Here is a 69,671-nt window from a genome sequence, read left to right as displayed (position 1 = left end):
GTTGTGGCAGTGTTTTTCCTTTGCAAAGAGGAGTAGGTGTCTGAGACTATTTAGTTCTGCGAAATTGTTTGTGCCTCTCCCTAGTCCCACTTTTATTTTGAAACTCATAGACTCATTTAGGTGTAGGATATCTCCTCCTCCACAGCCCTCTGGTTGGGCCGAGCCGTCGAAGTATGCCCAAGGATGGCCTCTATCTATTACTTCTGGGATTATTGTCCGAGGGGGACACTGTGCTTGATCTTCAGGGATAGAGTTGTATGTGGCCAGGATGTGGTTGCAGATTGCCGCTCCCAATATGTCTTTGTCCTGGAAGATTCTATGGTTCCGGACAATGTAGATGCCCCAACAGATGATGGGTGGAAGATTTTTTAGCTTTTGGATGGTTGTATTAGACCACCAGTTTTTCCAGGCCTCCTTTACATTTTGGCCAGTCCAGCGAAGAGGAACAGTGAGTGTTGTGGTGGTTATTTTCCAGATGTCTACCAAGACAGAGCAGTGGAGAAAAAGGTGGTCAATGTCCTCAATCACCATTTTGCAGAGGCTGCATCGTGAAGGCCCATGTAAATTCTGACTTGTCAGGTTTTGGTCTGTTGGGATTTTGTTTGATAGTATAGACCAAAGGAGGAGTCGCGCTTTGTGAGGACCTTTCAGCTTCCAAATGGAACGCCACCACCAGCGCAGAGGGCCTTTTTCTCGAGCTTCCATGATGGCCTCAAACCCAGTCTTGGGGGTGTAGTTGCCATTGGGGGCCTTTCCCAAAATTAGCAAATCTTCTTTTGCTGTAATCTTGATGTTCGCCTCTTCCAGAGCCCCCACAAACCTTAACCAATCCCTGCTCCATCTGCCTATGATGCCAAAATTTTCAAAGGCCCGCCATTGCCTATATGGATGTTCAGCCCACCCCTCCTCCTTGATGTGGGCTAAGTGTGAGTATCCAACATCTCTGAGTTCCTGCCTCATTTCATGTGGTAGTATTTGGGCATTACCACTGCCTTCCTAGGCACCGGCCCCAATTTTGATTTGGGTGCCATCCCCCACCCTCCAAGCCAGGCCTTGTTTGATGATGTCTGATCCTAATTGGATCCTTAAACATTTCTCATGACTGTTTCAAAATCATATCAGATCAAATCTTATGAATAACAAGTATCAGAAATGACCTCTGGACAATGGCAATTGTGGCCTGCATGGAACAACGAGGACCCTCGGTCAAAGTGCACTGACTGTTGGCCCATGGAGAGCGCGCATGGATGCAAATTGGCAATCGGAAGCCTAGATCCAGAAACAGAGGCAGTTTCTGATACGCGATTAGCGCAAAGCGCTAAGCGCTAATCGCATATCGCAGGACAAAACCCTCAGAGAAGGAAAAGCCCCGAGCACTCGGTCACGAGGAAAATAGGAAAACCGTGCGGAAACCATCAGAGGCGGGTCCTGCGCCCAAAACTGGCAGGATATCACGTGCCCCTCGAGCGGTAAGTGGGTTTGGCCGAGTTTAGCGCGATGCCATACACTGGGCGACGCGTGTCTAGCAGATGAGAGAGAAAAACCACTTACATCGCATGAGTAACGGTCGAGCAACTTACCCACGCGATATAGACAGAGACCGTAAGATCTGGAGGCTCTAGATCGACAGCGGAGAATCAACCCGATGGATGACCGGATTTGATGGGGAAATAGACTGAGGCACATAAGGATTGAAGCCCGACATGACCGCTGAGATGGCGGAAGAATCAGTTTCGCGGGCAAATCCTTGAGTAATGGAAATAACAACTGTTCAAAGGAAACTAACACTTAGTTAGTAAGGTGACAGATGGCCACCTCTCTGTGCAGCGTTACATAGTGATGATGGCGCAAAGCAGGGGAATTCCAGTGGATAGAGGCAGGCGATCCAGAGTTCCAGGAAGAGGAAATGAACAGTCAGGGAGTAGATTGGCTTTAAGCCATGAACAGACAAAGAGCAAAGGGGAACAGAAGTAGAGAAAGAATTGAATCGCAGAGAATAGAGAAGCCAAGCTGACCTGCAGAGCAAAGGCAGCATCGAGCAGACAGAGACAGAGGGAGTCCGAGAGTCTGTGAACTCCAGAGAAGGCTTGAGAGGTTCAAGCAACTCCTCTGTGTATACCTGTCAGGTACTGAGTACCAAATTGGACTCATACCATTGAGACCAGTTGAGGTCGAGATTCATTAAGGGGGAGTCTGTGTACTCTAGATGCTTGGGGGATCCAAGTACCACCCTACTGATCATCATCTATTAGTGAGACTCAAATTTAGCTCCTTATTGTAAAAACTTTGCTTTAAGACACAATAGAAAAGGCCACCACTGAAGGCTGGACCAGGAGACGTAGCCCAAGAGAATTGGGTGAACTCCTTATTAAATTTGTTGTGTTTTGTATTTTCTTGTTGTGTTTCTCTTACTATTTCAAGTGTCTGTGTATTTCGCAATCTTATCGATCCGTTGCTTAAAATAACATAGACACACCCTAGCACATGAGTCTGTAATGCCTTCATAAATTAACTGAGATCATTCACGAGTGATTTTCAGATCAAGTGGTATCAGAGCTTTAGGTTGTTAAGGTTAGACAAGCTTGTGCTGAATTTTGTTGTTGAAAGCTAACTATATCAAAGCTTAAATTAGGAGAAGGAGATTTGGTTGAGACTAACCCAGAAATTGGAAGAGTCTATCCTGAGAATAAAATGTCAGAGGAAAGTCCCTTGGGGCCAGACCCTCAATTCATAAATAGTTTCCTGGCCATGAGGTCCATGGTAGAGGAAATGTATAGGGACTTTAGGAAACATAAAGATGAGGATTCATCAGGATCCAAACAAGAAAAAGGAGAAGAAGATTCTCTCCTCCATTACCACTTGAAAGGAAAAGGGAAAGAAGAAAACTTTCTCACACCTCCTAATAGCCCTGAACATAAAAAGAAGACATCTTTGATCAAATTAGATGTTAAATTTGATTTACCCATATATGATGGAGAGTTGAATGTAGAAAAGCTGGATAACTGGATCAGAAAAATTGATGTTTATTGCAGAGTGCAGAGTATCGACTCAGACAAGAGAAAGATTCAGCTGGCCAGCCTATGCCTCAGAGGCACTGCCTTGGTATGGTGGGAAGGAAAGACACAAGCTGACATGAAGAAACATGGTAAGATTCTTTCTGTTTGAAGTGAATTTGTTTCTGCAATCAAAAAACAGTTCTATCCACTAGCTTACATGCAGCAAGCCATGATGAGCTGGCAAACTCTTCACCAATTGAAAGGGCAAAGTGTACAAGGTTACACCAAAGAATTTAGGAAGAGAGATTTGATTCTAGGAATCTCTTTGGACTCACCTAAGACTCTGTTGAAGTACATAGGTGGTCTACACAGCTACATGAGGCACACTATCCTCATGTTTAATCCCACTAGTATAGATGAGGTATTTGTTCAAGCTACGCATCTAGAAGCTAGAGGAAAGAATGGGAACCCAGAAGTTGGAGGACCATCCAAGCCCATTGCAAGCAAGAATAAGGAGAAAAGAAAACAGAAATGGAAAGACAGGAAGGCCAACACTGCACAGAAAAGCAAGTCTTCATGCACTCACTATAAGAAGGATGGGCATGATGATGAGCACTGTTGGATTCTGCATCCGGAGCTGAGACCTAAGAAGTTCGATGGCAAGAAGAAGAAGACTGTTGCAGCCATTCAGAAAGATTTGGGGTCGGACTCAGGAGATGAAACAACCATTGCAGCCACAGGTATAAAAGGTAAGAATTCTGAAGCATCTACTAGTAATTCTGCACAATCTACTATTGATGAAGAAAATGAGAGAAAAAGACATGACATTTTCCATATTCGAGTTATTTCCAAACATCAAAATATTGATACCTTGTTTTATAATGGCTCACAAGTAAATTTAATTTCTGAAGCAGTTGTAAAGAAGTTGGGATTACTGACTACACCTCACAATAAACCATACCCATTAGGTTGGTTAAGTGATAAAGCACAACTACAAGTGACTAGACAATGCAAACTTAAGTTTTCTTTTGGGTCAACATTTGTAGATGAGGTTGAGCTAGATATAATTCCTTTGGATATATGTGGAATTGTTTTAGGAAGTCCTTACTTGTATGACAAAAAATTTGTTTTCTATAGAGTTGAAAACAAGTATCTACTCATTAAATATGGAATAGAATACTTTGTAAGAGCTCATGAGCTCAGGAATAATTATACTCTCATAAACTCAGTGCAGATGAAACGAATTGTAAATTCATGCAAACAATTTTTATTGATGGTTGTAAAGGAAAAGAAACTTGATAAAACCAATGTATTTGAGGGCTGTGATGCTAAACAACAAGTTGATTTAGAGAAATTTGTTTCAGAGTATGATATCTTGTTTCAAGAACCTAAAGTTCTGCCACCCAAAAAGGAAATAGTGCATGATATTAATTTGCAGCAAGATGCTCCATTACCTAACATTGGAATGTACAGGTTGTCCACTTTAGAGAATGCAGAAATCAAGAAGCAGGTGCAAGAGTTGCTCGAGAAGGGGTTCATCAGACCTAGCACATCGCCATGTGGGTCGCAAATTGTTTTGGTGAGAAAGAAAGATGGCTCGTGGAGAATGTGCATTGATTACCGAGTGCTGAATAAGATAACGATAAAAAATTGTTACCCCTTTCCTCACATAGATGATCTATTAGATCAATTGAAAGAAGTTGTTTATTTTTCCAAGCTAGACTTGCATAGTGGATATCATCAGGTCAGAGTTGTAGAACAAGATGCATGGAATACTGCTTTCAAAACAAAGTAGGGATTGTATGAGTGGTTGGTTATGCCTTTTGGCTTAACTAATGCTCCTGCTACTTTCATGAGAATAATGAATGATGTACTCAGACCTTTTCTTGATGATTTTGTTATTGTATATTTGGATGACATTCTTATATTTAGCAAAACGTGGGAAGAACATTTAAAGCATGTTAAGCAGACACTAGATGTTTTGAAAAGAGAAAAACTTTATGTTAAACTCTCAAAATGTGAATTTGGCAAAACATCTTTGAATTATTTGGGTCATATAGTAGGGGGTGGTGAATTGAAGATAGATCCCTCTAAAGTTGCAGTCATTGTAAACTGGCCTAAACCCAAATCTGCTACAGAAATTAGAAGCTTCTTAGGAGCAGCACAATATTGGAGAAAGTTCATTTCTAGCTTTTCCTTAATTGCAACTCCCTTACATGCTTTAACAGGATTGAACAAGGTGTTTTAGTGGGGAGGCAAACAACAGAAAGCCTTCGACACCTTGAAAGAAAAGATTAGTATAGCACCAATACTAGCACTACCTGATCTTCAAAGACCATTTGAGATCCAAACGGATGCCATTGACTATGCCATGGGAGCAGTGTTGATACAGCACGATAAACCCATATGTTATCATTCTGAGACATTTAATTATGTAGTAGTTAACTATCCAACATATGATAAAGAATTGTATGCATTAGTATGTGAAAAAGTGGAAAAATTACTTAATGGGAAAAGAGACAGTTATACACACTGATCATCAACCCCTTCAATATCTACACTCCCAAACTGTTGCAGCAATCAAGACACTATAGGTGGATGGGTTTTCTACAACAGTTTCATTTAGTCATCAGATATAGAAAGGGCATACAAAATAAAGTTGCAGACATGTTATCCCTGGGAAAGTGTTTCCATGGAAAGTGTTGTTGTGGATAGGTTCAGCAAAATGTGTATTTTAATACCTTGTAATAAACATATTACAGCTGAACAAACTATGAAACTGTTCTTTCAGCATGTATGGGTTCATTTTGGATTAACCACTTCCATTATATCTGATCGAGACACCCAATTTGTTAGGAAGTTTTGGTCAACTCTATGGGAATTGATGGACACCAGACTAAAGAAAAGCATAGATTTTCATCCACAAACAGATGGCCAGATAGAAGTAGTTAATAGGACAGTGATCTAGTCGCTCAGAGGCTATTGCAACAAGCATCCCAAGCTTTGGGATGAACATTTATGTTATGTGCAGCATGCTTACAACCGAGCAAAACATTCTTCTACACAGAGATCTCCATTTGAGACCTATTTTGGTTTCACACCAGGGTCTCCCTTGGATTTTGTCTTTGGTAAAGACATAGCAGTTGATGGACATAGTGATGTGGACAAGGCAACCAAGTTCATTGAAAAAATCCAAGAGATTCACCAGGCAGTACAAGAACAACTGGAAAGGAGCCAAGCCAAGTACAAGGCAAGGCATGACAAGCATCGGATGGAGCATAGTTTCCAAGTTGGTGATCAAGTATGGTTGTATATCAGCAAGGACAGAATGCAGGGTGAAGGTAAAATTCTTAAGCCAATAAGGTATGGACCTTTCAAGATACTTGAGAAAATTGGTGAGAATGCTTTTCGCCTTGATTTGCCAACTTACATGCACATCTACTCAGTCGTTAATGCAAACAGCTTAAGACTATTTGAACCTTCATTAATTGAAGATCCCGAAGAGCAAAGTCAATTGCCTTCTATTGATGACCTATTACCTGAATATCTCAATGAATTGCAGGAAGACACAGTTTTAGACAGGAAGGTGAGGACGATATGTAAGGGAGATGTTGATTACCTCAGGATTGGACTCAAGGGTTCAAAGCCAAGCAGTGCAAAATGGATAGAGATTGGACAAGTGAGACAGTTATATCCTCACTTAGTCGATGCTTGAAAACCAACTTTTGGTGGTCCAAAAGCTTTTTCAGTGGGAAGGCCGTGATCCGAATTGGATCCTTAAACATTTCTCATGACTGTTTCAAAATTATATTAGATCAAATCTTATGAATAACAAGTATTAGAAATGACCTCTGGACAATGGCAATTGTGGCCTGCACGGAACAACGAGGACCCTCGGTCAAAGCGCGCTGAGCATTGGCCCATGGAGACCGCGCATGGACGCAAATTAGCAATCGGAAGCCTGGATCCAGAAACAGAGGTAGTTTCTGATACGCGCGCTAATCGTGTATCGCGGGACAAAACCCTCAGAGAAGGAAAAGCCCCGAGCACTATGTCACGAGGAAAATAGGAAAACCATGCGGAAACCGTCAGAGGCGAGTCCCGCGCCCAAAACTGGCAGGATATCGCGTGCCCCTCGAGCGGTAAGCGGGTTTGGTCGAGTTCAGCACGATGCCATACACTGGGCGACACGTGTCCAGCTGATGAGAGAGAAAAACCACTTACATCGTGTGAGTAACAGTCGAGCAACTTACCCGCGCGATATAGATGGAGACCGTAGGATCTGGAGGCTCCAGATCGACAGCGGAGAATCAACCCGATGGATGACCAGATTTGATGGGGAAATAGACTGAGGCACATAAGGTTTGAGGTCTGACATTACTGTTGAGCTGGCAGAAGAATCAGTTTCGCGGGAAAATCCTGGAGTAACGGAAATAACGACCGTTCAAAGGAAACTGACACTCAGTTAGTAAGGTGACAGATGGCCACCTCTCTATGCAGCATTACATAGCGATGATGGTGTAGAGCAGGGGAATTCCAGTGGATAGAAGCAAGCAATCTCTAGAGCCAGGAAGAGGAAATGAATAATCAGGGAGCAGATAAGCATTAAGCCATGAACAGACAAAGAGCAGAGGGGAATAGAAGTAGAGAAAGAAGTGAATCACAGAGAACAGAGAAGCCGAGCTGACCTACAGAGAAAAGGTAGCATCGAGCAGACAGAGACAGAGAGAGTCTGAGAGTCTGTGAACTCCAGAGAAGGCTTGAGAGGTTCAAGCAACTCCTCTGTGTATACCTGTCAGGTACTGAGTACCAAATTGGACTCATACCATTGAGACCAGTTGAGGTCGAGATTCAGTAAGGGCGAGTCTGTGTACTCTAGATGCTTGGGGGATCCAAGTACCACCCTACTAATCATCATCTGTTAGTGAGACTCAAATTGAGCTCCTTACTGTAAAAACTCTTCTTTAAGACACAATAGAAAAGGCTGAGGGCTGGACTAGGAGACGTAGCCCAAGAGAATTGGGTGAACTCCTTATTAAATTCATTGTGTTTTGTATTTTCTTGCTGTGTTTCTCTTACTGTTTGAAGTGTTTGTGTATTTCACAACCTTATCGATCTGTTGCTTAAAATAACATAGACACACCCCAGCATATGAGTATGTAATACCTTCATAAATTAACTGAGATCATTCACAAGTGATTTTCAGATCAATGTCGATGGAGTGTGTGATGGCTTTCCAGAAGTTTGAGACTCCAAGGGCTGTGAAGCTAATCTGAAGTTGTTTGTGGATAAATATATTTGTTGTAAATCACTTCTATCCAAAGGCTATTTGAGGTAATTATTTGCCAGGCCAGCTTAGCACCCAAAGCCTTTGCGAACTCCTGGGGCTCCTTTAGGTCCCAGCCTCCCCATTTCTTTGGTTTTGCTATCCTCTCCCACTTGACCCAGGTGAAAGTTTTGCCAGCTGTTTGGCCCCTCCAAAGGAATCTGCAACAGATCTGTTTGATTCTGCGGTGAATGCCTTTTGGGATCCAAGCCAGGGACATCTAGTAGACTGGAATGGCCTCAAGGACTGATTTGATGAGAGTGAGTCTGCCTGCCCTAGAGAGCCACCTCTGCTGCCAGATGTTTATGTGGGTTTCTATTTTTTCTATCATCCATGCCTAATCTGCAATGTGGTACCCATTTGGCTTGAGTCTGAATCCCAAGTATTTTAGACCATCCTCCAGCTCCTGTCTCACAAAGCCGAAGTGTTGGGAGGCGAATCTTTGTTCATTCCGGAGGCAGGAACTAAATATGATTATTGATTTGACAAAGTTCGGCTCCATTCCTGTAGCTTTACAAAAGAGAGATAAGATTGCCTTGAAACTAGAGGTATCCCTATAGGATCCATTTAGAAAAATTAGAATATCATCAACAAAAAGAAGGTGAGAAATGGTGGTCCTGTCATTGATTTCCACTCTTCCTAGTGTGCCATTGATCCTTGCTGATTTTATGAGTCTGCTAAGTACTTCCATTACCAGAAGGAAAAACATTCAGGAGAGAGGGTAGCCCTGTCTAAGGCCTCTTTCAGAGTGGAAGAAATTGGAAGTTGCTCCATGGATCAAGACACTAAAGGAAACATAAGTGAAGCAACTCCCCATCCACTTGATGAATTGGTGAGGGAAACCAATGTGTGAGCATGAGCTGAAGATAAGTCCAGTTGACTCTGTCGAAAGCCTTGGATAAGTCAATTTTGAGGATGGCTGGCTTTTTTGATGAGGTTTTTATGGAATGGAGCATTTCTTGGGCATTGCCTATAGCCCCCTGGATGTGGCAGTGCTTGAGAAGGGCAAATTGTTCCTTTGAGATCATCTTGGAGAAGATTGGTTTAATGCGGAGTGCTGGAGGTAATCTTGTAGATGCAGTTGCATAGGGAGATAGGTCGAATGTCATCAAAGGATTGAGGCTTGTCCACCTTGGGAATGAGGGCTATGAATGTGGAGTTGAAGGCTTCAGACATTGTTCCTGAGGTTCTGCAGTCTTTGGCAGCCAGAAGGAGGTCCTGGCTAATGAGCTCTAGGAAAGTGATGTAGAATTCGATGGGCCAACCATCCGATCCAGGACTCTTATCTTTTCCCAGACTTTTAAGGGTAGCCTACAATTCATCCAAGGTGATGGGTGAGTTCAACATCTCTCTTTCTTATTCCTCAACAAATCAAGGGACCACTTCAGCTACCAGGAGGATTTCCGCTATATTTGCTTCTCTTGGGCTTTTGTAGATGTTCGAGAAGTGTCGAACCCCTAAGTCCGCTAGTTGTGTGAAAGTGTTGGATTCTCTCCCATGTTGGTCCTTTAGAGCCCAGATAGTGTTGATACCTCACCTACCTCTGGCAAATTGTTGAAAGAACTTTGTGTTTTTGTCGCCAGTTTTTAACCAAATAGCTCTACTCTTTAGGTGCCATGTCTCTTCAGCTCGTCTTAGGAGTTTTATTTTTCCTTCTCTAGATTGATGAGTTGATCCTTTGTGCAGAGTGTAGCATAGCTTGTCAGCCCCAAAGATTCAAGCTGAGCTAGTTCTGCCTCAATCTTGACCAACTTCTCCTCTTATTTTTGTTTTCTGGTCTTCACCCAAGCTATTTTTTTCCTTTTGAGATAGTTTAGGTTGTTTGTGATGACTGTTCTAGGAGACAGCCTAGATTCCCGGCTATAATGGGTCCAATTTCCTTTTTCCAAATCCTGGAAACCTTCCTCCCTGATCCAGGCAACATTGAATTTGAAGGGGGATCTTGGCTTCCTAGCTGCATCTTCAATTTCTAGGAAAATCAGGGAGTGGTCTGAACAGCCCCCAGAACCAACCCAATGCTTGATTCAGCCAAGACTGTTTAAGAGGGATGACTTGATAAGGAAACAGTCTAGTTGATGGGCAAGGGTGTTCTCCCATGTTCTACGATTCCTCCAAGTGGGCATTTTGCGGGCAGAGTCTATGCTTATAAGGTCATTGTCGTCCAACATTTTTTCAAAAAAGCCTGTTAGGACATCAAATTGAGCCCTGTGCCCCCATGATTCTGCAAGCCCCAGGGAGAAATTTAGATCTCCCCCAATAATTATGTTCTCTGACTGCATGAAGTTCGTCTATAAAAGGCTTCCCCAGAAGACCTCTCTGTGATGGCAGGGGCCGTATATGTTGAAGATTCTCAGTGTGATATGGGGGGAGTTTGAAGTAATGTCTGCTCCCAGGAAACCCTGCCCTCCCCAGACATTTGTGATCTTGACTGAGGATTTGTTGAAGCCCAGGGCTAGTCCTCCCGAGCGACCTCTCGCATCCAGAAAGAAAAACTCCCAGTTGGGCAAGAAGGGTTTGAGTGTTTGTAGAACCAAAGGGCCATCGCCAAGAGTTTCTTGTAGCATTAGGAAATCCAAACTTTCAGCAAGACATAGTCTTTTCAAAGCCAACTTTTTATCAGGGCTGGCTAAACCCCTACAGTTGAAGGAGAGGCCTTTCATGGGTTCACTGAGGTAGGGTTCCCCTTTGCTCTAAGGACTTGATCTATGGGAGTTTGAATACCAGAGGCCACCTCCAGGCTGGCTCTTTTAATAGCTTTGGAGATGTGGGATTGCCTTCCCTGAGGGGATTTGGGGGGGAGAGGTGGGATTGGGTCCTCGTCCAATCCAAAGGCATGGGGGGGGGGAGGGATGGAGCGCAGGTTGTAGCAGTGGGAGGATCCGGATATCGTATCCCCGAGGGGCTTGATTGGCTGGATGAGATCGCTGGTAGTGCAGGGGGTGTTTAGGATGGGGGTGGGATCAGAGACCACCGGGCAGCTGGCTTGGCTCGGCTTGGGAAGGGGGGAGGCTATATTCAAATTTACATGTAAAGAATTAGAAATATAATTTATGCATTTAGTCGGAGTATGAGTGTTAGAGGGAGAGGAGATACCTGTGAAGCCCGTGCCTACTAGTGGGAGGTATAGGAGTGTGGTGTTGCCCATAGTGATCAACCAGTTAACTGATGATTCACTCATAAATAACTCATGCATGCCATATATGAGTTACCCAGTTGATTGGAGTTTAGGGACATTGTACTATCAGTTGTATAATCATCTGAATTGTACAGATGGTGCATGCAATTAGAGGAAGGCCTATGATAGATTTCACAATTCCTTTGAGGGATTTCCCTAATTAATAGGGGGCTAATTTCCAAGGAAACAACACAAGGAAAGAGGGACTTGGGCAAGCAGAAAATTGGTTAAGTATTGGCCTGGGCTTGTCTAAGAAGCTGTGAGAAAAATAGAGATAATGCAGAGGTTTCTCGGGCTTGAGAAAAACATTGTAATCTTCTCATATTTTCTGAATAATGCAATATACAGATAGCAGGGTTTTTTAGCTGTGGGTTTCCCTAGGAAATCATTGTGTAATGTGTTGATTGAATTCTTTCTCTTGTATTCTTTGTGATTTCATGATCGTTTATTTGTTTCCAATGATGAGTAGAGTAGATTCAAGTCTATTGTTTTGGTAAATTACAATTAGAAATTTGACTCTACAAGGAATTTCTACATGGTATTCGAGTAGAAATCACTCTAGAAGAGGAGAATACAAGTTTGTCTTTTGCAGGTGAAATCGAATTTTGCAGTATCATTCTTCAGAGTTAGTAGGATGTTGTTTTATGGATTGGTACTTGAATATGCCCTTGAGGGTAGTTCGAACTATATTTCTTGGAAGGGCAGGATGGAGGCAGTGTTGGAAGACAACGAGCTTAAAGAATTCATAAACAAAGATATTCCTAAGCCTTTAACAACTGATGCTCAAGATTTGGAAGAGTGGAGAAAATGTGTTGCAAAGGCGAGAAGGATTATCCCAGAAGGAGTTTGAGATTATATTGTCTCGAACCTCCACGGTAAGGAGACTCCATATGCAATGTGGAGGGCCTTGACAGACTTGTTTCAAAACAATAGTGATCACAAGAAGATGGCACTTAAGAAAAAGCTCAGGAAAATCAAGATGGAGAAGGGAAACACAATACCAAAGTACTTTACCAAGTTCACCCAATGTTGGGATGAGCTTGCAAGTGTTGGTGTTACAGTTGCTGAAGATGACTTGGTCAGCCTAGCACTTTTAGGCCTTCCCAAGAGCTAGCACCACTACCTGGATTTAGTAAATGGGAGGGAGAAGCTACCAGAGTGGCACTGTTTATGTTCTAACTTGTGGTGTTACAGAGTGGTATCAAAGCCAGTTGCGCTCTCTTTGGGTCATATCTGATACCACAGAGTGGTATCAAAGCATGGTTCACCCCTCATACTGGATGGGCGGTGTGTTGGTCATGCATTCATGTTGGTTTCATATGTGTTCCTTATGCTTGTAGTCCATGTGCTTGTTGCATTTGCATGGTGTTGATCATGGTTGTAGTGATGTCGCCATGTGAAGGTTGATGGTGTTGTTGTGGAATGTGTCATCATGAGTGTATGGTTGTATATGCATTTGTTATGCATGTTAGTGTCTATATGTTGTTATGCATGCATTGTCATGGTTATGGTTATGCATGTATGGTAGGTTAGACATGCATTGTGAAGTCATTGTATGTAATTAGGTCATCATGATGATATTGGTATGTTATGATACTAATATGGTGGCTGAGCTAGAGTAGGAGATGCAGATCATCAAGTGGAGTTGCAGTAGTGGACCTCGAGGCAAGAGCATGTCGTCAAACAAGTTTGTATTTTGGGCATGTAGGTATGTAGGTTAAGGATTATTATATGCACTATGGTTATGTGTATGCCTTTCATCCTATTGATGTTATGGTTACATACATTATAGATGATATTTGATTACTATATTCATATGAACATGTGTCAGATAGTCATGAATGATAGTAACCTATGGTTGTATGCATTGCTATTGTTGTTTTATGTTAGATAACTTGATGATTATGTTATATGTTGTTGATGAGTATGTTATAGGTTAACTTGTTATGATTATGTTATATGTTATATGTTGTTGCTGAGTATGTTATAGGTTAACTTGTTGTTGTTATATGATAGTTAAATTGATTATTAGGGTTATAACATTATGATATTGATGTTAAATGTATCATGCTAACCTGGGATTGGTCTATGCAGATGATTATGGTTATGGTATTCAGGTATGAATCGACTTATTTGTGATAGTCTGTTGTACTAATCTAAATTGACTATGCATATGCGATTTCTATGCATGAATGACAATTGTTTATGAGCTTATGCCGTGAACATGTTAGCTTCTTACTGTTATGGATTTCATGAAATTATTTATGTTTAATTTGATGTGTTTTGAAGTTATATCATGCTAATCTAAATTGATTGTACAGACAAGATAGCCTCCCCTGAGATAAATTAAGGTATTAGTTTTCTTATGTCATCTATTTGGTGTTTGAATGTTTGAGTATGTCGTTTATTTGGTGTTCGAGTGTTTGGTGTCTATTATGTCATCTATTTGTTGTCTAAATGTTTGATTACTTGAATGATATTAGCATGTGTCTATAATATTTCTTGCTGAAATGATCTTGTTTTAAGATGGTTGTACTTATACATATGTGTTGAGACAGCTGATATGTACTTGAGTGTAAGTAGGTGATAGTTGTAGAATTATGTGTTATGACTGATGAATGTGAGTTGATTGTTGAGTATGACATGATTGTTAGTCTTGGTAAATGATGATTTCAAATTGATAGATATGATTGTATTGATATTTGGAACATGTGGTTGACATGTGTAAACAATTGCAGGAAAACATGCTTGGACAAGGTAACAATTGATGTGTTTATATAACTAACAGTTGGGTGATGTGATAGTACATAGTAAGCCTCAATAGCAACAAGGTAAAAAGGTAAAAGAAAGGAATTGGGAAAGAATTCCTTTGGCTATGTTTGGAAACTCTAATTCCAAACGAATGAGTGCATTGCATACCGAAATTCTTCTTAACATTGATTTCGTTTGACATTATGTCGGTATGTGCTATTTTCATGGACATGTATTTGATAGTTATAAAAAATAGTGTCTAGTTATAGCTAGATCTGTCAAGGTGTTGGCTTATGGGGGCTTGACCTAGGTTCAGAGTTATTAGACAAACAAATCCCTACACTACTGGCCCTTTCGGCATCAACCTGTGGAGCGTGGACTAAAGTCTCACCCGAAGCAGTATGGGGGGATGCTGGAACCAAGTTTCGGCACCCTTGAGATGGTTGTGATGTCGGTTTAGTCCAACTATACCTGTCTTCGCGCAGGTTGCTTTGTGCTTTTTTCCACCCTTCAGTACCCTTGTGAACTATTACAATCATCTTTCGCACAGCCCTAACAAGGGGTTGAGATGCTTTTGTGCTGCTATGGCAGCGAACTGTTCTATTTCCCATACTAGACTGAATATCTTACTTATCTTATTAATAGATCTTAATTATCTTCGTGTAGTCAGATATTCTAACTTGTGTTACTTAACTAATACAATTATACAGATTCACAAATCATCTAAGCATTAGAAGTGAAATTCATACCCAATATAATAGATGCACAAATAGGAAATAAAGATGTAGAATTGATAGAAACTTCTCTTTATTAATACTTCCAGATGATTACAGACTTGACTCGCCCTACGCATTCAGCTATAGGGGTCCGCGCAGTTAGCTGCGGACTACTAGGCCTCTGTGCACTCAGCTACATAGCCTCTTCCTATGGTATGACCCAAAACCAGAATTTACACTTCCGATCTATGTCGCATACATCATTATTCCTTAGACATTTTGTGATTGATTGTTTTAACTACTTGGAGCTTCGCTCTATTTATAGAATTCCATGGTCTGTGGACCATGGGTAGATCTTCTACAGCCGACATTACATTAAAAAATTAAGGGCAGACAACCCCACGACTCTTTAACAAACTACGCACTTCACGCCCACAAAATGCGGAGTCTTTACATTGGAATTACAAAAGGCTGAAGGAAACTTTAAAATATGGGGTCGAAGAAATAGGCCATGAGACCTTGCAATGAATCTTCTAATTATGAAACCTATATTTAAAATGAGATTGTCCAAGATAGATGAGGGTTACATGGCTTTAATTAAAGGTGGGAGAAAGAAGGATGAATATGAACATATTTTAATAACTCAGACAATTAAGAATCTGAGTGTAAACCTCACATAAAGAATGATGGAAAAGGCCCAATATATGGAGGAATTTCCAGCATCGCAGAGTGCACATCAAGACTCTTTAAATCTGAAATGTGAGTACCATTCAAGATAAATTCACAATAATAACATAAAAATATTCACAACTTCATTACATTCATGCTAGCAGAAGAAAACATTAATAAAATAATGACAACACAAAAAAGAAAACATTTTCACAATACCCCAAGAACTAGAATCAAAACTAGTTTGTATTATTCAATTTCAGAGAGATTTCCTTATTAAACTGTCTTCATGTTTTTTAGACAATGAACCCCTCCAAAATCTAATTGTTAAACCTTGATTTCTCCCCTAGGCTCATTAGCTAATTATCTAATCAATCTCTTTAAACAATTATAATCAATCTCTTTAAACCATTATAAAATAGTTTCGTAGGTTATGATAAAAGTTACAAAATTTAATAAAAATTAATATCATATACATAATATATATGATATAATAACGAAATAAGTCCATTTTAACAAAATAAAACCCATGCTCCTTTAAAAACTTAGATAATATCAATTTTGAATTTTGGCCCCTTTTACAATTTGTGCCATGAATTTTCAGTGGGCTTTTGACACAAAACCAAAATATAAAAATGACATTTTTATAAAGTGGAGTGGGTGTTGTGCAGGCCCATGATCTTGATTACATACACGTGATTTTGCACGTCAGTAAACCACTGGGAGTTGAGAAAACCATAAACAATCTCCATGACCATCCTAGTATAAAGAATACTAGACATTTTTCGCTAAGAACGGAAATGTCCATAGTTCACTTTGTAGATAGCAATAGTGACTTCAAAAATTCACCTATCAGGTACTCAATATGATCCAACTTGCAAGATATACGATCCCCTTTCAATTTCAGGGTACCAAAGCAGTTATATATGATCATATTAGTGCACTGGATGAAAAATAATTTCAGAGTTTGAATCTAAAGAAAGTAATCTGGTGCTGGTTTTTTTAAGGAATTCCCCTTGCTTCCTGAGAGGCTGCTTCAAAGACAGTAAAATTCTTATTAAGGTTTTCATCTAACTCCAATATTGCAACAACATTTCCACATCTATAACAATAATTTTGAGCTAACCAAACATCTATAACTTACAGGACTCCTGCATATCCTTCTCTTGCATTGTTCATCAATCAATATATTGAATAAGAACCGCTTTTGACTATTCGTTGTTACACATAATTTGTTTTCTAAGGCATTTCTTATTGGCAATGGGATTTCAATATCACACAATATGCGACAACCTTTATATGTTAAGCTTTTTTAAGTCATTTACGCCAATGTCTCACTGATGAATCAAAACTTTTCCATTTTATATCATTCTGATGGGTTGCCGCTTGTGCCTTTAATTATGAAATCAATCTGCCACTAAAAGTAGTATTCAGAATAGTCTAAACCTGAAAGGAGGTAATGCGAGTTGAAGAGCGCTACTACAACCCTTTGTTTAAGATTATATTTTGCATGGTCACCCCTTTAGCTCACATCAACCACCCACTTCCTTAATATAAGGAAGCCAAGAATATAAGTTTTAATATACAACTTTGTCTCTTGCCAACATATGGTATTATCTATATCCATAATGATGTTATACTAATTGGAGGAATAAAAGGTTGATGAAGGAGCCAACTTGTATTGATCTGGCAGAGAAATAATCCGATACCTTGAAAATGAGCACACTATTTATATAAGGGTTCATTTAAAGCAGTGAAGCCATATTCATTTAAAGTCCATATCTGATGGAAAGCGATGGAACTTATCTAATTTGTTAAGATAAATAACACTATTACAATTACGTTTTTGCGTATGTAGGTATGTCATGTGATCCTTTTCTTTCCAAAGGGGCAAGGGGCAAGGTGCAATGGAAAAATGTCATGGCTTTAGTCTTTAGTTCTTGTATCAAAATAAATCTACTAATGCTAGGGTTTCCTAGCTTGGCGATGAGCCAGTCTTGGTAGACTTGTTTTTGGTGTTATACCTAATATACATATTTTCTTTGGAATACCAATATCCCACGTTCATAATACAATGTGCTTTGTTGGTGTGTATATACACCCATTCCCCACCTTATTTTGACTCGTCATGCAAGTTATTATGAGATCTTCCTCTAAGTGTTTGCATGGGTACTACCCTTGGTGACTCTAGATTAGTGAAATTGGTGCTTAGTTTTTTAGATGGAAAATTTGACTTGTAGATTGGGACTCTAGCCAAATATATATATATATATATATATATATATAGATATATATTAAATGAAGAGAACTTCAGGCCAAAAGTATAAAATTGTTTATTAAATTTAGCCCCAAAATTTAAAACTTTTTTATTTTTATTTTTTCTAACAAAAATTATAAAAATATGACATCTCATATCAATGGGTTCTCATAAAAATGTTTCCCTTCTCAAACATTTTAAATGTGCAAAATGGAGCTACAACATATTGGCTCCAACCAGGGCCAACACTATGGAGTAACTATGGAGTAAAAAATCCCTTGAATCCTATCACTGTAAAACTGGAAATCTCCCCCAAACTTATTTTGTGAACCTTTTGTTCTTCCTTTTACAAGCTGAAACAAAACTTATGTAAATTGAAAATTAAATGCCCAAGTTGAGCTTATTTATGTACAGGTTCCTACCTATATACATACGGTTGACCTCAGTCATGTGTGATCCACCTTCCAATGATACCGTTCCAGAATTTGAGTGTTGGACCTTATGTCATTTCCCTAAAATTCGAAAAATAAAAATAGGCATGTAACATATGAATTCTTTAGATACAATTTTTAATACATACCCAAAAAATGATATTGGCCTAGCAAAGAAAACTATCATATAGTAAGCTATTGGGTCATAAAATACATAAGAGAAAAAATTAGCTGTTTGATTTTCTTGAACAATATCATGACATAAAACTTTTCACATAGGCAACAATGGTCACTTCTTGGCTCTTCAACTTTGGGCTCTTCTTGAAGGGATTGTTGTTGGTCATTTTATTCCTATTTTCCAGTAAGAAAATTCTTTTGAAAATTTGCAATAAACTCCTCCTCCTCTGAATCATATGATTCATAATTTGGATCGTATTCTGTTAACCCCAACACTTCATATCAAGAATAAGAATACAAAATAGGGGCACTAACAAAATATACAAGATAAGACCTGTGAGGGTTAGTTTGCATCTTAATTAGTTCTTTTCATGGAGTAAACTTGTCAAAAGAGAATGTGGGGGTTTCCATCTTGAAAACCCAAAAAAAGAATACCCAAAGTGAAGAAAGTAGGTGAGGATACACAAACAAAATTTGATTCTTGTCACCCTCAAGAACCGATTCATAAATTTTCCAAATGAAACCGAGGGAAGATATTTCAATTCCACTACATGTAAATGGGGCCGATTTGATGTTGTAACCCAAGAGAAAGTTCTTGTTTGTGGGGAAACATGCCTGGGACATCTAAAAAACTGATGAAAACTTTAAAATATGTGGCTGGAGAAATAGGCCATGAGATCTTGTAATGAATCTTCTAATTCTAAAGCCTATATTTAAAAATAGGCTGAAGGGATTTAATTAAAGTTGGAAAGAATAAGGATGAAGATGAACAAGGTTTAATAACTAGGGAAATTAAGAATCTGAGTGTTAAACCTGCAGAAAGAATGATGGAAAAGGCCTGAGATATGGAAGAATTTCCAGAATTTCTAGCATTATAGAGACACATTAAGACTCTTTAAATTTGAAACATGAGTTCCAATCAAAATAAATTCACAATCATAACTTAAAAATATCCACAAATTCATTGCTCTCATGCTAGTAGAAGAAAACACTAATAAGAACACAACAAATAAATTATTATTTCAATACCTAAAAAATTGGAATCAAAGCTGATTTGTATTCTTCAATTAATAAGAAATTTCTTCATTACATTGTATCCATTCTTTTTAGACTTTGAACCCATCCAAAATCTAATTCTCAGACCTTTATTTTTGCCCCTAAGCTTATTGGGTAATTGCCTAATCAGTTGTAAAAACTAACTCTTTAAACCGTTATAAAATTATTTCGTACCTCATGATAAAGGTTACAAAATTTAATAAAATTAATATCGTATACATAATATATGATATAATAACAAAATAGGTTGCTTTTTACTAAATGAAAACCCTTCTCCTTTAAAATCTTAGATAATATTAATTTTTCATTTAGGCCCCTTTTACAATTTGTGCCACGATTTTTGACTCGGCTTAGACCCAAAACCTAAATATAAAAATGATATTTTTAAAGCGAAGCAAAGTATTGTGCGGGTCCATGATCTTGATTACATACACGCCACTGTGTATGTCAGCAAACCACAGGTGGTTGAGAAAACCATAAACCATCTTTAGGGCTTCCCTTGGTAGTTTTTGGAATTTGGTAAGGACACCCTGGGATGAATCCTATCCCTCGATCTGGGGATGAGGGGTTTTGGGGTAAACCTGTCCTCGACTCCCCACTATTCGTTAAACTACGTTGGCCGATAAATTGTCGAATACCATTGGATATGGGCATGAAAGTTGTCGACCGTGGCTTGTTTCTGCACCATGGAGAGTTTCCTCTAGAATAAGATCGACTGCTTTAAAAAATGGTCATGAAACATAATATCCACTTTAGTAATATTTATTCTTATCTTTGCTCAGACTTTTAAAAGGACTCGTTTAACAGGGCGAAGAATTGTTTGGACAGTTAAAAGTGGTGGTAAAAGTGTTCAAATCGTATTTTTGATGGTGGAAATGGATTCAGCACCATCAAAAACGTCTAGAACACCTAAAGTTTTGAAGTTTAACAACTATAACTTGGATTTACAAAAATCCTGGCCAGATTTTCTCTAAATATTACCAGAATTTCCATGACTTTCCAAGCAATTCCTCTGACTAATTAAACTACAGCCTTTTAGAATAATCTTCCAATGTCCCAAATTATAACTCGGCTAAGTGATAATATTTATTAACAATGAGATCAAATACTTGTAACCCTAAACGATTTTATTCAAAATTCAATATAACAAATATTTATGTCAATAAATTCGCTTGTTGACTCTAGAAAATGACGTTTTGAAAAATTACAAATATTCTCCCTACAATCAAGTAAACACTAAATACAAACTCCAAAGGGAGTAACTAGAGATTAAATGTAACAATGTTTCTACTGCACCATTATCTTCAACTTGTAGAAGTGTTCTTGTAGTCCCTGTAGCGTTTGTGGATTGTCAAGGAACATTAAGTCAAAGTATCATATAAAAATTAAAGGCTCAACAGATAACCCAAAACCTTTGTAATATTAGCCATCATAGGTGTGATTTTTTATAATCTTATTCCAAATATCAAAACTCCAGCTGAAGTTGAAGTTGGTGATGAGACTTGTTTTTTTATTGCTTGTATCTTCTTACACTATAGGCATATGGGTGACGCCTCCATAGATTTGAACACGAATAAGACTCTTTGCAAATCAATTCCAAACACCAAAACTTCAGAGGCTGAAATTGGTGATAGAAACCCTCTCAATAATCTATTCATTACTTGCTAATGACCAACTTAATATAAAGAATACTAGACATTTATCACTAAGAGTGGAAATATCCAAAGTTCGATCTGTAGATATGCATTGTGACCTCAGAAATTCACCTGCGAAGTACTCAGTATGATGCCAACTTGCAAGATATAAAGTTCAATTTCAATGTCAGGGTACCAAAGCAGTTATATATGATCATATTAGTGAACTAGATGCAAAACAATTTCAGAGTTTGAATCTAAAGAAAGTAATTTGGTGCTGGTTTTTTTAAGGAATGCCCTTGGATTCCTAAGAGGCTACTTCAAAGACAGTAATCTTCTTATTAACTTTTCCATCTAACTCCAATATTGCAATAACATTGCCACATCTGTAACAATAATTTGGAGTTGACCAACCGGTCACTATCTGATTATTGAACATCCATTTATATTGCTTCCATGACCAACTGGTGAGCGCGCCAAATGAAATCAATCTTATTGTTATGATTGAATGTAGAGGCAACATATCCTCCAAAGAGAAATCCAGAACGTCTTGGACTTAGACCACAACGGTCAACACTGTCTTCTGGATCTTACCAAATAAGGTCACATATAGCACTATCATGAGGAACTTCTTGCTTTCTATCAATTGCTCTAATATGCTCTAAATTTGATATCGCAAGAGAAAGACCGCCATGCATACTAAATATATAGTTCTCAATAAGTGCAGATAAAATCAAGTAGTCAAATATATCTGTACTGTACTGCCACACATTTATTGATCCATACCTCCAAAGGCATTCATCATAGAATATGTATACCTGTATAATTTTTTGGCTCTCATTATTTCCTCTGATAACTTGTGTGATTTGTTCAGGATATAGAATTTTTTCAGGTCAACGAATTCACCTGAAAATAAATAATTGGTCTTTCGATAATCTCCCCCAACTTTAAACAACTCTTTCATATCATAAAATTAACCATGGTTGTCTCCACAAATAGTCACGGGAGCATAACTCTTTGGAAATAATCTTTCAATATGACAGAATATGCAATGACCTTTAGATGTTAACCTTTGTTATTCATTTACGGTAATGTCCCACCAATGAATCAAAATTTTTCCATTTTATATCATTGCGATGGGTTGCCGCTTGATTATGAAACCAATCTGCCACTCAAGCGAGTATGCAGAATAGTCTAGAATAGAAAGGAGGTAATGCGAGTTGAAGAACTCTACTACGACCCTTTGTTTAAGATTATATTTTGCATAGTTGCCCCTTAAGTTCAAATCAACCCACCATTTACTTAATATAATGAAGCCAAGAGTATAAGTTTTAATATACAACTTTGTCTCTTGTCAGCATATGGTATTATTTATATCCATAATGGTGTTATACAAATTGGACGAATTAAATGCCGATAAAAGAGCTAGCTTGTATTGATTTGGCGGAGCAATAATCCGATAATTAAAAAATGAGCACACTATTTAAAAGGGCACCTTCAAGTTAAGAAAGATTCTTCAGCGAAAATCACATGGAATATCATTTGCCGACGCGTTTCGAACCAACTAGTGTGGTTCATCGTCAGGACAAGTTGAAGAAACAGATCGAGCTTAGTTTGATAAATAGTTTGGGCAGAGACTCCAACGACTAAAATAACGGCTAATTTTGACCTTAGGACCAGGTCAAATGCTTATTTACTATTTTTAATGATATTATTATAATTCCTATTATTTTACTTAAGGAGAAAGTTGAATTAGGTAAAAAGAGGTTGGTCTATTTATTTATTTAAATTAAAAATATGTATATATATATGTATATATGTATATATATATATATATATATATATATAATAGGTTATAAGGTAGGATTAATGATTATAATGGTTGGTATGGTAATTTATTGGTTTATTTATTTAACTCAATTTGTTAAATAATTATTATTGGTATAAATTTGATTAAAAACAAAAGTTGGCTGGTATTTTAATCAAGATAATTCAATGGTAAGTTTATTTTATGGATGTTAGTTAAAATAAAATAATTTAAGGTTAAAGATGCACTTATTTATTTATCTAACTTAACTATTATCAAATAAATCTATATATATTCTATAATTAAAGTCAAATTATTCGGTTATTAAGGTGAAAGATAGGGTTAATGGTTAGATTAAATATATACTTATTTACTTATTTATATTATTTAATAATTATACATATACATACCCCTCTCTCTCTCTCTCTATATATATATATATATATATATATATCTATCTAAATAATCATGATAAAAATTAGTTTCTAAGGGGTATCAAAAATATAATTAAAAGGAATTTTACTTGGATAAGGGGCCAAATAATATATAAGTTAAATAATAAATAAATAGAAAATTAGTTACATAAGGGATTTTATAATATAAAATAAAGTAAAGTTAGTTAGAAAACAGTTAAAAATCATAACACGATTAGAATAAAATAGAATATAAAAAAAAAAATAAAAAAAAAATCTTATTTAAATTATATTAATATAAAGATAGTAATAATTTCATTTAAAATTTTATTAATAGATAAAGGAAATAAAGTTAGAAATTCAAAGACAACTATTATAAGTAAAGGGAATAAGTAAATGCCTCAATGGGATATATCCAGAATCATTAAATTATAAGTTGATAAATAATTTAAAGTAAAAAACAAAAAAAATAAAAATAATAATAATAATAATAATAATAATAATTTTATTTCTATTATAAAAATCATCATTTTATTTAAATTTCATTAATATATAAGAGGAAAAATTCAAGGAAAATAAATTAATATGATTTAGAAGAATCAAATAAAAGAGGCAAAAAAAGGACCTTATCAAAACAACAAGACCAAAAAATTGGTTAAAAATAAGGGATAAAATAAGTTAAAAGAAGGACATCAAACTAAGAGGGCCATAGAAATAGAAAGACAGGAGAAAACAGAGAAACGATACTAACGAAAAATGACAAAAGCAAAGAGAAGGCAAGAAACAACTAGGACACGAGGGCAGGGACCCAACACCTGCTGACTTTCCACCCATCATCAAGCGGTGAATCCACATTCATTTATAGTTCGTCTCCGATGGAAAGCGATGGATCTTATCTAATTTGTTAAGATAAATAACACTATTACAAATATGTTTTTGTGTATGCAGCTCTGACATGTGATCTTTTTCTTTCCACAGGGGCAAGATGCAATGGATAAAGGTTGTATTTGTAGTCTTTGGTTCCTGTAATTAAGTATATTAAGTATTTCCACTAATGCTAGGGTTTTCTAGCTTCGTGATGAGTCGGTACTGGTAGACTTCTTTTCGATGTTATACCTTATATACATATTTTCTTTGGAATACCAATATCCCATATTCATAATACAATGTGATTTGTTGGGTGTATAAATACCCATGCCGACACAATATTTTGATGTGTCATGCAAGTTCTTGTGAGTTGCTCCTCTTAGTGCTTTGAATGGGTGCTACCCTTGGTGACTCTCCATTAGTGAACTCAGTGCTCATGAAGTCCAAAAGTACAAATTGCTTATAAAAGTTTCGTTTGTTGCATATTAAGTGGTCCATTTGTTGCATATTAAGTTGTTGTTGCACATATAAAACTTATTCTTCGTCATTAAGTGGTCCATTTGTTGCATATTAAGTTGTTGTTGCACATATAAAACTTATTCTTCGTCATTAAGTGGTCCATTTGTTGCATATAAAGTTCTTTGTCATTAAGTGGTCCATTTGTTGCATATTGAGTGGTCCATTTGTTGGATAGGTTAACTTATTTTTCGTCACTTCAAGTAAAGTTGCATAGGTTAACTTATTCTTCGTCAAGTAAAGTTGTATAGCTATCGTCAAGTGAAGTTGTATAGCTAAGAACATTAAGTGGTTCATTTGTTGCATATAAAGTTGCATAGGTTAACTTATTTTTCGTCAAGTAAAGTTGCATAGGCTAAGAACATTAAGTGGTCCATTTGTTGCATATAAAATTGCATAGGTTAAGAACAACTTATTCTTCGTATAGTAAAGTTGCATAGGCTAAGAACATTAAGTATGACTTAGTAGAGGACCACAACTTATTCTTCCTCAAGTAAAGTTGCATAGGCTAAGAACATTAAGTGGTCCATTTGTTGCATATAATGTTGCATAGGTTAAGAACAACTTATTCTTCGTAAAGTAAAGTTGCATAAGCTAAGAAAATTAAGTATGACTTAATAGAGGACCATTTGTTGCATATAAAGTTGCATAGGTTGAGAATATTAAGTATGACCTAGTAGAGGATATAAAAACATTAAGTATGACCTAGTAGAGGATATAAAAAGGGCAAAAAAAACATTTATTTATTTGATTTATCCAAATTAACTCAACAAAAGAATAAAATTTTAAATGTTTTAGAGGTCAATAACCTTAAAAATCAACCTACTACTCTAGGAAACATTCAGAATGTCTCATCAAAGAAAATATCTAATATAAATGTATCTTTGATTGGAGAAAGGTCTATCTCTCATACTCCACCTTTCCTTTTAAATTTTGAAATCTGTAATCAAAATGTACAAAATTGTATGGTAGATTTAGAGACTTCTTCTAATGTCATGCCATACTTAATGGCCAAGAAATTAATTTTAGTTCCCGTAAAATCTATTACACAAATTGTGTAACTCAATAGATCTAATGTGAGGGTTTTTGGTGAAGTTAAACATGTGTTGATTAGGCCTTCTTCTAATCCCAAAATTTATTAGGTTATTGATATAATTGTTGTTGGTATTCTCGAATCATATGATTTATTGTTGAGTTGACATTGGTTCGAAAAGCTAAATGGGTGCTTTTCAATATATTGATCACACTTATAGTTACCTCTAAAAAGTAAACCTAATAGAATCAAAATTGAAAGAAAAAAAGCATAAAATATATTGTGACTGATCTACAAAATAAAAAATGAACCCATTATATTTACTAAAGCGTAACTCATCAATTATTCTTTTGAAACATATCTTGGAAAATATGCATCTAAATAATCTCCTGTAGAAGAGTTAGAAATAAAAAAATTATATTTTGTTACAGTAAGGGTTTCTGATTCAATGCAAGTTGCTTCTTCTTCTTCTTTTATTGATGTATATTTGGATGTTATAGTATGTGGTTCAAAGTCAGATGAAGGCATCGATGTCGGTTGTGTATTTTTGGACCCTCAAGGTAATAAATTTCTTGTATCTTGTAGACTTGACTTTTAGTGCACTAATAATGTTGTTGAATATGAAGTTTTGTTACAAGGTCTTGGAAAATCTATAGAAATGAAAGTTAAAAAAATTAAATAAGTAGGTGATTCTAAAATCACAGTGAGACAAGTTAATAAAACCATTCATCATATTTCTAATCACCTAAAGAAGTATAGTTAGGAGGTTTGGAATTTAACTCGAAATTTCAACAGCTTTGAGTCAAATTTTGTACGTTGTTCACAAATTTTAGATGTTGTTCTCTTAGCTAATGTAGCCTCTAGAATTCTTGCAATGGAAATTTTTTCTCAAGATAAATTTTATGTGGAAATCCTTTTCAGGTCATCAATTCCATATAACATCTCCAAATGGATAGTGCTTGATGATGACGTCCAAATAAGGATTTTCTCACTATAGAGGATACCTTTAAATGTTTATAATAGATGAGGATCAACATAATTCCCAATTGAATTAAGATTATCTAGATTAAACTAGACCAAAAAGCCTAATCCCTAAATCAATAGTTCATCTACAAAAACAATTATGACTTTCAACACAGATTCAAAGGAGGTACTAACTGTAACAAATAGTTCTATTTTATCTATCTCTCGAAGGCAATTCCTAGTTGTGAAACTGCGTCGAGGAAACAACTCAACCAAATTTAGGTTCAAGCTGGCCCTCGAACCAAAGGGGGATCCCTCAAGTGCTACGAGGCTTTAACGTTGTTCATTGTCACTGAATAACAACCTATGAATCACAATTTCCAAATCTAGGGTTTGTTGTATAGGTGGTTGTTGATGAGTCACAAATCCCTGCTTAACAAATAAGGCCTTCTCTTATTGAGGCCTAATCAAAGTGCCAATGTTCAGCCATGACATAAAAACATAGCTAAAAAGGTTTTGATAGAGGAATATAAGAGAAATTAAAGAATTAGATATACTCCTTGAATATTCAATTATCTAATAGGATCCAAAAAATATAAAAGAACCTCTATATTGAACATAAATATAGCCAAGTATAGCATAGAAGCAATAATCTAATGATTTTTGGGTGACCAATTAAATAGATTGCTCAATATTTTACTCACTATAGAAAATAACACTGCATTAGGGACATTAGGGAGGTTGATACTCATCTTGGCCCTTCCTCGTGTCCTATACTACCTCAAATATATGCATAAAATATTATGTAATAACACGTAGCATTCACATGTACACATTTTTTGTCAATAAACCGAAGCCAAGAACCCTTGAATTAAAACATTGTAATATCATGATTTAGATGAATATGAGGGTGTTTTTGGGCTCAAAATTCAACCCTTTTACAATTAAAATGAAAGTATATATAGATAATTACACACCTAAATCTATTTCAAGATTTTGGGAATAAAAATCTTAACAATGCACTAAAAAAATATCTAATTTGTTACAAACTTTCTGGAAATAAAATCAGTTAAAGACTAAAAATAAAACTAAATATAAAATGGTTACAATGTGTCTCGAATGGTTGAAAATGGAACCAAATTCATTTGAAATAGGAATGTTCTTCCACTTATCCTTCGACTCGCGGTGATTTTGTGCATGAGAATATGAGATTAACACTTTTTCACTGATATCCTACCTTGACAACCTATTCCACATGTTATCTGACTGCTACCACATCCACTAGATTTCATGTTCTTGAATTGATACTTGAATCCTGAATAAACCTTCTAACTATTTGAAATTCTTCCTGGATATGCTAAATTAATCCTTGAATGCTAATATTTTGTTAAAGAATATGGTATTTCATATTGTGTCTTGGAATACTATGTTATTGCCAGATATTTCTTGAATCTTTAATACTCCCAAAAGACATTCACAAAATCCATAAAAAATTGGATTTAGTCCCCAATTGCTAATCATCAATATATGATCTATTTTCCACCCTTCATTTAACGTGCACACTCATAAATATATGCAACTTCTTTTGCTAGATATTCTACAAGTCTTTAATTATACTTTTATGGAGACATTCCTTTATATCTCCTACAAGAATTTCCAATTGAATTTGTTTCATGTAGAAAAATTGAGGATTTTTTCACATAACCCTATAAATCATATCATATAATCTGTAAAAAATGATATGGTTTGATCTAAAACCATATGTCATTTAGACCAAGAAGGGAACAACCCTGATTTTCCAAGTTTTTGATTCTAACACTACTTCAAAAACTATCTTTCATTGCAATTTTTAGTATCATCTATAGGTGATGATATTATCATTACAAAAACTTATCTATAATTTCCAGCCTCTAATCTTGATTGGATTTGAAAAGAAAAAAACTAGCTTTGTAATCTTGTCAATTCTCTCAAAAAAATGGGCACTCCTTTCTAAGTACTTCTCATTATTATTCACTTCTAAAGATACATCCACTTTATCGCCATATAGCTCCCATTTGAATACCCAACACACCTGTAAACATGGTCATTATTGTCATTAATAAGATGAATTGAAGGATTCAATATTTTGCAGTGAATGTTTCATCATTGAATTCAAGTAAATGCCATTTCAATTCAACAATTATCAAGAATCATGCATCAATGGTAAATTGTTCCTTGAGACTTGAGCATGCTCTTCTTTCGAGATTTTGAACCCATCCATGTGTATCATAGAAATTTGGCATGATCCCATGTACCTTATACTCTTTTTCCAAATTAAAAAAAGGGTTGTTGGCGTTCTTATGCCAAATGTATTATTGTCATATATTCATTATGAATTCCAATTGGTCACATATGACCTTGATACGCCATCTTGCCCACCATGAAATGTGTTCCACCTCAGAGGAAAAATATGATTTCTGGTCATTAGATATATCTGATAAACCAACCCAATCCATTATCACATAAGTTACACATATATATCCTTTGATAGATATGCAACCTGCTTATCTGAAAAACCAACCAATTTGTTTCCTTTCTAAACAATATTTAGCTTCCATCTATAGCCATAACAACTGCAATGTTTATGTTGTTATTCTCTTTTCTGTATCAATTTTCTAATCTAGCATTCTAATTGTATTTAATAGTCATTGAAATGAAATTTTCTCGAAATCCAAGAACACAATACCATAAAAAATATAAAAAAAGTTAACTCTCCACATATGTTGTCTTCTTATTATTTTGAGTATTTCATAGATTTCTTGTCTTTCACCCTTACGCATTCCCATATTTCACTTTGACATTGAGTATCAAGAACATTTTCCAATTCTTTCACTTTGACCTTGTCTATGAATCGTTTTGCAAATCATCTTTGGTTAGTGTTGACAGTGTTGGACCTGCCAACATCAAGGGATCTCCTTGGTATGAAGTCCCAACTAGAACTCACATCATTTGGTGTAGGAGTCCCATCTGGTACAATGGATTGGTTGCCATTATCTTAAAGATATGCCTTAGTTCCTGCTTGTCAGTACGTGAGAGTGGTCTGCTTTGTCTTTGACCAACGAGATTCGCGTGCCTGGTGAGTGTTAGTGTTACTTGTGTCAAGGTTCTTTCACAACAGAGAGAGAGGGTGGGAGTGAGTCTCTAGTTAGAAGGGAGGAAGTCCCAACTTTTTCAGAGACACACAACACAATAGGACATGCACAACTTTCGGAAGAGAAATCCATGTGAATGCGGCAGTCACAACACACAAAGGAAGATAGAATGTACAACACCCAGCGAGGCAGTCCACACAAGTGCGACAATCATTATAACAAGTTTACGTGAAAGGTTTTGTCTGATGTTCAGGGAGGTAACCAACATGGAAGGACATAGTTAACAACTTATACAACACATTTTCATAAATATATGCATTAGAACATTTGAATGAGTTCAATTGTTTAACGCAGTTTAAAGCAACATGTATTACAAGTGTTCAAGGTTAATTCTTACAAATAGTTACAACACATGTGTGAAAACGTTCTAGCTTGTGAGCAGGCTTCTGAATTAAGCGAAAGTTCTAAGACACATCGGTACACCATCCATCACTAACCCCATGGGCGGGGTGTTGGAGCCACTACTCACTCCTCAACGAAAATATTATAGACTCTCAAGGCTACGTGGGAAGAAGCAAGGTGAAAAAAGTCCTTTGCATGTACAAATGAGGGGGTATTTATAATGAAGGGTGAAACTGGCCCTTGTGATTGTTTGAATTCCCTCATGACTATTTGACTTTCATGACTTTTCAGATTACATGACTCTTCAGATTACAAGTGGGTCTCTTAGACTTCCACATTACATTACATTGATTGACAACAGTATGGCCCACAGTAATGATATGGTCGACATGACTCATGACATGACTTTTCATGACAGTGCTGGCATGTTCATGCTGTTGCAGGTGTACATGTCGAGCTGCAGTGTTGTTGAGTGATGGATGCCCTCTTAGTGTATCACAACTTCACCTCCACATGGAAAGGTGTGTAGAGTCCTTGATGGTTGTTGGGTTCACTTGATGTTGCATGTCCACATTTCTCTTCGCTTGTACTTTGACATGCTTGACATGTCTATCCATTCACGAAAATATCTCCTCACATGCTCATTCATCCGTCCGTCCACGAACACATCCTTGCATAGTTATCCATTTGTGAACACATCTCCTTGCATGCATCATTTGTTCGTCTGTTCGTCCATTCATGAAAACATCTTCTTGCATCAATCATATGTTTGTCTGTTTGCGAACGCATCCTTTTGCATGTATTGTCATTGTTCATCCCATCTGTCATCGCATCATGTTTATTCATGTACCTGTATCTGCAGTCACTCATGACGAGATGACATCAAATCCATAAATCTCTTAGTCTACCATGTTGCATGGTCGTTCGCTTTTGGATGTAGGTGATCAGGAGAGAGCAAAAGGCTATAAAACTGCACGAGGAAAGCTTCAAGCTGGGATGTGAGCTCTGACCACTACTGGTGAAAATTGCGTAGAGGTAACTAGGGGACTAAGATGGGCAATCCGAATCAGCAGCGACTGTCCGCAGGATATAGCTCGGATGGAGGGAAGATCTGTGCAATTTCTGGAGGGAAGTAGTTCAGGCAATAGAGGGTCTTGGCAGCAAAAATTGCGCAATTCTTGGAGGGAGATGGTAGTGGGCTGTGGTGTCGCTGGAGACAAAAACTGTGCAATTGTTGGGAGGCTGACCTGTTGAACACCTCTGCGTAATTTCTGAGTTGAGAAGGATACTGAGCTGCTGAGGGGCTTGCTCATGAATTCTTCGCAATTATGTGGGCGAGCAGTCGACCGGCTGTCTGGGTGGCTGGCTGGAAAAACTACACAATTTCTAGAGGGAGACAGGGACGGGCACTGGGTGTTTGTCTGGCCTGTCTACGCAATTTTCTCAGTCAGTGGAGCGGGCCTACAGTTTCTGCATAAGTTTTTAAGGGAGTGAGTCCCTGGTGACTACTCGGTCAAACTCTTCAGTTGACCAGCAGGAGGGTTGGTTGATTTTCTTGCGGGTAACGCAGATTAAGATGGCTTGCTGAGGAACTTCTGTGCTTTTCTAGATGACAGTCAGTTTGGTCAATTTCAAGATTGTGTAGTGTAGGCTGCCTGGGAGATAGAGTTGTAGTGTTTTCTTCTAAAAGGTGTACGAAAATAAATCACCTAAGAGTGTGGATGACAAACAATCTCAACAATATAAATGGTTGCTAAACATTGTAGATCTGCAGCAACTGATAGAAACAAAACCTGCCAAAGTCCTAATTTATGCCATAATCATAGTTAAACAACAAAATGAAACAATAATAATAACTCCAATAATCCAATGGAAACCAGATATACAAAGAATATATTTTATTATAACACCTGTGAAGGGAACAAATAAATGTCACCAGTCCCCCTCTATGGGATGGGTTCTTGGCTATCCTCAAACGTCTTTGGCCTATGTAGAGTCTCTCTCCTCTATAATGTGTAAACCCAGCAAATAAAATGTTTAAGCTCAATGGGAACTCAAAATGGAAAAAAAATGGTGTGCAACAATGATAATTATCAAAGTTATAGCTGTGAGTGCAACAATGAAAATAATCAAAAGTGAACAACGAATGGAAAACCCTTCTATTTATAACAAAATATTGAGTTATCCTTGAATAATGAGCAATAATAAAATATTATTAACCCTATTCTTGGAATAACCACTTGGAATATTTTAGTATGTTTGGTTAGGAGGGAAAAAGTATTTAAACTTTTATTTAGAAATAATAAATAAATAAATGATTTATTTATCATCTCAAGAAATTAGTTAAGGAATAATAAAAAAATAATGATTTATTTAATTATTCCTCATGGATTTGGTCAAACTTGACAAAGAATAATAATTAATTAGCGATTACTTAATTATTCTTAGAAAAAAATAAGATAATTAATGATTTATCTGTTTACTTTTCATAATTGGGTCAAATATGACAAGGAATATTAATTAAACAATGGTTTAATTAATTATTCCTAGAAGATAATTAAATAAATAGTGATTTGTTTAATTATTCTTCATGGGTTTACCTATAAATTACTTAACAAATGTGGTTTATTAAGTAATTTTTCACAATGATAGCAATTTTACTATGGTAAAATTGGCTTTGCATGGTGTACTTCGATCCATTTAGTAAATTAGGCTAGATGATCATTTTTTTGGTGATAACAGATTCCCCCCCAATGTACGAGTGTTAGGATAAAAACGTATGACCGAAGTACATTGTAAAGAAACAATCACTAGACAACAAAGTGGGGGAGAGAGAGAGAGAGAGAGAGAGAGAGAGAGAGAGAGAGAGATCAATAGAGCTAAAGCGAAAGAGGATAGGGACAGAGGGGACGAGACAATGCAAGTCTCCTTTCATGTTGTGGTACCAGATCTCAGTGAGGCAAGGGAGGCATACATATACCTGCCGAGATAACTTATAAAAAAATATTGATACACCCATAAACATAAAATTGAGCAATGAAGTACATGCTGAATGGTACATGACACACTGTCATAATTGAGCCAGAAAATAATACAATGTGTCCCATATACATAATGCACCTAGAAAAAAATGAGCCATGACTAAATATAATAATATGTGAGTACATGAGATATAATGCCCATTCCCTCAAAAAATTGGTGGGAGGGAGGTTAGAACAACCAAAGAAGCCCTGTTGAACAGGGAAGGGCTATGCAAAACTGAATGGATCATCTGAAGGAGACGTGCATGCTATGAACATTGTGATCAGTAGGAACCAAACCCATCAAATCTCAGAATTGCATCTGAGGCTGTAAAATAATATGAAGCCATCTGAGCATGTTGGGGGCTACCTGGAGGGCCACCTCCTCATGAGGTCTGAATCATCTCACACACACCCGGGAATCACTGGTACAATCTGCTGCATCACTGGACCATCAAGTGTGTGAATCACGAACATGAAACAACAAAGTCAAAGGGAAATGATGAGTCCCTTTGCTTGAGCCAAGGCATTGGACAAGAATGAAAGCTTGAACCAAGATACACCACCCTCTAGGCCATTCTTCTGGAATAAATTAGCTGATGTCAACAGAATAGGGCCCACGATAGGTGAGGCAATGAGGATCCTCAACTAAGGCATGAGGGAAAATAACAATGTGACTGATGGATTGCCACTAGGGACTATGGAGAAAATGGGACTGAGGGACAAACTAACGACTTCCCTTGTTAGAGCATAAAGTACATGGTTGACCTGACAATGACTAGCTTGACTCTGGAGGGGATGGGTGACAGTATGACTAGAGGCCAAAATGGGCAATACAAGATGAACGGTATGAAAAGATGGATGGAATACTATGACATGATATAATGGAATGTGAAACAAAATCCATGGATGCAAAGGTGACTCATCACAGATGCTCTGAACAAGGGTGACCGATGATGCTACCACACAGAATAGGCCCGGTGGGGACCATGAAAACATGAGTGACTGATGGTTACTCATGATGAAAATTGACACGTGGAGCAACCAGTATTAAGGGAAGGTGATCCCTAAGGTACAAGTGTCGCATATGAAGAAATTCAATTTTAAGAGGTGACGAAGTGACCCTTCTTGGAAAAATGGCTTCCGGGTGAAGTGTCAAATCATCAAAAACAAAGAGAGACCCATTAGAGTAATCGGTGAGATACTTCCAATGGTGTTGAGAGTTAGTTAGACGAAGCTATGCTCTGCTCACAATGTGCGACAGAAAAACTATGGGATTTCCTAGAAAAGGGATTTTTCCCTCCAATTTAATTCATTTTCTAAGTGAGCTATGGTGAATTTGGAGTGGAGGAGGAGGCCCTAAATCTTGTGGAGATCATAGCAGACAAACCCACCATCAGAATCAGGATTCGTGACTTTTAGGAAAGTGGCCTTACTTGTCTAAATATGGCCTTAATGCTTCACGGAACGATGGTTCCCGGTGAAGAATTAAGGGAAGAGGAAAACGAGAATGAACTACTAGAGGAGGTCTATAACCATTCTCACCCAATAAGTAAAACATGGGGACTATGTGGACATAGAGTAGAATATTTGAAGATATGGTATCAAATGTCTATGATATGTGATGTGCATATGGCTCGCTGGAGAGGTTAGTAGGACAAACTATCCAAGGAATGGGAGGATAATCGACCATACCTAGATCCAGTGGGATCTAGGCCGAGACTTATGTTAATCAATTAAGAGGATGGCGAGGGGAAAACCATCATGTCCCCAAGCATGGGATACTACTCGCAAACGTAGGTGATGGAGGGGACTGATCTGGTACGCAAAGGTGGGAATGATGCCCCTTAGCACCATTGTGTTCCAAGTGCTCTAAAAATGGATTCAAGCATCTCGACCCAACTTGGCACGAGATCCTCCAAAGGATGATAAGGAGATGTAGGGGCCTATGTGCCCCCCAATATGCTATGGGCGTACTGGATGTATTTAGAGTGGTGGACTCCAAACAATTATATGTTTTATGTGATACATAATATGATTATGCATTTTTATATGACGATGATGGTTCACCATGTGTTGTGTTTTATGGTTTCCTTATGTGGTATACATGTGATAAATTCCAATCTAGAATGTTGTTTGCAATGGTATCTACATAGTTATTTTTGGCTTTAGGAACATGACTGAAAGTAATGGTTTCAAATTCACGTACCAATAGCTTAACTCGTAGATATTTTCTAAATAGGACTTGGTTATGCACATGATACACACCATTCAATTGCATGACAAGTAGCAAGGAATCTAAACGAACATGAAGATGAAGGATGCAATGAGCGAGGGAATCGACTAACAAACCTATCATTGCATCATATTCGACCAGTTATTGGTGGCAGATCCAATGCACACGTGTTATAGACAATTTTGTGCCTTACAGCAACAAGCATGAATTGTCAATAATCCAAGGGATCCAAAGTTCCCTAAACATGATGTTCCTACCCCTAGAGGAACAAGGTCAGCAAGCCAACAGCTCTCAGATCAGTTCTCCACCTGAAAACACTCAAAAACAAGCAATCCTGAAATCAAAGCAGGTGCTCCACTAGGTTTCTGCGCTGAAACTCAGTTGCTCCATGGTGTACCTGCGTTGCAAAGCAAGTGGAACAAAGGCCACCTGCGCTGAGCGAGATGGGACAAGTGGCACAATGAGTCATTGCTTTGGAATCTTCCAAAAATGACACTTGGTTCAGGTATTTCGCCTTGTGATGAGTCAGAGGCTCTGTTTCTCCAAGTGGAAGCAAAGTTCTCCAAGTGGACTCAAGAACTGAAGATCAACTAAAGATTAACTGAAGAGAGAGAGGACACAAGGCAGCTACACATCAGTTGCAAGCTGACTCATCCTTTCTCAATTCATCTATATATTGAGCTCTCTCCTATGAGCTCAGGAGGCTGGAATTTTGTGCAAAGTAATGATATGCTGTTGGTTTCACTAATGAGTTATTGGGTGATTGTTTGAGAGAGGTGAAGAAGAGCAATTCTTTCTGCTGGGAGGCGTTGCTGGGTTGGAGCCTTCAATGGTTGTAATACTCTCAGAACCTTTTCTTCTACATTAATAAAAGCTATTGAGGTTCTTCTATGTGCTCTTGTTTCAATAATATATTGTGATGATTGCATGTTTGGTTTACACTAATCCATGAACCAGTTATGATTGCATGCCTCTTGTAGTTTCCTTCTTTGTTGTTTTGCAGGATCTCATTGTAGCTGAGCAAGCAAAAGATCAAAGAGCTAGGAGCAAGCGGCCAAAGAGAAGAGTTTGGATTCGACATTAAGCGCAAGGCAACGGTTAGTGCATTTCTCCATTCTCTTTTGCTTTCATAAAGAAGTAAACCTTTAGTAGTTTGTTTTACAGTTGTTGCTAAGGAACTGTCACCCTTAGAGTGGGATAGGGTCATCCGAGTCGGATACTTTTCCCTACAACAACACGCTATTTGAAAGGACTAACATATGCAAGGAGATAAAAATGGCCCAAGCTGCCAAGGTTATATTCTTGGAGAAGCGACTCGCACCGTCGACATGACTGATATACGGCGTGGATGATGGATCCATCTGAAAGGTGCAAAATACAATGGATGAGATGATGCAGCCTACCTAAATTCATGATAGAAATAAAGACATGCAAATCATAGGGATATGCTATGAGACAAATTTCTTGAGGTAGAGTGCATTGGGAGAATTAGGAAGGAAATGGCCTTCAGAATTATCCAAAAGATATGCCCCCTTGCTTAAGTGCAAGGGTAATCAGGGGTAGACATAACTTCCATGATGTCCTCATCATAATGGATGATGGGCATGGGAGGAAGGCTAACTACATGATGCGACAGAGGTACCTGGTGCATCAAACTGAGAAATAAGGTTCATATATGCATCATCTTGAATGGTAGATGACGAGCTAGTAGATGGAGGATAAACAAATGTTGAGACCTGGGATTCTGTCGAAAGTGGTTCAATAGAAGCGCGTGTAGAAACCTTAGAAAGGTTTTCCTACGAGGAACTCAAGGATGATGATAGGTAAAGGATATGGCCCATGGATTCCATCATCTCGACATCGGGGGAGGGACCACGATAGTGGGACTAGAGTCCCCCTATTCTAGTTTACTAATGGTACCAGAATCCACGGTAGAGGAGCAGGTGATCCACTACGAGTGGTCTCATATTCGTGAAGCACCTCAAGGCAATCACAAAATTCATCGAGACGAGGGAAACAATGGGATTTACTCAAAATTGACAAGGAATACTAATTAATTAGTGATTAATTAATTATCCTTAGAGAAAAATAAGATAATTAATGATTTATTTGTTCATTCTTTATAACTGGGTCAAATATGACAAGGAATATTAATTAAACAATGGTTTAATTAATTAATCCTAGAAGATTATTAAATAAATGGTGATTTATTTAATTATTCTTCATGGGTTTAATTATAAATTACTTAACAAATGTGGTTTATTAAGTAATTTCTCACAGTGAAAGAAATTTTACTATGGTAAAATTGGATTTACATGGTGTACTTCGATCCATCTAGTAAATTAGGCTAGGTGATCAATTTTTTGGTGATAACAGACGGCCTCAAGCTATGTGAAATTTTGGGTAGCACTACATGTTTACTGAGGGCTGAAAATGCGCAATGCAGCTCAGCGAAGGTCCAACTGTTGGAGGGTGATCCGGTCATCAAAATTTCAGAAAAATGACCAAGTGTGTGAGTGACTGAACTTGTGCATACACGAGCTTGCAAATACACATTCAACATGATCTGATGACCAGCAACGTCAAACCATCAAGACAACATATACTCAGTGTGACTGATTGATGGTGCGAGTGACAAGCGCAACACTTATGATAGATTGTTGAACGACCGTGACGACGCTTGCATGACAATGCATTCAACATCGTGTATGAGTGTGATATATGTTTACATAGAAAACACAACTAAAACACAACTGCCAACATCACCAAAACGAGGTCGCAAGCATGACATAGGAATCAACATGCAGAAGACAACAGTTGGTCGAACAAGTGAAAAATAAGCAAGACATGTAGAAGAAACACATAAGATGAATTTTTGTGTTTGTGAACATGCATGTTACTGAGGACAGGATGAGATGACAATGAAAAGCAATCCTGTAAACTCAACTAAGAAGTGTACTTCGAAATATTTTCCGTACTTACCATAATTACCCTCAAGATGACCATGCATCTGACAGAGTTTGCATGCAGTATTGATCTTTTCCATTAATTGGTTCCTTGGTCCTTCTCCTCAACTACTTGGAAGAAATTTCAGCATGTCATGTTTTCCTGTAGTCACTGAGAGGTAGATCTGCACAATTTCAGCGGACAATGGCTGTTGCCAGAATGAGGCCCTAGGAGGCCTGTCTGTGCAATTCCTACATGCAAGATCGAGAAGAAAAATTGGACAACATTACGTAGTTTTGAGGCTCAAATAACTACTGCGGGACGGGGTCCCGGGAGGACACATCTGTGCAATTTCTGAGTGCAGTGTAGTTGGATTGCTCTGTGCATTTTTGGAGAGCAGTGTAGGTTGGGGCCTCTGCGGGCTGTGGGGATTCAGGAAGCAAGATAGGTTGGCGTCTCTGCACACTGCGGGGTTTCAGCAGGAAAGGGAGCAAGCTTGATGGTTGCGGAAACAAAACGCATATTTCTAGGAAGCTGGATGAGGCTAGGTTGCTTGGGAAAATGGCTAAGTGTGAGATCAGTGAAACATATGAAAACATTGATAGGACTTGACTGTGATCACACGCAGACACTTAGTGACACAACGTAGACCATCCAAAATACATAAGACATATTTTTCTTGATGCAACAACCTTCATGACGTGAGTGCGTGAGGTGAGTGTGAAACATGTATATGTGATGAAAACCACTCATACGCACACACTTCCGTTGAATAAGACAACATCCCCTTTGCATGAAAAACAATAACCATTGTGCCCAAATATGACACATGTTGCATGAAGACGAGAACACGGAAAACGCTTAAGATCAAGGAGGGGAGATTGAAATCATCAACTTACCAATCAAGTGACCAAGGATAATCAATCGCATGATCTGAGGTAGGCTCCAAAATTTGCATGTGAGCCAAAATTTTGGAGGGTGGCTATAGCCGCTACAATAGTTAGGTTTCCCACCAAGCCAAGTCTAAGAGAGATATTTTTAAAAGACAACTTGTGAAAAAAAGTTGAAAGGAACACATTTTTCATTAAGCTAGGCGAATTCAGATGATTTTGTCTTTTTCCTGATGCTTCATATCTATTGCAATAACTTCTTCTACCAGATTTCCTCATGTCTAGAACTGGGTGCTTTCACATTAAATTTTGTACATGATATCAACTTCACAACAATCTCATCCTAAATCTAGTACCTTAAACTATTAAGATATATAGTTCTAAAATCCTCTTATTCCCCTTACAAAACACTTCTTCATTTGATATTGTTTTAGATTGTCATATCACTCCGTCTCAAAATTAGAGAATGCTTATCAATAGTTGTAGGAAAGCGTTTTCTCCCTTATTGCTCCACCAACTTGGCACAAGTTCATGATTTTCTTGCCTCTTCTACAGGTGATTTTATGATAGGTTTCTTCTTCCTTCAACTTCTTCTTTCCCATTTTTAATCTCCTTTGATTCTCTTCAACAATTTCTTAATCTTCAGAGAACTAATTTATCTATTCAATCCAATCCATCATTTTTTTTGGTTTATTGGCCATTAACCTGTGAAATTCTGCATTATCAAATTTCATTTACCTGTTTGTGAAGGTGTTGTTTCTTATAGACATTGTGTGATCACTATGGATATATCGATGTCATAGAGGCACGATCTACTATGACCAACACTAATACACCTATTTCGCAAATAATTCAAAACATTTAGAAGTTGAAAAAATCAAAACATGGTATGAGGAAAATCAGAAGTGGATTGCGGGGGGGCGCTAGCTGGTGAGTAGTTTTTGCTGAGGGGGTGTGCATTTCTCTAGATTGAGCCACGTTATATGTGGAACCACCAGTGTTTTTCGTAGCGAAATCACCTATGCTGATTTACAGGTGCATCTAATCACCATTGAAACCTGCTTGCAATTTACTCGTGCACTACTACCATTGGCCTTTAACACTCGACATTTGGATAATATACTTGGGAAATTTTATCTAACATACTTGACATCTTGCATTAATCTATTGGTGACTTACTACTGGCATTAAACATTCCTTTGTTGGAGTTCATTTGAAACTCCATATGGGAGCTAATTTGGGTGTGTTTTACTTTATTAACAACTCCAACTAACCCAAAATTTTTATTTGATTACTCATGGGTGTTGGGTAGCGGAGGTCCCACGTAATATTTTTGGGGCTGAGAGCCTATAAGTTAGGGTAAAAATACCGAAATATGCGGAGCACAAAATGTAAAAGGTCAAGTCAAAGGGTTGTCCGCCCTAGAAATAATATAGAATAATAGGAAGTAAGTTAGACTGCAGACCATAGGAAGGTATAAATAAAGCGAGGCTCTATGGGTAGAAGGTAGCTTTTTGGTATGTAATCTTGGATCTGATATGTAATGGGTTTTTGAGAGGAAAAGTCTTGAAGTGTCTGTAAGTCTGACTCGAGGGTATTGGGTAGTAGATAGAGGCTGTGCACCTATGTGCGTAGAGGCTTGGAAGAGTCTGCAGCTGTGTGTGTGGACCCCTGCAGCTGAGTGCGCAGGACGAATCTGGATGTATTGGTGAAGAAAATGAACAAAGATAAGTTGATTATGAAATTCTGTGTTAAATCTGAATTATCGCAGATATGGCTAATGTATGGTTAATATAACTGTTTGGTCTATGCACGTATGCTTATGTTATGGATATATGTGAATCTATCTATTCTAAGTGCACGAACGGGTTAATCTTGATAAATGTTTGCTTAAAGACCATAAAACGTAGATTGAATCTGTAAAAAACACATTAATAAGTATTGAGGAGTATTCTGGGATTGGATCTGCGTGAAGCAGAGTGGCGCGAAACCACGAAACGGTGTTCGAAGCCTCTAGACCACATCAAGACATCCCAAGGGTGTATAAAATTGGTTCCAGCACCCTCCCCCGCTACCTCGGGTGAGACCTCAGTCCGTGCTCCACGGGTTGTTGTCGAAAGGGCCGGTAGCTGCGGGATTTGTTGGGCTAAATAACTCTTCCGAACCTTGGTCAAGCCCCTATAAGCCAACAAATGGTTCCATTGCTGGGACCGGGATTTGCCTAAGGGGTGTCTGACGTGGAACACGGGGACTCTATAAAGAAAGAATTGAAGGATCGAAGGGACCAGGAGCAGTAGTAGTTCAGAGTACATTGACGAGGTTGACAATGACGAGCACAATCCAACTACCGGAATTCAAAGGAGCATGAAGAGAATATCCAGAACAATTTTGGTTTGTGTTAACATCGGTATGGAATACACATAGAATTACGGATGATAATATCAGAAAGGGTACCTTAGTTAGCGCGCTGCAGGACCGAGCGCTGACATGGTACATAAAGTACTCGAGTGATCACCTGACTGCAGGGACAACAGAGATCCAGACTGAACTAAAGAAGGAATTTAGCTAGCCGAAGTCAGAAACACAGTCGATCATAGGGTTCAAGGAGATCGCGATGATGCCTGGTGAAACCCCATGGGATTTAGATCAAATATTGAAAAGTACCATCCGCGAAGCAAACATGACACTGACGGATGCGCAACATTGCGCTTGGTTTATGGCATCATTAACACCACATGTGAGGATGACTTTGTCACAACAAAAAATCTCAACCCAGGCTGAAGCATTGGAGACAGCGATGAGGTTGCACGAAACTCCGTTACAGGACCTGGGGTTGGGAGTTCAGCAAATCCAAGCACAGATACAAGAATTGTGTTTGGAAATGAAGAAGCTAAAACAGGAACAAGTACCCCGCCTAGAAGTCTGGGAGGAAGTATGGTGTATAAAGTGCAGGAGCCAGGGTCATGATAAAGATCACTGCCTGGTCTTAGAGAATTATGTGGCAATGGGGGGACCAACACCATTGCGACCAGAGGCACAGGCAACGCCAAGCGTGACAACCCCACTCTGTTGCATAATCTGTCGGGTGGGAGGAAAGCATAACATAGATAACTGCCATCTATTGCCAAAATTCAACCAGACCCCCCAATATCTCTTTTGCAACTTTTGCAGATCGGTGGGCCACGAGGAAAGAGACTATAGTAGCTATCAATTATTAATCGACCAGTCACCTACCTACCGAATGCAAACTGAGGCACGAGGTCAGGATCCAGCCATGACGATCGCGCGCTGTGGGTTCCAGGGACGTGGACGAGGGTAGGGCGGAATGGGGCCAGGAAGGGGTCGCGGGCAGCTAGTTTGTTACAATTGCGGAGGACCAGGACATTACGAGTAGGATTGTACTAACCCAACTAGAATTTCATGCACTTACTATGAGCAATTCGATCATGAGTTGATAGATTTCCCTACACTGATAGCACAGATTCGTGAAAAAAGGGCAGCGCAACCGACGACGACCCAGAACGTGCAAATGATGAGGTCCGAACCCCGCGACGAAGACCCCAAAGTAAACATGGTACTAAGAAGTGGCACAGCCACAGGAGAGGATAAAAGGAACTTAAGTAAGGAAGATATAGGGGTTGGCAAGGCATATCTGGAAGCTAGGGAGAGCTTTGTGGAGGTATCTACCCCAAGTAGCAGGGATCAACCTGAGCAGGATAGGGATCCCTTGATGCTAGCTACCTATTTAGAGACATGCATAAAATTGCTGCGTGACAATAGGGCGGTTACAGGATTGCAAGAATTAATAAATAGAAGCGCGGGGACGCGAGAACCTAGTTTGGTCTGTAAACTAGGAAAACACACAACACGGACGGGGCGAGAGATGCGATTAACGACACAAATTGGCGACTATGAGATGGATCAGATCATTTTGGATTTGGGCTTGGATGCAAATGTACTGCCTAAACAAACTTGGGAGCTCATGGGTAGGCCTACACTACAATGGTCTCCTATTTAATTGCGGATGGCAAACCAACAGAAGATCCTGCCCATGGGAAGGTTGCAGGGAATTACGGTAGATATAGAAGGCGCGAGTACCAAAACAGACTTTGAAGTAATTGAAATCATGGATGAAAGTATGCCTTATCCTACGTTGTTAGGGATAGACTGGGCCACCGACATGAATGGGGTTATTAATTTAAAGAAGCGGACAATGACATTTGAAACGAAGTTGCTCAGCGTAGTCGTTCTGCTAGACCCGGCTGAAGGACCGCGCTACATTGAACCCGTACGCAAAAAAGAAAGTGACGACAAATTAGACTGTATCTACAAAATTTTTGCACAAAGGCACGAATGGGTTAAGTCAACGAAGGATAGAAGAATATCACGAGGCTATGCAGAGTCCTGCACCACCCTTTCATATGAAGAAGGTGAGCGGTGGCATAATAGGTTGAACGGAGTAACCACGTTACATTGCAATACAGTGACAAAATCTCTATACTGCATAAGGGCCCAGGATCGCGAACTTCCAATGTATGATGGGCTGACAATAATAGATGAATTCCTGACCAAATTTGAAAGCGTGGTACCAGAGCACCAACGGTTTGAGGCGTTGAGATGGGCATTGCGTGCAACACTTGCGCGATGGTGGGGCACACATGAAGGGACTTTCGAAGATTGGCGCAGCTGCAGGTGCATGATGCAGATAAGATTTGGAAAGCCAGAACTACGAATAATGGAGAAATACGATGGATGTGATGACCCACGCATGAACCTTACCAGATGGAACAAAGCCTACGGAGCAGAACCTCAACCAGAGTGGGTAAACTTATTTTATCACACCCTGGACGTCATTCCCAGAAACTGGTATACTGAAGCAGAGCTCCGACACGACACAAGCGAGTGGGATAGCTTGCGCGAAGGGTTTTTGTTGACATTCCTATTTGAAGATCAATGGATGGATGCTGTGGATGACGCATTATAGCTGGTGAAGGCTGCCATTTTCAAAACGCCACTGGAACCAGAAGAAACTGTGCAGCCCAACTGGTCGCGACAGCTGAGCTAGGCCCTCGAATGTTACAATGTCTAGGTAGAAGATGATGAGGACGACCCACGAAACATCAATATTCCAGAATTAGAGGGGATCCATGAGGTGCGTGGGCCCGAAATCGAAGATCCATATATCACGGTGCTGTTGAAAATGAAGCAAGTAAATATCAGAACAAAAGAAGAGTTGAAGTATGCAACGCTTGGGGACTATTGGGATGATGTCGCGGTGAAAAAGGTCATCGAGTTGTTTTAGGAATATCTAGATTTATTCCCAACAAAAATCACAGAGCTAAAAGGGATCCTAGGAGACCTAGGAATGATGAAGATAATGTTGAAGCTAGACGCGAAGCCAGTTAAGCAGCGACCCTACAGATTGAATCCAAAATACAAAGTAAAGGTCCATGAAGTACTGGACAAGATGCTAGTAGCAGGAATCATTGAACCCGTCGAGGAGTCTGACTGGGTAAGTCCTATGGTTGTGCAGGAGAAGAAATAGAAGGGCGAGATTCACATTTGCGTGGTGTTAGAGTCGGTCTGGTCATCCCTCTATCGGAGATCATTTCTCTTATTGCATTTCAATTTTAGGTGTCTCGCTCGATTCACTCAGTTGCATTCCACTAGGGGCATGCCATAATCTGACGGAAGGGTCTTTTCATTCATTACCCCTCGTGCCTTATCCACCCGGGGTGGAAGGGGCCTCTCTTCCTCCATCAACACAGCAGGTTCAGGACCGAGGCAAGATGCCTCTATAGGAGGAAGGGCCTTTAGGTGAACGAGAGACTGACTTCATTCTCATTCAGGATGACGATACTGACATGGGCTCACAAAATGCAAATCTTAAAGAGATCATTCACGTGCAGCAGGCGGACATTGATGCCTTGTCCACTCACTTAGATAGAGCCTAGTGGACTATTCAGTATTTGGAGCAGAGGAATAAGCAGCTAGAGGATCAGCAGGAGATGATGGAGTTACAGAACATTTGGCAAAATCGCCAAGCTGCCCAAAGGAGGAGGATTGAATTCACTTCATTGGAGCAAGAGATTAATGAGGATCGGGAGTGTAATCTCGAGAGAGTTAACATCCACTTAGAGAGATTGCTGGACAAGGCCGATAGGGGCAATGCATTGCTGAGACACATGGCTTTCCACTAGGCGCGGAACAAGGTTTGCGAGGCACGAATAAGAAATCTAAAGGCAAAATTAAAGAAGGTAGTAAGGAAGCAAAAGAGGCAAAAGGAGCTTGATCGTCTTCAGATATTGGTCAAAGCCTATTTGGCCCAGCATGACACTTGATAGAGAAGGTCCAGCCCAAATTTCAAGAAATTTGGAGCAATTTTTGGCATTTTAAATTTTTTTGCACTAAAAAACAGGTTTTGCCTCCCTATGCGCCGCGCCACGTGGCGCTCGCTTTTGCTAGAGGGATCCAAATCCAAAAAACTTTGCATTTATAGATTTTTCATGATAAATTATGGTTTCTTGTGCACAACCAAGAAATTTGGGCAGATTTTTGGCTGTCAAAAGGTCAAAAAACACTCAAAAAATGACCTCACTGCCCCTATTTTGACACACAGGAAGCAGTCTTGGGATATTGAAGTTTTGGAGGGAAAAATGACATCCAAATTCAGAAATTTCACTTGGTTTGGAAAGTAGATAGGCAGGGCTTTCCAACAAGCTATCTTGGGCCCAATTTGGACTTAAGGAAGTGCCTCAAATTCAGCTCCAAAGTGGCGCGATGCATAGAGAATCAGGCGCGGCGCATAGAGGATTTTTGCCTATTTTTCACTGTACAGCTCAGGAATTTCCCCAGTTTTGACCAGTTTTGATTTTTGATGTTACTCTTGACCTTTCATGATGTAATTTGATAACCATGATGTAATATTGGAACATTTTTACTTGTTCTGGAGGATTCATTCACTAAAAAGTGTAAATTAAATGAATGAATCAGTTTCCTAGCATATAGAGGCAAGTTGTTTGAATTCCTAGATTTCAGTTCCTTGTTTAGAATTAGTTCAAACAGCTCCTAGAATGATGAGCTCGACCCCTAAAGGCAAGGGAATGAGTTAGGCTTGTCTATATCATGTAATTTCTCAGTCATTTTCAGGGTTGGATACTTGGGATTGCTTGGCACTCTATTGTACATTTCATTTCTGCAATTTTGGCAAAGGAAAGACCAGGGTTTTGCAGCACTTGTTGGGATCCATGTGGCTCTATGTTTTGATGGTGTTTTTCTCTATGTATTTGTAAGTTCACTGATGTTTATGTGTATCATTTTCCCTTCTCTTTTCTTCTGCAATTAAACAAATGAGTGATTAAGGTAGAATTCATTGGACTGCTATGCTCTGCCTTGAAATTTTGTTTAATTCTACATGTTTTCATCTGTTTGAGGAGGACTCTTGAGACCCTCTTGCCCTCCTTAGCTCCTCACCAGTCTGATCCATCCATTCATTCAATCCAAAGCATCAAAACTACTGCCTATCTTGCCCCTACCTGAACTCTGCAAAAATCTGGCCTCATCCCCGGACCCAAAATTTGCCTTTCCCTTTTTCCAACAAAACCCCCAAAAACTCAAATTAAATCCTTGCACTTAATACCTAGCCTAAAATCAATTTCTAAATTAGTCATCTCAAGCCCCATCTGACTATATTTTGCTGAGATTGACCCAGAGAGAGCCCTCTCCTGTCCTCATAGGGCTAGCTACGAGGTTGAGCGTGATTTGATGTGGACCTAGAACCTTGTCTTTTCAGCCTGAGGCAAATCTAGGCTCTAACACGTGGATCTTAGGAAGCTCAATGATGCCTGTGTTAATGATCCGTTTCCAACACCCTTTACAGATGAGGTACTGGAAAATGTGGGTGGGTAGGAATCCTACTCCTTCACTAATGGATTCTCAGGATACCACCAGATCAAGATCACACCAGAGGACAAGATTAAAACAACGTTCACCACTGAATCGGGTTGTTTTCAGTATACGGTGATGCCATTTGGACTAAAGAATGTGTCGACAATATTCTCATGCATTGTGGTAGCAGCATTCAAGGAATTTATACACAAGTTCTTAGAGGTCTATCTTGATGACTGGACCGTATTCGGATTGGTTAAGAAACATATAATGAGCTTACAGTTAATGCTAGATACTTTCCGACAACACCAGATTGTGCTAAACCTAAAGAAGTGTACTTTCCTCATCCCCTTCGGGAACTTGCTTGGCCATGTGGTTTGTAAGCAAGGCCTGATTGTGTATCCGACAAAGATCATTGTCATACTCAATCTGCAAGTGCCGCGAAATGTAAAACAACTACGCGCCACACTAGGACACACGGGCTACTATCGGAAGTTCATCAAAAGCTACGCCCAGATCATGGCTCCAATGGAACAGTTGCTGAAGAAGGATGCTACTTATTGCTGGAATGCGGAATGCAACAAAAGTCTGGAAACGCTTAAGGAAAATATGGAATCTGCCCCTATATTGGTCTTTCCGAAATGGGACATTGAATTTCATGTGCATGTTGACATGTCGTGAACCGCGCCGCAAGGATATTCTATTCAACAGAAGAAGGAATTGGTGATACGTGCAACCGATTTTACCGTGATTGCAGGGAATCTCTACAAAATGGGCAATGATGAAATCTTACGCAGATATGTGCCTGAATTCGAGCGCAGACAAATCTTGGCTGAAGCACATGGCAGGGTGGCTGGAGGACATTTTACAGGTCATGCTATAGCACAAAAGATTCTTCGCGCAGGACTATGGTGGCCAACTCTACATCAGGACTCGAAAGCGTACTGTTGGGCCTGTGACGTCTGTCAATAGACCAGGAAACCATTGCGGAGGGATGAAATGCCGATCAAACCACAGATGATGCTACATCCATTCGAGAAGTGGGAAATCAACTTCATAGGACCTATCGCCCCTCGAGGGAAGACGGGAGCGTGTTATATCATCACCGCAACCGAATATTTGACTAGGTGGGCAGAGGCACAACCAGTTAAGGATTGCACAACTGCTACAACTACGAAGTTTTTATTTGAGAACGTGTTGACCAGGTTTGGATGCCCCAAAATCCTCATGAGCAACTAGGGTATGCACTTTCTGAATGAAATGATCAGCACACTCACTGAGGAATTCCAGATATATCATCAACAGAGTACGCCTTACCACCCGCAAGCGAATGGGACCGTGGAAGCATTCAATAAAATTTTGGAGACCACGTTGACCAAGGTCTGTAATGCGCAGCAAAATGACTGGGACTTGCGAATCCCTGCTATGCTATGGGTGTACCGAACTATGTGCAAGAAGTTGACAGGCCAGAAACCTTTCTGGTTAGTCTATGGTAAGGAGGTCGTCATGCCGATGTAATACATTGTCCCTAGTCTACGAATAGCGTCCATAACAGGCATGGCTGACCACAGGGCTTTGAAGGAATGGCTCGCACAACTAGAGGAACTGGAGGAGGACCAATTTTTGGCTGGATTCCATCAGCAAGTATAGAAACAACGAGAGAAAGGATGACATGATTGCCATATCAAGGTGCACACTTTCAAGGAAAATGATCTAGTATTATTGTATGATATCAAGCTTGAGAAATTACCTTGCAAACTCCGAATGCATTGGTTAGGACCCTATGTCATCAAAGAAGTTACAGATGGGGGCGCTGTTCAACTGGCTAAGCTCAATGGAGACACCTTCCTGGGCTCAGTGAATGGCAGTTGCCTGAAGCTCTACACGGGTGGGCCGACTACCTGACTAACCGCCCGAAGGACAGTCACACCACTCCAACTAGTTGAAAGAGAGCACCAGACGATAAAGCGGTCTAGGGGAAAGAGGCGCGACTGCCAGGATGCACATAGATTTGGCATCTCGCAAGGGTTGCGGTTGCGTGGAAAGGGTTGCGCTGATGCGTGAAAAGGAAATGAGGTGACCATTGCTGTCACTATTCATGACGAGATGTCTGCCTCATGGCTAAAGGGAGCGGGCAATGGAACATTAAGAGCAGGAGTACGAACTAGATATGGCACGATATGCCACAAGTTTAATGTGAGGGCGCCAGAATAGGTGGGAGCCAACAAATTTGAAATATGAAACACTTATAAATCGCAAGGGGGGCTCCACCGAGCGAGCTACACTTCTGAGAACCGCAAGCTATTGTGCCTCCTTACCGCTATGGAACATTTTATTATCTATGCACAACGAGTAAGCCCGAGGGTGGTGATATGGACGATGGAGATGTAGGGCTACCTGAAGAATATGGTGTTGACAGCTGCGGGCACCATGCAACGTTCAGCATCGACGGTAGGGGATGTACCGAAAAATGGTAGACATGAAGCAGAACTGGTCCGGATGCTGCAGCCTCGCTCATGGGCGGGCCGACGAACCATAACAGAAAAAGGAAGGATGGAAAGACGGAGACCATTGGTCGAAGTGCAGTTAATAAGTTGTCTGTGATGAACCTTGTGGATTGGGATCTTGTGGACAGTAGACCAAGTCTTGCAAAATCGCAACACAAGATGCAACAGATAGTGTGAAAAGAAGATACAAAGCTAGGAAGTGGCTGCGGTGGTACAAGGAGGTCCCGTATGCGGCTCCCCCGCTAGAGCTAAAATCCTATGAGGGGGTGTTCTGTGTTAACCGAGTAGGGCAGAATGAACATTTTCAGTTGCGTGACGTGGTAGAAACAATGAAACAAGAGCTCGACGATGCGTTGTAGGAGACAACAAAGGAGCAGTAGGATGAAGAGCGTCACTTAAAGGGAGGTGAACCGCGAAGCCAAGGCGGTGCGTCTCGTCGCACCGACGAGTGACTCGGGATGAGTCACGATGATTGTGTTGGGGGACTATTGGGTAGTGGAGGTCCCGTGTAACAGTTTTGGGGCTGAGAGCCTATAAGTTAGGGTAAAAATATTGTAAAAGTTTGAAATATGCAGAGTGCAAAATGTAAAAGGTCAAGTCAAAGGGTTGTCCACCCAAGAAATAATATAGAATAATAGGAAGTAAGTCTGTCCATGGACCATAGGAAGGTATAAATAAAGCGAGGCTCTATGGGTAGAAGGTAGCTTTTTGGTATGTAATCTTGGATCTAATATGTAATGGGTTTTTGAGAGGAAAAGTCTTGAAGTGTCTGTAAGTTCGAGTCGAGGGTATTGGGTAGTAGATAGAGGCTCTGCAGCTGTGTGCACAGAGGCTTGGAAGAGTCCGCAGTTGTGTGCGCGAACCCCTGCAGCTAAGTAAGTAGGACAGACCTGGATGTATTGGTGAAGAAATTTATTAAAGATAAGTTGATTTTGAAATTCTGTGTTAAACCTGAATTATCGCGGATCTAGCTAATGTATGGTTAATATAATAGTTTGGTCTATGCGCGTATGCTTATGTTATGAATATATGTGAATCTGTATCTATTCTAAGTGTGTGAATGGGTTAATCCTGATAAATGTTTGCTTAAAGACCATAAAATGTAGATTGAATCTATAAACAACGCATTAATAAGTATTAAGGAGTATTCTGGGACTGGATCTGTGTGAAGCAGAGTGGCACAAAGCCACAAAACGGTGCGCAAAGCCTCTAGACCACATCAAGACATCCCAAGGGTGCGAAAACCTGGTTCTAGCACCCTCCCCTACTACCTCAGATGAGACCTTAGTCCGCGTTCCGCGGGCTGTTGCCGAAAGGGCCGGTAGCTGCGGGATTTGTTGGGCTAAATAACTCTTCCAAACCTGGGTCAAGCCCCGATAAGCCAACAATGGGAAATAATCACGCATTTATTGTGTAAACAAATATCATGGTGTTTATATACACCATTCCCTTCAAAACCAACTCGACGCGTAGTGCAAAGTATACTCTCCCCAACTTGGTGCTTGAGGCATTGGGCACTGCCTTAGCTTGTGATTGGTGGTTTTCACCATTGTGGAACTCTAGGTGAACTTCTTGGATGATGAACCCTCTGTGTTGAAATAGACTTAGACCTAGAGATTGGGCTCAATTCAATAATTTTTGCAACAATTTTATATTTTAAACTAATAATTTGATAAAAATAATATAATGACATTTTTATAAAATTATATTTATTTAAAACTAAAATTAAAATTATTATTCAAAATAACCTAGTGACTTGCAGAATAACCATTTTTCCCATAAAATTTTCATATGCCCAAGATTATGAAGCTCAGATCCTTCCTAAGTCATTGATTGGAAAATGCCTTGAGCTTTCCTTGGAAGAAATACCTCTAAAACCTTGATTTGAACATCATCGCACTTATGAGACTCAAAATGGCGATGATCGCCTGTTGCACTGAACTTGACCCACAATGGTATCGCTCTGTTCCCTTGTATACCCGCGATCATCTCGAAAAGGTAACTTTTGTTAAGAGGATGAGAAGCTTTGTGATCTAGAAGCTTCTAGAGTGGTGAGTTGGAGGTTGTTTGGCATAAATGAGGTCGAATTATCCCAACTTGACCTCTTGGTTTTATCCCTATGAGATACCTCCTTGAGATGAGGGCCTAATCCTATATTTGGAGAGGTTCTAACTCCCTTTCCCACCCTATATATTCATCCTCTCCCATTCCCAAATGGTTGATCTATGCCTATTTGCACCCTTATGCTAATATTGTGCCTATATGCTGTTCATTAGGCTTGGAGAAGGAGTGCTTGGAGAGCTTAGCTTTGACTTGGATATTCATTCAAGGAGAGCCTATCAACATCAAGGCTTGGTTGTATGCTTCCCCTTATTTTCTATTAATATACAATTGGTAGTTCATTTTCACTAAATGTGTATGGTCATGTATCATTTAGCTTAACATTCCTTGATCAGTTGAGTAGGTTACTTTTGGATATGCCATTCACATTTGCATGCCTTGTTGTGTCTTCATCTCTTGTGCAGGCACATAAACACTAAGAGCAAGTAGGAACGAGCCCATGGCACAAGCGATTCAAGGTCTTCAACAAAGGAGATCAAGATAACATTAGAATGAGGTAGGCCATCTTCTTCATCCCTCTTTTCAATTGCAACTTAGGAAAGTGTCTAGTAGATTGTCACTTCGGTTTCTAGAACCACTCATTGGGCTAGACGGATCATCTCTATCCGCAGAGAGGATTTACCTAGACAGTAAAATGGCAAATCCACTAGGGAACCTATGATCCTTTCCATCCAATCCTTCACCTCATTTTTGTGATGAGTTTGACCAACCATCCAATTCCACACTTGTTTGCTTGTCTGTAACTATTTTCACTTCCTAGTAATTGTTTGAAGGTTCTTGATTTGTGCTGCTCTTGAAGATTTTTTTTGTTTTTTATTTATCTTTCTTTACCATCTCGGTTTTATCCTTCGCAGTCGTGATGACATCCCGGATATGTTGATTACACTAGCAATGATCGACACTTTTCTCTTAACAGGTGTGATGATAACAAAGGTTAAATAAAATTAGGGTTTGTCTTCTTGTTTTCAGTTTTTTTCCTTCTGTTAGTGGCTTACCAGTGTGATTTTAGTGTCCTTGTTTTCTGATTACAATTGCCTCTTTATTTGGTTTTAAGTGTGTTTGGAGCTTGATCCACCTTCTAGGGTTTTAGGTCTTCTAGGTCATCCTTCATTCACTCATTGGTATTCTCTTTAGAGATCGATTACCTTTCTTAAAAGAGTCTTTTTGTGTTTGGACGTCTTTTGCAAATAATTGTTGGTTCTTGGGTATTAAGTTGTTTTCATTAGTGTCGAATTGAGTAGATGATTTGAAATTCCCTTTAGTTCCCTTTGGCAAGAAATATATTACAAAACTGTTTGTTTCGATTGAACTGAAAGGAAACATTTGCTTTGAATTTTATGTTTCGAAAAACGAAAGCAACATTGATTATCTTTTAAGTAGTTTTCGAAGCATTTGTTGCATTCAAAATCATTAATGTGAAAGATATTTTCATGATTATTGAAGTTTTTTGCATTCTCTTTTGATTTTTGCACTAGATTACATTGATTACATTAAAGTGAAAAAGAAATCTTCATTATATCTTAAGGTAGTACACTTTAGGATTTTGTTTTGGCATTTCATTTGCTTATAATATGAAAGATTAGATTTCATGTTTTGAATTTAGTATTGGAAAATTTTCATTGATGCATTGTTGCTTGTTTTGATGCATGCTTTTGGTGTTTCTCTTCCCTGAATAGGTAGTTTTCACCGAATGAAAGGATTTCAATTTCATCATTTAGCTGCATTTTAGGAATAGGTGACATCATTAAGGCCTTGAAATCAAAACTGAATTTCAAGATCAACTTTAAAATCTATCAATTAATCTAAGGAGCATTTGAAACAATGTTCATACTTAGTGGTCTAGGCTAGAGACATGTTCTGGCATCTATAAAACTTAGCACCTATCATTCACTCTTGCATTAGACAACACTAGCACGAACTTGTGCTCCTCGTACCATCGAGCATATAAAGGGAGACCGTCATAGGTTGCAAACCTTTATCCATAGGAAGCCAAGTCTGCCGCCCTGTAAATGTGATACACCAAACACAACATTTGGGGAGATTTCCTACATGTATGTCAAGTCCTTGGTAAGTTTATTTGCTGAGGTGTATATTGCAATTCACGGTTACTTGGTACTCCTTTTTTCCTAGAGTTACATAAGTGGTCATTTGGATCTTTTCTGACCCCTTAAATTTTAAGAGATCATTGAGCACTTGTCCTTTCAAGCTTTCTAAACTATTGAAAGCGACTAGAGTCACCTTTTCATCCTCTTCTCGACTCTTAAACGATGAAAAGGGAAAGTTTTTGTTTCTAAAAATAACTGCCCACGATGAACATGTCGAACCCAAGTAGTTGCTTCTTGGACCAATATTGAGTAATTCCCTGTTAATTTCAAGATTGTTGATAAGCCCTCATCGAATCTCCTTTCCTTTTATGCTTCTGAGGGGAAGTCATTGTGGCTAGATCATTGAGTTCATCTCACAGTTCCCCTTCATTGTCTGATACTGAAGGGTCCTCGCAAGGAGTTCATATGGAGCTTCCTCAGTCACTTAAAGATCAAGGTTTTGAACTTGGGATTATTCCAAGTATACAATCCCTATCTTCTCGTTCACCTCCATCCGATTGCTATCCACCTCAAGAATCTGATCCTGAGACCCCAGAAAATCCTATTCAAACCCCTGAGAGTCTGCAGAGGCTTGCTATTCATCCATTGAATGCGTTATTTGATTTTTTTGTGATATCTCCTTAGCGTCCTTATAGTCCTTACGATCAACATGGTATTCCTTTGGATTTATCTCCTTGCACATCTCAGATTCCTCCTCATCGGTTGTTTCCATCTATGGAGTTAGAGGGTGAAATCCCAACCTCTTCTCTGGGTCATTCGGAAGTTTCCTCTACCCATACTCCTCATTTCGATGATGAAAAAGGGTATGAATTTCCTCCATAAGGCTTTCCTTTTACAGGAAGAGTCCCATCTCTCACGCTTCCTGAAACTAGTGGACACATGTTTCCACCCGGTTATACAACCTTAGCTCAGTTAGTTTTGGGTACTCCTAGTGCTTCGTCTTTGTATCAAAATCCCATTTAGTCCTCAAATGCGATGCCTGTGCCCATTCCATTCATTCCAAACGCGACCTCTCAAACTTTTGTACAAATTATTGTCACGTCAGTTCCTTTACAACCTACGATTCCATCATGTCCTGTATCGTCATTTCAACTGACTCTTCCAGTACAACCGAATGTTTCAGGTCAGGTTTTAGTTAGTTCTTCTACCCCTTCGTCAAGTGGACATAATGTGCCACTGCCTGAGGGGGAATAATCTGAATATTCCTCTTGTATTAGGTGAGACCACTGTGAGTGGATTACAAACTTACATGGTTGGAGTTAATCAACCTTATTATGGAAGTATTCCTAATCTGGTTGATCCAAATGGGTCAGGTAACATCCAATATCAATAGCCTTATATGGCTTAGGTTCCACTCCAATAGGATTTTGTCCCATATGGTATTCCTAATCTGGTTGATCCATGTGGGTTAGGTAACATCCAATATCAATAGCCTTATACGGCTTAGGTTCCACTCCAACAGGTTGTCCCATATGGTTTGAAAGCCTTGGTCAATCTGTCTTACATTCTTCAAGCCAGAGCTTATGTCCAACCTGGTCAATCTGCTATTCCTGGTGGATATGGTCAGATTCAATTCAGAAATTACTAATACCCACAGGGTATATTCCAAGGAACTGTTCAATTACCCTTGCAGCAGCAAGGAAAACCTTTGCAGTGGCAAGGGAAACCATTACAACAACAAGGAAAACCATTGCAACAACAAGGGAAAACATTTCAGTAGCAAAGGGAAACTGTTACTGTAGTAGGGGCACCCTTTCCCGCAGTCTCAACAGCCTTTGCAGCAACGACCTTAGTTTGTTCAGTAGTCTACTCAACCTTTGTACTCGCCAACCTTTGCAACATGAAGTTCAACCTCTGCAACAGCAAGTTTCATATGCATGTTGACAAAGTTAGACCTTGCAAGCACACGGTCAACCCCTATAGCAACAGGGCCAAACTCTTCAGATCCAGGGTCAACAAGTTCAACAACCTTACAATCCATATGCCGCGTATAATTCTTATCAACGGCCTATGGTAGGGAAATATCAAACCTACCCTGCAAAAAATCGACCTTATGGTCAAGGTAACCCTCAGTGGGGGAATAATCAAATCTCGTATGGACAAAATCCTCCACTATGGGGGAAAAATCCTTACTAGCAAGGTTGGAACCCGCAGTTTGGTTCTCCTCAAAGGCCCTACATGCCATCCTACTCTCTCTGCAATCCCTCTGCTTCTCATAGAATGTCAAGGCCTTCTCACAAACCCTCTCCTCTATCCTCCAAGCCTCCTATTTCCTTGTGCAGTTTTCCTTGGGGTCTAGTGCTACCACCTGTGTGAATTGGCCTCTTCACACACTCACTAACCTCTGATCTAACTGCACAAACCTGAAGGAGATAAATCCTCATCATGGATGAACTTCCTTTATAGGTAAACTATTCATCCAACTGATAGTACACTATCCCTTCTCTGATCTCAACTGGGTGTCTGACAGAACTGACATGCATCAATTATCCATGAGAGAATACACAATTATCTGAAAATAATAGTTGTCACATGCATGCAAGCATCAACAAACTATATCTCATTAATTTAACAAGTTAAATTAATCTAACTAAACTTGACTAATTTAAACTAAGTCAACTGATCCTCTCAATATAGAACTCATCCTTAATTCCTCAATCAGTGGGGCAAATCAAGGACACATTCCCCAATTGGTGGAGAAATATTTGCATGTTCTCACAAAGACTTCAAGTTTGCTTTTCCTTAACTAATTAACTCATGGAGATTAATTAATTAATATTTTAAACTGCTGGTAAGACCGAAGTCGAATTTACTTCCTATAGATAGACCAGGGACTGCTATAAATAGGAAGGGACCCAAAAATGTTATTTTTAGAATATGCTATTTTTAGCAGTTTCACCTCTCACCCAAGGTGGCCAAAATGCTCATTGGCCAAACTGCTATTTTTAGAAGTGCTATTTTTAACAATTCTATTTTTAACACTTTCTAAATTTAGCATTTCTTGTTGCACACTTTTCAACAACAGTCACCTATGGATAAGTCTCGGTATATGCATATAGATACTATACTAGTTATGAACAGAGTCTCGGCATACTTTTGATCTGAAGATGATTCCCTCGGATGGATAGAGCATATAAGGAAGCATGTGATTTGGGCCTTCACACATACTACTGTCTTTATAATGATACACATGTAGCATCTTTAACAAGATGAATTGCAGTGGTTAGGGTCATATGAAGAATACCTATACTATCTCGAAAGAATCATAAAATGAGTTTACATGATGGCAGAGATCCTCGTCATACCTATGAAATGAGACAAACAGTCTCATTAGTTACCACAAATCTTGGAATTAGTATGATGCAGTCTTGACATACTACAAGGACTAGTAACTTGATCATGGCATAACCAGAATCATAGTAGCTATAGATCATGATTTTATGATCTCATTATCTCGAAGTGCAACAAAGATCTCAGTGTAGCGAGAGATGCATTAGAAAATGATTTCAGTGATACTGTTGTGAAGGCATTCATGTTGCAACAATGGTGATTTTAATGCAGATATAGCAACTATGGTGTTGATGAAAGCAACGAGGATGATCTCAGTTAAAAGTGTAGCAATAGTGCAACTTTGATGACATCAATGTAAGCAACAGTGATGATGATGATCTCATCAATGGTAAGTAAGAGGGTTGATGTCTTGGTCTTGGATAGGTAGATTGTGTCAAGGGTGATGGTCTTGGTATTCATCAATGGAATCTCTATAAGAAGAATCTATGCATGGATTTTCCTCTCCAAGAGGGAGAGGTTTTGGCCCTAGAAGAAAGCCAAATATTTGTGTTCTTGTCTCTTTTTGTTTTGATAACAGTTTGATGAAGCTAACATACACAAGCTAATAATGAAGTAAACATTAAGCTAAGATAAAATTGTAATGAAGAATTGACTTAATCATGCATGCTCTAGATTCTTCAACAGCCTTATGAGAGCATCCAAGGTTTGAGGCAGATCTAGGTATGTTTGACCTTGGACACCCTCATATAATTCACCTGGGAGCGTCCACATCTTTTCCAGGCACAGTCTTCCAGTTCTGCAAAGAGCATCCAAGACTGCTATAGATCCTCACACAGCCCCTCCTCTCTATGACCCAGACTCAAAGATGATATTTTAGTATTCCAAATATTCCACACAGTGAAAGTAGTGTTCAGCACAATGACAACAGTGTCTAATCATTAACTACAATCAATGACAACACACTACATTCCTTAGAATCAAGGTTGTGATTATAAGCATGATTAGATCCGTTTCATGGATATCATAGTTGTTTTGTTGCATAGATAAAGTTATGTTCATTTTACTATATTTTGCTGAATCATTTGATGATGATCTACAAAGAAGAATATTTTCAAGGTTTTTCCTCATAGTGGGTTTTTCCCTGGTCCTGGACCAATCTTGGTGTCTCTATGTGTGTGCATGATTTTATTCTATTGTTCCTTGATGTTCTGTTGCATTGATGATGATTTTTTTCTTTCTATATTATTTCATATGCTGATGAATAATGGTTTTGATATGAATAATGTAATGATGATATGGGGTGAACTTAATGTATTAGTGAAGAAATGCAATTATCAAAGAAAAGAACAATGTAGCCCTATGAAAAATTAACACTCTTTCCATTCAACAAGGTATATTTTATAAGCATGGCTTGTTAGCTGTTTGTATTCTCTACATGAATATGAAATGAGAAGTTGTCTCTTGGTCTTCCATGACTGTTCACAAATAGTCTCTTCATTTTCAATGTTGAAAATCATAATTTTGTAATATGAAATAGAGCAGCAATAAAATGGACCAGAAATAATGATTGTATAAGACATATCTAGAAACTTCTTAGTTTGTATTGGTTACATTTTCCAGATTTTTACGAGCTACTTGTTAATGATTAATAATAGTATACATTTTCCAAACAACTATGTCATGAGCCATTTTCCAATTCAATCAACATATCTATCAATGTTTTAGCCTTTGCACTTCACATCACTTTCAACCTTTTTCATTCAAACCTTCAAAATTCATGTGAACTTCACATTTAACATAAATTATCACCAATGTGATCAATGACATCAATGACAATATTACCAACATTCTCCCCCTTTGGTATTGATGACAACCTTTTTTGTTGTTGCTCAAGAAATTACCTCTTCTTTTTACCTCTGCCTATCTCCCCCTTTGACATCAATGACAAGAAATTTACCTTTCAAGAACAATATGGATGTTGGAGAATGTAGAGTGTTTTAAATAAAAAATACTGCTTCAAAATATGTTTAATAAATCCATTTAAAAACTATTCTCTAGTGTTTTTGCATGATAGGGCACAAAACACTAATTTTAAAAGATATTGTTGAGTGATCCAATTAGAAGGTTGTTCTCCATAATTTAATTAGTAGTGTATCTACCAAGGGTATGCGACATATAGACAATGTTGGCTTAATCAGAGATGTTGTTGTCTTTAATAATAGATAACATATAAAGTATTTGAAAAAGCATGTATATAATACACCATGTATATAATACGACCATGTATATAGCATTTATGTACAACACATGTATATACAAAACCAACTATAATATTAAGGCAACGCATGGATATACACCACCAAGGGTAATATTAAGGTAACCCATACCATTATGAATGCTAACCATTTGTAATAATGCGCAACCATAGATTAAATGATGGATCATATAATACCTCCAAACCATATACAGTAACACCATCCAAAATAATAATAATGTGAATCCAAGAATGTTGGATCATTAATAAAGCCAAACCATAAATAATTCCAACCATAACAGGTGCAATAAAATTGGAGTTTGATCTATTAATGTTGGATTTGAACACTGGATCATTAATACTAAATGCTCGACTTGAACGTAGGTTATACACCAAGGATAACACATACAATATGTAATATTGTTGTAGTTTAATGCTGGTTAACACCATTCATATATATCTATATATATATATATACTATCTTTGTGAGATCCAACACATACCATATGTCAACCATATCTCCATGAGGGTTGAAATAGACTTGTAAATATTATCTTGAGAATGCATCTCCAAGAGAAAATTCCTAGCTCTACATCATCAGATTCTGAGATTCTTCGATGTTTCATATCATCTTCCCAAAACAGACTCTAGAAAACACTAATCACAAAAAAAGGTCATGAATTTACAGTTTCCTTGATGATTTGTGCATCAATACTAGTCCCACATATTGGTTTCTTTAACCATGTAAGTTACACCTGTGATCTTGTATACTATACACCAAAAAACATTCAACCTTCAAGTTGAATACCTAAGTCGATAAATACAACATTGTTAGTGCATCACACTTCTAGTGTTGGCCGGATAAATCGTTCTTGCAGACAAGACGATCTCCCTGGTATCAATAGATATCTAGCAACAAGTAGGGCAAGCAAATCTACCTTTCTCTAAACATATTTTGATTCATTAATAAAAACTAAGAGGTGTTTTAGACCCTACCTTAAGTCCAACGCTAGTTTGTGGCAGCCACGCTTCATCCGTTTGAAAGAGTTTCCCTTTGAGAATCTACAAACACAAACAAGCACACATCAAATAACACCTGCATAGCTAATATAACAAATCATGTTCATTATGAAGATCAAGGAGCTCATAAAATAAACCATTAAACACAGCTTATTGAGAAAAATAAACTTGATTGTATTAACTTTGAGAATAAAAGAACTTTACAACCTTGGTGTCTTGATGTTGTAGAAGCTCTTTCCAGGGTCCAAACAAGAATCTCCTCTACTTTGACAAGCCTCACTCACTTCCAAATGAGATTAAAAGGTATGTGATCTCTCCTCTCAAAAGCTCAAAAAGGAAGACTAAGTTCCAACAGCATTTACCCTAAAAAATATTCAGCTTTCAACCTCCCCTACAGCTAGCCCAATGCCTCATTTTATAGTGCAAAGGAAGGAAGTTGCAGGTCCACCTATGAAGGGATAAGTCCTCCTCCAAAGGGATAAGCACCTCATATCAAGGGGTTAGCTCCTTTAATTATGGGATGCATGAACCATGGAGGAGCGAACTTGCCAGCGCAAGATTCCTTCTAGAAGCATCCAGAAATGACTCAAGGTGAGTTTTTAAGAATGTACTTACGCCTTTTTGACTTTTACAGGGGTCCGCACCCATTACACAGAGACAGAGTGGTCAGGTGCGTAGGGGACATGACCGTTAGGTGCGGGACTGCAGGTAATGCTAAGAGAAAGTGCGGAACGAGAGTTTAAGAGATTTTTAAGGTCTTTCTCTTATTTTCAAGGCTTGACATGAAGAGCTGAGGCTTAAGACTTGCAAAGGAGGTATGTATGAGTGGTGATAGACTCACACAGACTGAAAAATGTCATGGTGACAATTTTTTTGCAACAGATTGCCCCCTAAAGTGTGAAGTCTGTAATAGATGAGGATAGTATTTGTCATATAAGAAGAGTGAAGTACTTTATCATTTCAAGGATCTTCCTGTGGATACCCTGGTCAGAACCTGTAAAAACATTCAATACAAAATATATATATATGTGAAAATATCATCGCTGAGGTAGGCATTCCCATACTCAGATCAAAACTGACTAAGAACTAACTAAACTGTTCTGATATAGAAATGATTTTGTAATACATCACAAGTATAGACATATGGACACAGTATTGGCGCAACCATATATTATGAATAGTCCACTGTATAATGAATAACAAAATTACTTGCAGCCTAGATGGTGGAAACTAGATCCAGGGTCTTGATTTTTGCTTCCCGAACTAGTACAATTCTATCCATGTGAATGAATGTGTCGAAGTCGAACATGGTAGAAACCACTTGATTACTAGTCAATGATGTAAATTGTTAACAAGTGTGAGAGAAACCACCAGTAAAGTCAATGGCTCTCAAAGTACTCAGTACAATCCATGAAATGTGAATGAATGAGTTGATGTCGAACATGTCACGGAATCCTTTGATCGAAGGTCAATGATGCAACCTGTCATTGAAGGCAAGAAACCTGCCATTGAGGCATGCAGATTCCAAGGTACTGACGATTTCTAGATCATCTTTCTAGATAATGAGCTGAAGTCGACAGAAAGCGATCTGTCATAGGCAAGCCCATAACACGAAATCATAGATCAAGTTTGAAGAAATATATTTGGCAAGGACTAACTCAGGGATGGTCAAAGATGGATGACAGATATTTTGGAGATGAATGGTTTATTTGCACTGACCTCTTGAACACATAACGACACTGCAGATGGTTTGGTGACAAACCAAACAAGGCGGGTAGTATATGAAATAGTTGATGAAAAGATCTGATTAGGTATCCCCTTCCGTCCTATAGTGGGATTCCCCAGAATGCCTGCATTCATGCTTGGCAGGAAGTTTGAAGTGGCTAGTAGCTCTTGCATGTAGTCGACGGCTCCGATCAAATTCACAAGTGGTCTTAGTTTCCCTTGAACAGTGAAATGCTCCTCGTCTGTGATCATTAGTTCGAGATCACATACAGTGGTTGGTATTGACCCAAAGCTAATACCCAGAAACCAACTGAAGACTTTCAATATGGTTTGATTAACTGTTAGGCAAAGGATTTCCCAACCCAGGTGAATAAAAAGTGTCGTGTTCAAGAGTGACTGAAAGTTTTTCTAAAACACAGAGTACAACAAACAGGTTCATTTTTCTCTCTTTTCCCCCACCATTTCTGGCAAGTACCTCTTTATTTTTGACAAGCTTGAGGAGGATAACATTTGCTTGGTTATAAGCTGATCCGGATGAGTCCAACTTCGTTTAGATTCGAACCCTAAGAAGGAGTGGTCCATTCCTGTTTAAATTGAACAGGTCCTTTACTATTAAATTTTAATGAGTCCAATATAGGAAAAACTCGGTGTTTTTCAATTTTAGGGAGTTAGAAGAAAAACTTAAGAAAACTCCATGGTTGTCCTTTTTCGTAAATTTGTGTCTCCAAAGCCCGAAAAAGTATAGAATAATACTTGAGAGAACCACTTGACCATTACGATCAAGGAGTACTTTTCATAATTAGTGGCCTTGATCCGAAAAAGTAAAAAAGCGATCAAAGACACGTCGTTTTATTACCAATATCAAAATTGAAACGACAAAAGTACGACAATCTTTTCATGTTTATACAGTCAGAAAATAGCTGTAAGTGGACCGTCTTTTTAATTCCGTTTTAACGAGTTCAAAAAGAGAAAAACTCAGCAATATTTTCATATTTTACGAGTCAGAAAAGAGCATAAAGAGGACTCCCATGTTTTTCGTCGAAAATGATTAATTATCCATGAAAATCCAGTATTCTGCACAAAAACTCAACAGATTACTCATACCTGTTTAAAATAAATAAAAATGCATCAAAAAGTTACCTTTTTAAAGTGGAAAATAAAAAAATAAAAAATTCATTTATTCAAAAAAGCTTATAAAAAGGGATTTTTGTAAATTCATTTTTACCGTTTGACTTCAGAGTAAGAAAAAGAGCTTTTGGTAAGAAACTTCGTGTGAATATTGCGGAAAATCTAACCGTTGGAAACGAAAATCGAGATCTCCAGGTAATCCACATCACCCCAATCTTGCATTTCAACCGTTTGAAATTTTGTTTTAGGGCTTGAAAATTGATTTTTAAGGGAAAATTTAAATTAAAAATCGCCCGCTGGGGGTCTGCAGGTGCAACATGTGGCCCCTGCGAACCTCGAATTTTTCATGCACAGGGAAAAGTTAGGGTTCCGCACCTGCTCCTAGGGACAAGTGCGAAACTACGCAGTGTCCTTAACTGGCGGGTGCGAACCCCGCGGAATACGGTTTGAAAGTTCAAATTTTTCCATTTTTACCCCAAAAGTTTTGAATTGAAATGTTCTAATCCACCTTTTTTGCAATGTAGATATACAAGATGCTCATTTGGCAGGGAATGGAACACGAAGATGTGGATCAAGCCGCATTACTCCATCCACCTTCAATGCAGGCATTAAGAGCATGCAAACTATTGAAATTCTGGGCCATACCCGACATGAGGGCTCAGGTAGACTTTCTGCAATGGCTGGTGGACAGGTGGAACACACAGGACCAGTGTTTCATTATTGGTGGCCACCGGCTCGAAATTGAGCCGGAGGACATATACTTCTTGACTGGTTTTCCCAAGAGAGGCGAAAGATTATCTCTATTCGGGACTAGGCCAGGTGGCCAGTCTGTCGCTAGTCTCCGACTAGAGTTTTGCAATTTCCAAACTGCGGACAAATGGATAGATGTTAAGACTATCTCCCGTCCTGAAGTAAAAGTGATCGCGTTTACTGTCAGCAGACTCTGCGGGAGCACAACATTACATTTAGCTACCGGATCCCAAATGCGAATGGTAGTAGACTGTTACCGAGGCACCATCTTCAACTAGTGCGATGCTATGTTGGCGAATGTGAAGGGCCAACTGACTAGAGCCAAGAATGGACAACTAAAGAACTTTGGGTATGGTTTCTTAGTTGTGAGCTTTGGCCTAGAGATGGTTCCTATGTTTATCCCACAACAGCTTTCCGTTGAGGACGGACTTCCTCGTGAGCCTAGGATTATGCGCTGGGTTGCAGTGATGGCCCGTCATCCCGAGGAGGGTTTAGAGGTCGTTCGATTTCCTCCAAAGTATTTTCGTTGGTTGGGAAACCAACTTTTCATGATTCAAGATTTTCCATATGCTGGGATGGATTATCTTGGTGATCCAGACATGGCTCTTCCACCAGGAGACTAATGGGATGATTCAGGTAAAATCATTTTCAACATTTTCTAGATTTTAACTATTTTTTGTTTTTGTTTTTTAAATCGCCCCAAAAGTGATAGTAAAAAGTTTTTGAATGTAGATGTGGGTCCATGGAGGCTAGCCGCTCTCTAGCCCTATGAAAGAAGACACCCTACTGCCGCAGCACCGGCCCCACAGGACCCATCTACAGAGACTGTTTAGTCAATTCAGTGTTGTCTAAATTGCTAGTATTAATTGTCAACTCGGGGCTCGTAAGCTGATGAAGTGAAGGTGTACTATATGTACTTAAGTAACCTCTTAGAGTTTTCTTATCGTTGGGGGTGTTGTTGTGGTTAATTATGTTCCTAAGATGGAATGATGATTTATAAACAAGTGAGTGATGGTGTGTGTGTAGTGTGAATGCTAAATGAGTGAGAGTGTGTGATTAGTGATTTCTAACTACTTGCTTGAAAGGAAATGCTTGAAAGAAATAAATGACTTGAAAGATCTTGAAATAACTTTGAAAGCAAATAACCACTTCCAATGGCACTAGACACCATTCATGCAGCTGCAAATAAAAGAAAAGAAAGTCACTTTTAAAACCAAAGATAAAGATTATCTCTCTCTAACTCGCTGCTTCAAACACATGTACTGTGTAAAGCACGGAAAAAAAGTAGCTTAAGTTGAATTAGAAAAGTGATTAAAAATGAGAAAAATCTGCTTTAAAGACTAGTGATAACGTTTTGCTCTTTCTAACTCTGTACTTCAAGCATATGTACTATGCAAAGTATGATTAGAAAGTAGTGAAAGAATAGTCTAGAAAGCACCCAAAGCCAACTGCAAGTTAGTGATATTCTGATCCTTCAAAAGATAGCAATTTATGATAAAAGATCATTCATGTGTTAGCAGAACTTTGAGAAATAAGACTAAAAATCAGCTATAAGAACAAAGGCAGCAACTTGAACCTGTCAACTTCAAATACCATTAGTTTGTAAAGTAAATAAAAACATAAAAACAAATCTCGGGCTAAAAGAAACCTGCAAAGAAGTAATACTGATCAGCGTGAAAGAAAAGAAATCAAATAAATGAAACTATACATGCTTAAAGGAATGCTGAATGAGAAAATAAGTAAATACTGAACATAAAATACTTTACAGAGGCTAAGATGAACAGGGGCCCTCTATTCATTCAGCCACAAGAAAACTTAGAGATCTGGAAGCTTCAAAACAGCACTATGTCTATTCCTCCATTTGCAAAAGTGTACAAAACAGAGTGCTAGAATAGCACTAAAAAAACAGAGTTCACAACGCTCTTAAAATTAACACAAGTTCAGAAATTACAACTGATAAAAAGTCCCCTGAGCGTATGCAGACGCAGCTATTTATAGGCATTTCTAGGATAGCCTAACACGTACAGCTACTAACTGAAAAACAACTAACTGTAATGCGTAATTATGGTTCCTGGACACATCATACGGCTGCGTGGATGAGCTGGTGCTTCTGTCATCATGGGCAATGAATCCCATGTTGGATCATGTCTCCTACCATCTGCAAAACGTGGACAAGTCACCGTTTAAGCTGACGTGACCTAGCAGCTCACAATCACCGTTAAACAGCCTTTAGTTGACCGTAACTTGACCAGCTTTGACCAGGGGTAAAGATGACGTGGATGGCTGGAAAAATGGGACAGGAACCTCGAGCACGTTGATACCTAAGTGCCCATGTGGCTCATCTAGAAAACTGACACGTGGAACCTTGCGTTTAACAAAAAGGCTGCAGGATCATCAGATAGTTGCGGGATCATCAGATAGCTGTGGGATTCCTGCAAGTATGTCAAAATCTAAACAAACAGTCATCCATTAGCAAAACTTGCTTGATCATGCTTAATGACACCTAATGTAATGATCTGGGTGGTTTTATAGTGAAAATGAGGCAAAAGTGAAGAAAAGATGAGGAAAAACTGAGGAAAATGGTAGACAAGTAGGTGTAGAGTAGAGGCTCTACATACCCCCACTACGAGGGTATTGCATGTCCTCATGCAATGAAAACACAACTCAATCCACCTGTTGGGATGCCTCTACTAAGACATCCAATCTCCTCTTCTTCCTTTGTGTGGAAACATTAACTTTTGGTCTCTTGAACATGCATCTGAATTTCAAATTGATTAAGGCTCTGTTTAGCCTTCTACATTTCTTCTTGAGTCTGCTGTTTTTCTTCTGCCACATGCCCATGTGAAGCATGGTGTTATCTTGGATTGCTTTGGCAATATCAGCTTGCTGCTTCATTTCTTCATTTTTCTGCTTAATGTGGCGGTTTAGCACCTCAAGTTCATAGATCTCTTGTTTGAGTATGTCTATTTGCTGCTCATGAGGTATGATATTACTTGGGCCAGCAGTGTTCTGCTCCAATGTTTCAAAATAGTTGTACACCTCTTGTTGAACTGGGTCAACAATTGGTGACTTCCTTGGACTGTATTCATGCTCAATTTCAGTTTCAAACTCCGGCTGAAATGGACTGTCCTCCCTTGGAGGAGTAGCTGCCTCACGTTGTGGACTATCCTCAAGGTCTGTTTTTATAGCACCCTTCTCAGGTGTGCTTAGATCAATGAAAAGTGTCCTTGTGGCTTTCCCTTTATTCTGCAATCTACTGCTCCTTCTTACATTGGTAACACTCTGTGTTTCTTTTTGTGCCTTTTTCCTTGGTTTCTGCACTTTTATTTCCTTAGAAAGGGCAGTTTTTGCATGGAGTTTGGCCAGCCTTTGTGCCAAGGGTTGACTATCTTCCTCATTAGAAGTCTCTGGAGTTTGATGAATTTCTTGAACTATGGATTTTCCCTTGTCTTGCTTTTGTTTCTTCTTATTTTCTTTTATCTTCTGGGCAGCTTCTCGGGCAAGTTCTGAGAGGGTTTGTGTGGTAATCTCTTGAGCTATTGGATCACTGTCCACAGTAGGTTCAGGCTCCATCTCATGTTCAGACTGATGTATTTCAGTTTCCTCTTCAATCTGTCCTTGGACAGTTCCCTCTAAGATATCAGTTTCAGAGGTACTTTCTTTTCTTTTCCTTCTACTTTTCCTAGGTACAGAAGTTTCTCCAGGTTCTTCAAAATGATTTCTTACAAGAAATTTCTCCCATGTGTCTCGTTTTGCTTTTAATTGTTCCTCCACTAACAACTTAACAAGACTATGATGACAGAGATATGCTTCAATGTTTCGTGGATTCCGTTGGGCCATGGAACACATTTTCCTAAGGCTTTGGAATAGAAAGTAGGGAAGATTTATATCATGTTCTCCTTGAAATTGCAGCATAATTTTACCATGATAAACGTATAATACCCCAAATCTCCCTTCACACGTGAAAAATTTTTGCACTAACAACAGTAGAATTTTCCATTCTTCCTTAACATGAGAGATAGGAATTCCTTTTGTGAAAACACTTGTATCCATACCTGGGTTTTTTAAAAATCTGCTTCCATTGTTGATCCTGGACTGCCCGGTTTTTGAACCACCGTTCTCCGGTTTGTGGAAGAGATGTAGCTTTTGCTATGCTTCCCTCACTGACTGCAAATGTTAAATCACCCACCTCCACTTGACTGTCTTTATCTTTGAATGACCTTGCAAAGGCTTTTGTTACTTCTTTGTGGTAGCCTTTAAACTTCTTGATGCACTGTAGCCAATTGGCTTTTTGCAATGCCTCCTCAACTTGAGGATATGCCTCCAAGAATTTCGAACCTTCTGGTTCAGCCCTTAAAAGTTTTCCCATTGACTCTTCAACTCTGTTTAAAACACGACTTTGATGGTGGCTTTACACAGTAAATCCTCGGTTCTTGTTCAGAATTTTGTGGAACAGAGGATATATGGGTTTAGCAACAGCCTTAGACATAGAGAATTCATGGCTTGAACAGAGTTAAATGGTGGATAAACAGCATTAACACAGTGAAACGGTGGCTAGCGGTCGTAATACAACCGTAACATACGTTTACTGGCTATACGTATTCACTGTTTCTCAGAATGAGCAGAGAGGAAAAACAGAGTATGGTTTATGGAGGCAATCGTAGTGAGTGAAACGGAATGAGGGAGATGAGAGAATGGAACAGCGTGAAATGGAGTGTTATGAGTGTAGAGGGTTTCGAAATAATGAGTGAAACGGCTAGATTCTCAGATTTCAGTTGTAGGTTAACACATGGCTGTGGGATGAGGACTGAGAGAGTCGTAATACGGTAGGTTACGTCATTAGGGTACGAAAACCTTAATGAAAAAAACAGCCATATGTGATTTCAAAAATCGTGGGTATCATGAACTGATAGACGTGGAGGATTCGTGGATATGTGGTCGCGTGGTAGAGAAAATGGGTAATCATTACAATTAGTGGCCAAAAAGACATAACCCAGAAAATTCTGCGTAATGAAATAACTATAGGTTTAAGATTTTAAAACATACCTCAGATCCGCATTTGATTTGCCTTCTAATAATTTGCCACTAACCCTTTGTCAACTTTATTCATGACTCTTTCCTACTTGTCATTAATGATTCTTGAACTGTAAATATTTTCTTCAAACAGACTGTGTTTCTTTGTGCAGGTGCAGAGGGCTGCAGAAAGGCTAAATGGCTGCAGAATTGCCAAATAGCTGCGGGAACTGCAATGGTGTCCTTCAGCTGCACAAAATAACTTTAGTTCCTGAAAAAAAACTTTATTAATGAAATGGAATGAATGAATGGATGAATGGGTGGAAAACAGTGAGGTGAAGTGAGGATGGTGAGATGGAATGAGATGGTGAGATGGAATGGATGAAATGGCGAAATGAGATGAGAGAGAGAGATTTTTTTTTGGAAAACATGAGGTGTCAGGTGACCCTGATTTTCAC

At 38.8% G+C, this 69,671-nt stretch overlaps 1 pseudogene; it reads right to left on the bottom strand.

The window, feature by feature from the left end:
* Nucleotides 1–16,606: 16,606 nt before the first annotated feature.
* On the bottom strand, nucleotides 16,607–56,013 carry LOC149209732 (serine/threonine-protein phosphatase PP-X isozyme 2 pseudogene; annotated as a pseudogene).
* Between the last annotated feature and the right edge of the window lie 13,658 nt (nucleotides 56,014–69,671).

This window comes from Pinus tabuliformis, chromosome 1_2 (genome assembly GCF_031772625.1).
Source record: "Pinus tabuliformis cultivar Carrire ecotype Pingquan chromosome 1_2, CPIR1, whole genome shotgun sequence".
NCBI lineage: Eukaryota > Viridiplantae > Streptophyta > Pinopsida > Pinales > Pinaceae > Pinus > Pinus tabuliformis.
Note: the sequence above shows the minus strand (reverse complement) of the source record. Positions and strands in the feature narration are given on the sequence as shown.